The following is a 72,089-nucleotide window of genomic DNA, read 5'->3' on the forward strand; positions in this document are numbered from 1 at the left end:
ATGCCTCCTGGGACTTGTAGTTTAGCAACAGCTGGAGGTCCGCTAATTGTAAATCCCTGGTGTACACAAACTGATAGCGGCTCAGCCGTGAGCTTCTGAAAATTGCTGCACATTCTCCCTATCCAACCTGATGGAGCTTGAGGGGTCCAGCAAAGAATGGAAGAAACTGACCAAAAATAAGTGCCAAGCTAGTAGCATCATACGCAAAAAGACTGAGGCTGTACTTGGTGCACCAAAGTACTGAGCAAAAACTGAATTATTTAATAAATTTGCAAAGACTTCAAAAAACTTTTCATGTGGTAATGGGGTTGTTTGTAGAATTGAGGAAAAGTACATTTTGAAATAAGGCTGTAACAAGTGTGGGGGAGAAAAAAAAAAAATAAAGTTCTGTGAATACTTTCTGGATGCACTGTACCTTCTAATGTCAAAGCTCAGCCTGGCGAGTATTACTCCTAAAACCTTAGTTTTGTTATGCCGAAATATGGCCTCAACCCATGTTACCAGTTAGAGAACTTTGTACATTCCTGCTTTCAAGCCCTCCATCTCAATTTTAGCAAACATGTGCTTAATACAAGAACCTATCTGGCCATACATAGCTCAGAGCTGGTAGCTTACAGTCATACCTGGACAATACACTTTCTTGGTAGCCCTTGCAACAGTAATAAAAACTAAACACTGACCATAACCAGTTTATTTCTTTGAAGTGCCTTATTACAGTTGGTTTGAAAAATGCATAACATTAGCCCTCTAGAGTACAGAACAAGCAGCATTTCAAGGTGGTTACAGTGTTTGCATTGGTTGTAATGTACAATATTGCCACATTTCTCCAGTGTAGTGAAAGTGCTTGTTCATAAACTGCAAATAGAGGGGAAAAAAGGGGACAACTTGACATCCTGCTGAGGGGGAAATCGAAGAGCCTACACAGCTACAAGTCCAAGAACTGGAAACATGAGCAGTGAGAGAAAGGGCATCACTAGTTCTAGCAACAAACCACATCTTTTGGAAATCAGAAAACCTGGAGGCAGTTACTTACAGGTTTGTTCACTGTTTGGTGACAGTTACGTCCCGAGTCTAAAAATTGGTAGCTGGCACAGAACTGGGTTTATAACAAAAGGATGCCCCTGTATTTCTCACTTACAATTGTGGATATATCCACCCGCTGAAGTTTAGTAAAGCTCCTAGCAGTTGAGTAAACATTGTGGTAGAAGACTGCTCCAAATTCAGAACAGGTTTTGAAAAGTCCTTTGAGGTTTTGTGCAGTACAGTAGAATTTTATTGTAGATAAGTGTCTAGCTTCTTCCTGATGTTTTCATACGAATCAGCTCCCATGTAGTCAACCTGGCCCTGTTCCCATCTCTCTCTGCGTTCCTCTGAGGATATAGGTGGTGGAGGAGGTGGAGTCGCTATTGACATCTGTGACACTGCTTCTGTAACTTCCTCCTAAAAGGAAACAACCACTCTTTACTACAGGCTACAGAGCTTTAACAGATAAGAGGAAATGAATGGATAGCCTCCATGCAAAAGAAGCAGGCAAAGCAGAACCGAACACAGAAGTAGCAAGACCGAGTAAACATAAATAAAAAAAACCCAAGTAAAATGAAAAAAACTGCAATGGAATCTGCAGATTGTACAGAGTAATTTGACAACACCAAGTTCATACCTCTCTACAGAAGCGACAAGAGAAAGCCAGTGAACAGACCAAGCCCGACAGCTGTGAATAGTTATAGAAAGTTAAAGAATGGAGGATTTGAGATCCTATATAGGAAGCCTCTGCTGCAAGAAAAGAGTGCCCATGCAATGCCCAACTCTTCATTTAGATAAACAATTCACATGCAAAAGAAGCACTTTTGTACATCTATATCCAATTAAGGGCCAATGCTTCATAATGTCCTGAACTTTTCACAAAGCCTTTAAAAGATTTATGGCCACCAAAATACATTGCTGATCCCTTCCTCTTGAAAAATACCAATTTGCTGGCAGTCATCCTAATCTGTTTAAATACAAAGACATTACTCCCACCTGTTCTGGGTCAAGTTCTTTAAGTCACCTTTCCATGTAGATACTTACCCCATGTTAGGTAATTGACAGTGGAACAGCCCGACAGGCAACTAGCACTTTCTAAATGAAGCTGGCAATAAAAGCCATTTATGACAGGTTACCATTAAGCAAGACTGAAATGAGTGAAACAGGTGTTGACATGCTGAAGATTTTTACACCAACGATTTAACATGTTTTAAGCCAGCAGGTGACCCAAAACAATCTACAAATAATGGAGAGATCTCATCCCCATGTTTGAGGTTGACTCCAGATGTACTAAAGGCATTGGGGCAGCCAGACATCCAGTCAGCAGCGAGGTCAGCTATATTTCCTAATTGTCCTCAATCTATTCCCCGATTAGAACACTCAAAATCAACCAGACACAATGACTTGGTACAAGGCAAAGGGACAGATGTAAAGCATAATAATGCCAAGTTTAGAGGTTCATTTAGGGCAGGGATATGCAATTAGCGAACCTCCATCTGTTGCAGAACTAAAAGTCCCATGAGGCATAGCAAGACTGACAGCCACAAGCATGACACCCAAAGGCAGAGGCATGATGGGAATTGTAGTTTTGCAACATCTGGAGGTCCGCTAATTGCATATCCCTGATTTAGGGCATAGGCCATGCTGATGGCGGGCTACCTGTAGACTGGACAGGTGAACAATGAAAAAGGTCTGCCCCACTGACCCCCCACCTACTTTAGGTACTGGACTGGTTGTCTCTTCGCCAGCCTTCTATGCCATCAGTTCTCTCTCCATGACCCGCCACCATCAGTGAACGAGAGCCAGTGTAGCCCAGAAGGTGGGAGGAGCTGGCCAAGTTAACTTTAACAGTGCAGGAAATTGCTTAGGACCTAGCAACCAATCACCAGCTTGTTAATATGAAGTCACTTGGCCAGCTCCCACCCAGAACTGCCTTCTCCCAATTTGCGCTGTGTGCAGAGGTAGGATGCTATGGAACACTATGGGAGGGACCCTGCCCATAGTGTCCTCTACCACCACTCCCCCCCCCCCCCCCCCCGCACTGAGTGCAATGCACCTCTGACCCCTGCACTCTTGTAATTCTTTGTGTGCCCTCACACTGTTGATGATCTACTTTTGGGGTCAACAATGTATCACCTGCAGCAAATCACCAAGGCAGCGAGTTTAACGGTGCAGAAAACCATGGAACCTGCCATTCTGGCATGAACTGGCCTTAACAGGACACTGCCCGATGATCTCAGACTTTAGTGTTCAAGTACCGTAGCTCTCCATCTTTAAATGTTGCCTACCCCTGGCCTAGCATTACATGTTTAGAACGCATTTACAGGCTTCACTCAAACCCACTGCCAGTGTGTCCAGGAGCAGCAGTGTTTTCTGCCAAATGCCCCCGTCTCCAAACACCTGTGTATTCATGGACACATTGGCTTTTCCTCCTGCATGTAGCTTAAGGCCCCACTGAGCAGTGTTAAAACATCTAGTGTACATGAGGCCTAAACCAGGAGATGTATTGCCAAAGCCCTTTGGCCATATTTCTCCTGGAGCGCACTAATTCTGCACTTTTGTGACCCAGATTCAGCCGACAGCAGGCTAAAGCCTGTTGGCTGACCTCACAAAGCCGGTCTAGGCTTTTATAGGATCTCAACAAGGTCTGAATCCTCCCAGATACCCAAGTACCACCTGACTCAGCCACACCCACTTCCTCCAAATCATGGGGCTCCAGTAAGTGCAGGAGGGGCAGAGCCAGTGGCTGACAGTCACCGATTGCTCAGTTATGTCATCAGTAAGCAGATCCAATGCGAATGCTCAGTTATAGAGCCAGTGTGGGACCGCTGTAGCATCATAGATGCTGCAGCCATTATGAATGGGTTCAAATTCCATACTTCCCTTTGAACCGGTTACCAACCCCAAGATCACACACAAAGGAAAGTAGTGAAAAAAGTTAGCATTCTGCATGCTAGCTGTAATCAGGGATTCCCAGAGCATGCTAGAGCCCAAATGATTTGCATTAGCACACTTTAAAGCCAGTTATTGTGCAACCATGCCGATTTGCCCTAACTGCTATGGGACCCACACAAACACGGATCAAGTCTTGTCCAGCATGCTTGTGTCGAACAAGCATGCAGTAAAGCCAGCAGGCAATTGGCATCCAATCAGCTGACTGTTCTGGCAGGGGCAGTCTGCTGCCCCTCTGCTTTGGGTAAACAATATCATGCCAAGGCTGGATCCTCTAGGATTTCCACTCAAGTACCTGCTCACAATTTTCAAAGCACTATTCTAGATGACTTGAATGGGCTGCCCTATGAGCATTTGTCACCCAAATGAAACTTTAGGGGACAAGCTTCATTTTTTTTTTTTTTAAAGGTGTATTGACGTGGGACAATTGTGGCAAAATGCATTACACATTGGTGTGCGGTTTAGAATGAATGGCACCCAAATGAAGGCCACACAATTTGGCATCATGGCAGCAATTCCAAAAAAAGCCAAATAGAGGACAGTAGCAGTGCCAAAGTGTAGCATGCTACACCTAGGTGCAACCTTCCTCCCCCCCTGTACTGGCAGATGGTCCATGTACATTTCAAGACAAGCCTGCTCTATGTAAAATGTGCATCAGCGGCCATCACCACAAGTATATACATGGAATTAACATTAGAGAACATGTGCTGGCCCAATCAATTTACAGATGTTTTTATAAACCTAAACTCACAGGAGACTTAGAGGCAGGGTAGCCCGATTTTCCCACGGCTTCAGCAAAATCAAAAGATCTGGATATAAAGGTCATTGTGATACCCTGCATTTTCTTCAGTACAGGTTTGGTTTTAAATTCCTAGGCTTGGGACAAGTTTAAACTTTAATATTGGGCAAGGCTTGGCCAGCACACTTATAAGTAGATCCCTCCCAAGGGGTTAAGAGGGTGAGCAAATGGAATGTACAGAATTTGTGCATGTAGGCCTTTATAGCGATTCCATTGTCCAAATGAACCATTCAGAATGCATTTTAATAACTGTTAGATTCTGGCAACTCCAGTTTTGCCCTCACAGAAGCTGTGCAGTCTAAAGCTGGCCATACATGGAGCAAAGTTCATCAAGGACCTCTTGACATGCTCTCAGTGTTGGGGAATTTAAGCCAGTTTTCCTTATTTTTTTTTAATCTGTGAAGTCATTTTGACAGCCACTGCAATAGCATTGAGAGCCCTTGCTGGAGAAAAGCAATATTCTAGTTTTGATCAAATTGAATTTAGCAGCTCAATTCCTGAGAAAGTGTTAACCTCCATCCAAAACTGGTAGCTGCCACAAGTAATACAATTGTGCTCAAAACTTACATACCCTGGAAGAATTTATGATTTCTTGCCCATGTCAGAGAATATGAATGAGGAACATTTCACTAATGGCTAGTATTTGGCTGAAGCCATTTATCAACTGTTTTACCCTTAACCACTTAACGCCCGCCGCACGACTATTTACATCCACAAAATGGCACAGACAGGCAGATGGAGAATATATATGTGTGTGTGTGTGTGTGTGTGTGTGTGTGTGTGTGTGTGTGTGTGTGTGTGTGTGTATATATATATATATATATATATATATATATATATATTTTACACACATACACACGTCCTTGCCTTTCCGCAGGTCCGATCAGGACCCCCCGCTGCGTGTGGCTTACCTCGGGGGAGCGATCGGGACGACGGCACAGCTATTCGTTTATAGCCGCTCCGTCGCGATCGCTCCCCGGAGCTGAAGAACGGGGAGAGCCGTATGTAAACAAGGCTTCCCCGTGCTTCACTGACGGCGCATCGATCGTGTCATCCCCTTTATAGGGGAGACAAACAACAACATCAGACCTACAGCCACACCCCCCTACTGTTGTAAACACACACTAGGTGAAGTCTAACACGTTCAGCGCCCCCTGTGGTTAACTCCCAAACTGCAACTGTCATTTTCACAACAAACAATGCAAGTTAAATGCATTTTTTTGCTGTGAAAAATGACAATGGTCCCAAAAATGTGTCAAAAGTGTCCGCCATAATGTCGCAGTCACGGGGGGGGAAAAAAAAATATCCCCTATTATGTAAACGCTATAAATTTTGCGCAAACCAATCGATAAACACTTATTGTGATTTTTTACCAAAAATAGGTAGAATACGCATCGGCCTAAACTGAGGAAAATTATATATGTTTTTGGGGGATATTACAGCAAAAAGTAAAATATTGCATTTTTCAAAATTGTTGCTCTATTTTTGTTTATAGCGCAAAAAATAAAAACCACATAGGTGATCAAATACCACCAAAAGAAAGCTCTATTTGTGGGGGGAAAAAAAGCCAATTTTGTTTGGGAGCCACGTCGCACAATTGTCTGTTAAAGCGACGCAGTGCCGAATCACAAAACCTGGCCTGGGCATTTAGCTGCCTAAAGGTCCGGGGCTTAAGTGGTTAAATCATAATAGAAACTATCCAAATGATCAAGTTTACATACCCTGGTGATTTTGTTTAAGTGCAAAATTAGGTTCTGTTGAAACCAAACCATGGTCAGGTAGACTAACTAAAAAATTTCAGCCACTACTGCCAGGAAAAAATTGTTCGGGAATCAAATAGAAAAAAAAAAACTTCAGGTGAAGTACATGACTCTGAAAACGTGGTGTGGCCGTTTCAAGATGCACAATAAGGAGGCACTTAATGGGCTGCCAGAAGAAAGACATTACTGTGCAAATGCCACAAAGTATCCCGCTTACAATATGGCAAAGTCATTTGGAGTGATGAGACCAAAAAGCAAGCTTTGGCCACAACAATAAATGCTACATATGGAGAGGAGTCAAGACCTATGATGAAAAAAGGTACACCATTTCTACTGTAAAACACAAAGGTGGATCGCTGAAGTTTCAGGGATAGGAGCTACAAAGACACAGGACATTTGGTCAAAATTGATGGAATGCAGTAGGTTATCAAAAAATACTGGAACATTTGCATTTAGCCAGAAAGCTGCGCATGGGACGTACTTGGACATGACAATGATCCAAAAACACAAAGGCCAAGTCAACCTGTCATTGGCTACAGCAGAAGTAAAATAAAAAGGTTTTGGAGTGGTCATCTCAGTCTGACCTCAATCATTGGGGAGATCTCAACATGAAGTTCATGCAAGACAGCACAAGCATTTACAGAACTGGAGGCTTTTTGCCAAGAGTATAGGGCAGCTTTACCATCCAAGATAAAGAGCCTCATCCACAAAAGACTTAAAGCTGTCAATGTTAAAGGGGGAAATATATGGTATTAAGTACTGGGGTAAACTTGATCAGGGCCATTTGGGTAGTTTGTTGTGATTATGATTTAAAAGGTAACTGTTGGATTAATAAAGGGCTTTAGCCAAACACCAAACATGAGTGAAAGAAAAGTTTGCGTTTCACATTCTCTGGAAAATGGGCAAGAAATCTAATTCTGCCAGGGTATGTAAACTTATGGGCACAACTTTTTACGAAGTCAGTTCTAGAAACAGAAAACATGCAACAGAATTGGGGTTAAATGGATACCGCTGTAAAATCAACTTATAACCATCTATAAAAACCTGTTACTTTCCAAATCCCTCACTAATCCCCAGTTTAAAGATAAAAACTACAATGCAACCCAATGGCAAACCTACCGCTTTCAAGCCAACCGACACATCTTTAACCACACCATGTTCTGTAAGGAGGGGCAAGATTCTTGATGTGTACATGTCCCACCAGAGCTGGAGAAATTCTGGATGAATAAGTGTTTGGTCATGCGCATCCCCTTTCACAGTCTTTGTTTTACTGTCATATGTATAGTTCCATGGCTTCACTTTACCCAGGAAATGCACCACCTTGGCATTTGCTCCAAATCTAAAAAAAAATAAAAAATTGTTAGTGTCAACAAGGGCAACACTCCCATTACAACTTTGTAAGCATGTGGTCAGACATCCCAAAACAAGCAGTTTGTGTGACAGCAGACATGTACAAATTATAACTACTTTAGTCATGTTCCCTGTGCGCTTTAAAGCAGCATGGACCCCTAGGGAATACCTACCCACCTAACAGCAACACAAGTGACAAGCCAAAACCTTGACTATTGAAATCTGGAAGGTAATTGACATCAATATATGCAATCAGTACCTACAGCAGTGCCAATTTTTTTTATAGACTGAGGATATGAATGCCAGGGAAGAGATGAGTGGTTCACTTTTTGGAAAGCCTGTTTAATCCTCACTATGTAGCTACAATACATATGGAGTAAATTCACCAAGTTAAATGGCAAATAAAAATGTAGTAAACCAGTTGTGAAAGTTCAAGTCTAAGAATTTAGCATTAAACAAATGTAGCATTTGATTGTTCAGCAACTACTGCATTCTCATGTGTTGGTGGTTAATGATTGATTAAAATAAAAAAAAAATAAAAAAAAGTGTAATTGCCTTATAACAGATTTTTGCAAAATAATGCAACCGTTACAGAAAACTGTAGCAAGGTGGCCAGGACCATACAGCAGTTTAACAGGACAGGCCTTGCTATGATCAACCAAAGTTGAGTGCACGTGCTCAGGTTGGATTTGGGAAATGGACATGAGTACCGACAGCATTACTGCAGAGGTGGGTGGGGGAGGGGGAGGGTCGTCTGCCTGTCAGTGCTCAGCCAATACACCACATCAAATTGGTCTGCATTGCTGTCATGCCAGAAGGAAGCCTGCAGTTTGCTGAAGACAAGCAGATTAAGGACATGGATTTCTGGAACAATGTCCTGTGGTCTGAGACCAAGATAAACTTATTTGGTTCAGATGGTGGCAACCAGGTGAGTACAAAGACAAGAGTGTCTTGCCTACAGTCAAGTATGGTGGTGGCAGCGTCATGGTCTGGGGGCTGCTACATTTCATTGATGGAAACATACTGAAACAGGAGCATGATCCCCTCCCTTCAGAGACTGGATTGCAGGGCAGTTTTCTAACATAGCGACCCAAAGACGACCACTGCCTTGCTAAAGAAGCTGAGGGTAAAGGTGATAGACTGGCCAAGCATGTCTCCAGGCCTAAACCCTATTGAGCATCCTCAAATGGAGGTGGAGGACCACAAGGTCTAACATCCATCAGCTGCATGAATGTAAGGGGACCCCAGTGTCAACCTGTGAAGCTCTGGTGAACACCATGCCCTAGAGCAGGGGGTCTCCAACCCGCGGCCCACTACCGGGCCGCAGCCTGTTTGCTGGTGGGCCGCAAAGCCTGCACTGAGGTGTGGCGAGCAGAGAGATCGCCGCACTTCCGCCCACACAGTTAGGGTGAAGCAGGCGAGCAGAGAGATGACATTTTCTCCCACTGCTTGCCCGCATCACCGCTGTTCAGCCCGGCGCCCCCACATCCGCGAGTGAAGCCAGGCAGCAGCGCTTGAACAGCGGCAACGCTCAGCTGTGACATCCAGGGCAGGGAGAGGCGAGCTGGGGGGGGGGGGATTTTGCATCGGGTGGCATGTGGCTGGCAATCTGCATCTGGTGGCAGATTCGGCATTATGGTGAGTTTAACTATTTAATTTTATATTACAATAAAAATAATGTGCTTCAATCATCCTGATTAACCATTGTGTTGTGATGATTGAAGTGCCAACACCAGCCATTTCCTGTCATATTGGCCACGAAAAACCGCATCATCGGGCCTTGGCACAATTTATCCACAATGCCAGTCCCCGGTGCCAAAAAGGTTGGGGACCACTTCCCTAGAGTATCAAGGCACTGCTTAACTTGGAAATTCAGATAGAGGTGTACTCCTTTTGTTGCCAGCAGTTTGGACGATGACCATTTTGAGAGTGCTGCAAATATTCACCGTTACAATCTGAACACTCACTAGTTTACATAGTGAGTAATATAGTGTTGTCATTTGGAGGAAGAAAAAAAATAAAAAAAATAAAAAACTCCCACATTTGTGTTCTTTGTGGGTGGAATTAGGCCCTTGGTGGGTGAAGTGTCCCTCTTTCTGGTACTGCCACCAAAGGGGTGGTGTTAAATATAGGTTTGGGAATTTGACTACACAATTTGTGACAATCTGTTTAATGCAAAATAGTTTTTGGAATTTTTTTGCATGTTGATAAGTTATGCAAATTAGTAAAGTTTTGTGAATTGACCTTATTAAACCACTTCTTGAAATGCACCATCTGAATTATCCTTGTAAATATTAATTTGTTTAAATCTGCCCAATTTACAAGGAACGGGAAACAAGTACAGTCGCAAGAACCTGCAAACATCTGAAATGCTGGCTGCACAATTCAGAAGGGTTAGCACAGATTGTACATTCATGCATGAAATCTTCCCTCCACCCAAACTTGGATCATATCCCAGTTAGTCCGTAGAAATAGCAGTTGCCAGCACCCCATTTCAAATTACAGTGCTTATTCATTACTAGCTACAGGCACATTCCACAAAAACAAGGTTTCTCAGATACAGAAGCTCTAAAATTGAATATATATATATATATATATATATATATATATATATATATATATATATATACACACACACACACACACACATACACACATACACAAAGCATGTCTATCCATCTAGAGATAAAGAGTCAATTCTTCTGAAAGCAAAGAGCACTAAATCTGGTTAAGGGAATTTTAAGATGCCAAGAATCCGAGTTGTAGTGGTATAGTTCAGATGGTGTCCATGTACTATAGTTGCGCTGCATGGCTTTTTGCCATGATAAACTTCAGAAAACTCCCCCAAAAGTGAATGAAACATCCTGCAGTAAGCTGACCAAATACAGGGGTGTAGGAAATTCAATAAAGCCTTTACAACACATTCTGTTGGTAGCCGCCTTAAAATTACCAGCAAATTCAAGCAAGGATCTGCACTAGTCAGATTGCTACCAACCTTGGTGGCAAAAATCAGGAAGTTCCAGTCACTGTGGCAGTAAAGATTCCAGTTTATAGATTAGGAAACCAAATGGTAATTAAGATCAGTTCCAAGTTGGTGTACAGAACATGGCCAGGGATAGAGTCCTGTATGGGAAGCCATCATTCATGACCGCTTCCCAGCAGTCATGAGATTCCTTGGGCAAAGAGGCAAGTGTAAATAGGAGGGTGGCTGGAGCCTGACAGGGAACCAAGACTAGTTTATCAGGTTCTCTTAACTAATCACACAAGGTAGTCAACTGATTTGAAAGCTGCCCTTGGCCAAGGAGTCTTGTAGTGGGTGACCGATGGGAACTAGTTTCCCACCAGGCTCTACTCACTTTCTACACACCTGAGCTGTGGGTGTTGATGCATGTATCCAAGACAGCTACAAGAATTGGCTGCAAGTACCATCACTTTGTGTGATGGCCAATGGAATTCTAATGGGTGCGACGTACTTTATGAATTCCCCACAGTATCTGTAGTGATGTCAGTTCTGCCCAGATAAGGTCTCAGAGGGCCATTTACCCTTTTTTAGAAACTGAACTATCCGAGTGTACATTTTTAGCTTTGAAAGAAAAGACAGTTGCTTTAACCGACATGTTATCAAATATTTATCACTGATATTGGTAAAAAAAAATGACAGCCAATCAAAAATACAAAAAGCTCAGTGATGGATGCACGCACTGCTATATAGTAGCAAACCTAAAGCAAATTATATATATATATATATATATATATATATATATATATATATATATATATATATATATATATATAGCGCTTCAGGTTTGCTACTATATAGCAGTGCATGCCTTTTCACTGATTTTTGTATGGATGTCAATTGTTTTACCAATATCAGCGATAAATATTTTGATGTTCACATATCAGTTATAGCAACTGTCTTTCATCCATCGCGCAGCACCATTTAATTTTTTTTGGGGTTTGCTACACCTTCAGTGTTGCAGCAGTATTCACTTTCTCTCTCCCCCCCTCTTTAGTAGCATGGTAATATCCTATCCACACTTAGCTCTACCATCAATTATATAGTGCAAGGGGATGAATTGATACAAAAAGGATTGTTTTGGTTTTTCTAGCCATTTTAATGACAACCTAGAGATTGCTTTCTAACAATTGTTTAATACTGCATTGTACAAAGCCCATTACATAAATGTTAATATGTTACACCACCATCTTTTGACCCAGTATATTTGTTGTATGCTTTGATTCTTTGGGGTGACACGCACCTACCTGACCAGAGCCATTTGACCATTTTGGATGCACATAGAATCTAGTATCAGCATTTTACAAGTTTATTTAAGCTTCAGGCGTCTTGGTCAACAGAAGGCACATACATACAAACACTTTTCCTGGGAGCACTGGTTTTAAAAACATTGTGTGCATGAGGCCTTAAGGTCATCCTTTAGAAGTGGGGGCATAATTTCTGACAAACATCATTGGAACATATATGCAACACAATGCAGTAATGAGGATCAGAATGGCTGACCACCTGGAAGTTATTCTTATAAACATGACTTTGCCGGACCCAAAGATATTTAACATACCATGGCCAGCTTTATACTCTTCCCTCTCTCTACCCCCCCCCCCCCACCACCACCACGGCCAGCTTTATACTCTTCCCACTTTTCCCTCTCTCCCCCCCCCCCCCCAATTCATAGCTACTGTACCGTTATATTAAATGCATGCATAGTATTTTTAACTCGCCTGGGAAAGCCTGAACTAAAGGGGACTTTATTAGAAGCCAGTTCAGTTGTGCTTATGTTAGCAGTTGATGTAAGCTCTAGTAACCCGATGTTGCAGCGAGTGGGAAAGGAATTCTCATGTGACTGGCTTCTCATGGCTGATACAATTACATTACAAAAGTCTGAAAGGCACAGTTCGTGGGGTGACTGGCAGTCCATGAAAACTGGCCCAAAGTACACCAATAACTTACCTTCATCATTTGATAGCGTCAACCAATCTTTAAAAATTAACACATTCCTTTGATTGAATAAAGGCAAGGCAGTCACAAAATCAGTTAAAGGGTCACCAACTCAATATACATTTTACTTGAAATAAAAATTTTAAACTCAGAAAGTACCTTTTATTGCTAAACCCCTTTCAAATCTCCAAGTGCCATTTTACTGCTGCAATTAACTTCTGTTAGAGGGCGACTTAGTCCCCCAGAGGCACGCCTACCCCTACAATAGGAAGGTTCTGTTACATCTAAAGGCCACCCTGTTACACCCAGGCAGATTATCTGGGCTTGACCATCTGGCCATGGGTCTATATTGCCATGTTTAAAGCCACTGATAAGGGGGTACATACAGCTTTTATACTTGGTTCAATCATATAGGATGCCCTGGCTCAGCAGGGGGTGGTTTGTGGATGTCCTCCATGCCACCAGTTTTAGCAACCCTCCCCCTGCAGATCCATCATGAGTTTGTTCCCACCTGAATTGAGTGAACTACATAATGCAGAATAAACTCACACGAAAAGTCCAAATAACGAAACCTATTGCAGCCACCACACTGAAAGGACTGGTAAGCTGGAATACATTACTTTTGTTCCTGGGTTTATATACATTCACTCATGGAAGGTAATTGATCACTTACGCTTTAAATGCTGGCAGATAGGAATATATAGAGACACTGCTTAAGTTGTATAGAAAAGGTAGATGCTTGCTTATATCTTTTGTTGCCCATGTGTTGAAAAAGGTGTTCAATAAACCCTGGTCCCCACCTAAAACCAAAAAATAAATAATCAGTTTTGCATAAACATGGGGTAGGCTTCTAGGCAAATTGCCAGGCGAGCGGATGCCTGCAAACAATTGCTTCCGTGATGGATCTGAAGTGACAGGTGCTCTTTATATGCAAGCACGTATTCTTGCTGGTGGTTAGAATCTTTAATATTTGCAAACAAAATTAAGATTTCCCATTTAGAATAATCTTTCAGGTTAGTAAAACAGCAATATCAGAACCGAGTGTCAGTTTGTAATGTACATACATATGCAAAAAAGTTTAGGAATTTTCCTGAACTTTGGAATCAGGTTTACTGTAAAATTGCATGAATGTTCTCAACTTGGATTGAATACGTTTACCAAAAGTGTAAATACTGCAGACTATACTTCATATGCTACATGCTGAAATGAACTTTAGATTTACTCTAAAAGCATATATAAATAAGCTCGATTTAAAATCATTTATCCACCCTGCTACAAAATAATGTACTGCATTATGCAAGTTGAAAATATGATTACACAATTTATATTTTACACACAATCACTAAAAGTTGTATTAAACCAGACCTTTATATTGCAGCCTTTTAATTTTTAGATGCAATGGCCACATTTTATTTTGGACTCCACTTGCATCTGGTGATCTGTCCAGCAAGTTTACAAGATTACCAGCAGAACATATCAGTTTACATGGAGACAAACCATTTAACACTTGCAGGAGTGCTTAAAATTACAGCTTTTATGCATCAATATAAAGCAGGGTCTCAAACTGGCAGACCTCTAGCTGTTGCAAAACTACAAGTGCCATTATGCCTCTCCCTGTGGGAGTCATGCTTTTAACTCAGCCTTGCAATGCCTCATGGGACTTGTAGTTTTGCAACAGTTGGAGAGCTGCCAGTTTTAAGACCCCTGATATAAAGCATTTATTCCAAAAAGGAAAACAGTTTGAGGGAACAGATGGCTTCACTTTAAACCACTTGCTTACTGGGCACAGGCAAGATTTCAGCACCGTCACACTTTGAATGACAATTGCAGTCGTGCGACGTGGCTGCCAAACAAAATTATGTCCTTTTCCCACAAATAGAGCTTTTTGGTGGTATTTGATGACCTGTGCGGTTTTTATTTTTTTGCGCTATAAATATAGCGTCAATTTTGAAAAAAATCACATTTCAGTTTAGCCCGATACATATTTTTTTTTCTTCAAAAATAGATGGGTATAGTGATTGGTTTGCCCAAACGCTATAACGCCTACAAAATAGGGGATAGAATTACTACTTTTTTTAAGTAATGGCGGCGATCTGCGATTTTGGCACGACTGCAATATTACGGCGGACACATCGGCCGCTTGATACATTTTTGGGACCACTCACATTTATACAGCGAACAGTGCTATAAAAATGCACTGCTTACTGTATAAATGTGACTGGCAGGGGGTTAACACTAGGGGGCATCAAGGGGTTAAATATGTACCCTGGGAGTGATTCTTACTGTGGGGGGGGGGTGACCGATGGTTGTGCCCATGTACGAGGGACACACCATTGGTCTCCTCTCCCCAACAGGACATGGAGCTCCACATCCCTGGCTTTGACTGCCGATCACGGGTGCCTGGCGGACATCGCGGCCGCCAGGCACATCGGCACCTGTGACGCGGCGGGAACGCACCGCACCCCCAGTGGTGCGCAGCTGGAGGCTGTATATAGACGGCCTCCCAGCAGATCATAGCCACCTTCAGGATAGGAACTGGTTAATGTAGTTAAATCTGCTAATAAATTTACCACCATCCCCCAACCCCCAGACTGAATTCTGCGATGCCTCTTGCTCATTTGAGTGGTACACTTGCAACACAAGAGTGTTAAGGACAAATTTCTTAAAGGATATACAGTTTAATACATCTAAAAACTATATAAAATCTTAGTGTAAAAAAGTTACACAAGCAGGGCTCCAATTGCTGCACAAGCTTTACAGATTTTGACCACAAGTCTGCAGACGCTAGTCACTGTTTGGCCAAGTCTCCTCAGTATTTTAGAAAAGTCTGTTCTCAAAAAACCTGAATGCTGCTATTGCTGACTTCTGAAAATGCTAGTTACCTGCAACATCAGTCCAACTTTAGTTCTTTTCATGTCCAAACATACTTCCAGTAAACATGCCTGCTTTAGGTCAATGGCTCTAGTCAAGGTCTGTTACTGCCAGTCAACAAGCATTTTCATGAGAAATTCTGCAATGGCAGCCTGCAGGATCATCTACGCAGTTCCTCTGAATTCTCTCCAAGGGAAAAAAGGAACACACGAAAGGAAGTTGCAAAGCACAACAGCAGGCACCTAGGTGTCTGCAGAAGCCGTCACCTCTGCACAGCCAAATGCTAGCAAGCTTATATAATCTATAAAAAAAAAAAAAAAAAAAAAAAGGGGGGGGGGGGGGGAGAATATGTCCAGCAGGGAGCTTAAGGCTGTGCTTTTGCGCATTCTCCCATTCCTGAAGGTGGCGATATAATCCAATGTCAGATAACAATCCAGTGTTTTTCAATAAAGAAAAAAAAAAAAAAAAAGTTTGAGTACAACATGGAAAACCCCTGGCAGCCAAGAGAATGAAAGTGTGCTTACATATGTAATTTTACAAATCTGAATGCTTATAGGTAGTCCAGAACAAAAGGTTCTCATCTTACTGGCAGAAAGATTAGTAGACAATTATATACCGTGTTTCCCCGAAAATAAGACCTACCCCGAAAATAAGACCTAGCACTATTTTCCAGGAGGACTGCAATATAAGCCCTACCCAGAAAATAAGCCCTAGTTCGAGGTGATTGTGTGATTTTGTTTGAGGAAACACAGTATAATCCTGTAGCGGTGTCAGGTGCCCTTTAATGCAGAGGGGCGCTCAGCTGATCTCCCCGCTGGTCTCTTCTCCCGCCTGTGGGAACTTGGGCCCCCCCTCCCTTCACAGACCTTCGACGGGTAATTGAAAGCACTGTACGGTGTGGAGCCTCTGGAATCAACGTGTGCGGTATGCAGCACGGATACTCCAGGCTCTTCTCCTGCCTGTCTTGGTCCCCCTCCCTTCACAGAGCTTCGGCGTGTCACTGAATCTACAATCAACACGTGTGTGGTATGCAGCATGGATACTCTGGTCTCCACAAGGTATTTACATTTCCCCCCCCCCCCTCACATGCTGGTGTGCCCTCTTCCCTGTTTTGAGCATTGCAGAGGGAGGGGGGCTGGGGTGTTTAGCACTGTTGGATTGCAGAAGCACACACATTGTGTGCTACTGCTGTAAAAGAAAGAATTTGGGCATTTTAAGTTTGTTCAAACTGTGGATTCCTGACAGACAGGGAGAGAGTGAATATATTAAGACCTACCCCAAAAATAAGCCCTACTGGGTCTTTGTTGCCAAAATTAATATAAGACCCAGGCTTATTTTTGGGGAAACACGGTAAATGTGCAAGAGGCCTTATTCAGAATGTATAAACAAAATTGCAGTTCAATAGTGATCTCCAACTCACCATCAAAGCTGCCCTTTTCGCTTGCCAACTGTATCAACTGGTTGTAAGTCTCAATAGATGGCTGATACACAAACACTCCAGAGTTAAAGCAGTCAGGCCAGCCTGGATCTGGTGCAGCAGACAGCTCTTCACGTTCAAACAAGTCATCAACATTTGTCATAACCTGAAAGGAAGGTCACATTTAGAAGTAAAACTAAAAGCTCTGACAGTCTAAGCTCTGACAGTCTAAAAAGTACCATATTTAGTCAATGTGATGCACAGAATTCTAGAACATTGGGTTATGTTGCTACCTGTAGGAGAAGGGACACAAAGCTATACAAGTAGAGCAAGACCTTGGATTGTGAGCATAGTTTGTTCCAGGAAAATGCTTGTAATCCAAAGCACTCATATCAAAAAGGGAGTTTTACCACAAAAAGAAACTTAGATGATTTGTTTCACAACCATTTATTCATAAGTCCTTCAGTTTATAGTTCATATAAAAAGATAGCGATGCAATAGATTGTGCAACCATAACATTTCCCTCCACAAATTGAAGCCTCCACAAGGGATTAGAAGCAAAATCTTGCAGGAGCCAAATTCAGAGTATAAAAGAGGCTTTAAGTGTAGCAATATGGTTACATTTAATGAAGGTACAACATTCATCAACTCAATACCAGGCACTTACACCCCCCCTTCCTGCCCAAGCCAATTTTTAGCACTGTTGCACTTTGAATGACAATTGTGTGGTCATGCTACACTGTACCAAAGTTTTTTTATCATTTTGTTCCCACAAAGTTTTGGTGGCATTTGATCACTGCTTTGGGCTCATTGGCATGAGGAACCCTCTGTACAAAGGTCTTCAGAGTAAGCGGCAATTTGTCTCTGGAATAAAGCAAAAAGCAGACACCCCAAAGACAAATAGGGCCGACGATGTTTAAGAACCGAGTTGAAATTAATTGGCGATGGCTGCAATAAACCAAGTGTATGTATACTCAATACTCAGAAGTTTGTTTTAATCTTTGAAAATAAAATTACCAGCAACACTGAGTACACATTTGGTTTATTGCAGTCACCCATTCATTTCAGCTCTGTTCCTGAGCACTGTCAGCCCCATTTGTCTACAGCATTTCTGCATCCAATGCCATTAGGCTTATTGTATTTGTGATCAGAGCCTGGAACTCCCCCTCCCCAAAGTAGAGACCCGACTCCTGATCGTAGGTACTCAAGACCTAGTATTGCATTGACATGGAAGGATAGATCAGTCCCATGGAATACTTCTTAGAGTTTCCTGTCCTGGCATCAAGTGAAATAAAACTTCTGGGAATGATCATGGAATTTCTAGCCATTACAAAGCTCAGGTACTGAGGGACAGTGTTAACAGTCAGATCATTAAAGCCAACAGAAGGGTGGCAAATTGTTCCCTGAAAGGGAATGCAGATGTTCTAGGGGGGCCAAGGAGAGTCGGAGTACCACATCCTTCTGGTCTAGTTTGACAAACATCTGATCTTTTTCACCTTGATCCTGTGGGATCAAAAAAAAAAAAAAAAAAAGAGCTTTAGGAGCGAAGGCATAGATCAGAATGAACTAAACCCATAGTTTGTGGTTCAACCTGGATGCACGGTCAATATTCTGCTCCCCCACAACACAAAAAAAAACCTTAGGGTTGAGACGATTTGAGTACGGATTGAAAACTCCACCTGACAATTCACAACTGGAATGTGCATGGTGGACAGGGCCTGACTATTGACCGACTTTCACCCAAGCCACAAACTGATCTACTCGTTTAAATCTGCAAAACTAGTGGCTCCTCCCTAATGGAGGATGCAAGTCACCTCCATGGCATTGCTAAAACCAACAGCCCCATAAACAAGTGGTCCAACACTTAAAGCATAGCTGAACACACTGCACTTCAGAACATTGGATGACAAGGTTTCCTCCAAAAGCTCTTCATCACTGAGAAGGTATCCAGGGCAGAGATCTCCCCTTACCGCAACAAAAATCTGGGTGCCAGCCTTGGTACGCAAAAAAAAAAAAAAAAGTGGCAGCACCAGCTTAGAATAGTCTTGAGATTTAAGATCCAATTCAGGGTCTGGACAATTGGTGGACACGAGTCTGGAACAACTTTTCTTGGAGGCCATCAAGAATGCTGCAACACTATAACAGAGGCTAGGACCTTGGTAAAGACCTTAGGTGCATTAGGGACAAGCTGAAAGGCCAAACTGAAGGTCTTGCAACATCAAAATGCAGATGTATTGGTGCACTGGGAAGACTGAAAACATCTGACAAGGTATAGGTTCCCCTTGGCCACCATAACCAACTTCAAATAAGACCTTTCCAGCACGGTAGCAATGACCAAGACAACTGCCCTAGAGTGGAATGACAGTCCAATAGAAGCTGGCAAGTTTGGCAACATGAGTGCAAAATTCTACTCTGCAGCCCCTGGATACCATATTTGGGACCCAGGCATTTGAAACCTTCTGGGACCAGGTGGCTTGAAGTATAGTTTACCCTCACTGGAAAGACCAATTTAGATGGGAGCCAGCTGGACTTTGAGCCAAAGAATTATTTTCTACCTTAGAGGCCTTTGACGAGGACATGTCTTTCTAGGAAGACAGCCAAGGGTATTCTTTCCCCAGTGATTTATTTGATGGAAGTCTTTGGTGCATATGCAAGAGGTGCTACTCGTACTGCAGACGACCGTTCAGCCAAATATTTGAACACCATTAGTATTGGAGAAGGGCCATGGGAAAGCTCCAGTTCAAGATCTTCAGGATCCTGAAAAATTGCACTCGACAAGATGGCCAAGGTCTGAAAGACACTGTAGCAAGGGCAGGTTGCATAGCCAAGACCACAAGGAAGCTTTTGAAAATAGTCTCAAACTTTGTGTACATTGATCCTTAAATCCACAGGCACGTCTTAGGGAAAATAGCCAAGTCCACCCCAGGGATTGACTCCTTGCAAATGGTGACCTTCATCACAGTTAATGCAGGCAGGTCATGGTATGGGCACACAGCATCAATAAGGACTGAAAGGACTGAAATATATGCTAGTAATAAGGCCAAGCTCCCACCTACCCAAACTAGATTGTTACATCATAAATATCCTACCTTGACAGGGTCACCTTGAAGAAGTTAATGGGGACCGAATCAGGCAAGGGACTGATCACAATATTAGTGCCATTGCCCTTAGGAGAAACATTGGTAGATTCTCAGAATTGAGAAGACATCCTTCCTCTGGACAAAGCTGAGGCTTGCTGGGAGTAGGAAGGGTTATAGCAGGCTCACTTTACAGCTTAATTGTGCACCCCAGGACCCTGGCGGGAAAAAAAAAAAAAAAAAAAAAAAAAAAAACCTGCCACAGTTCCTGAGCAAGCTAGATGTCCACTTGTATCTCGCATGCTCCCCCTCCTGGGCACCAGGGCTCAGTGGAAGGGTTTCAGCAGAGGCAGTGCTGTCATTCAGTGGGCAGGTGGATGTCACTGGCCATGTTGTGTAGGACCAAGGGTTTTTCCTGATAGGTACCCACCTTGGAAATGTCACATGTTCCAGGAGACTGCAGAACCAGCATGCCTCACATGCAGAGTAAGGCAAGTTGTAACAGCAGGAAGTCACAGCCAGCTTCCCACAGTCAGGATGGTGGTGCCTGGACAAGACAGATCTAGATCTGTGGGCTGACAAGTGTGTTTTTTTAATTAAAAAAAAGTCAACAGCTATGATCTATAAAAATTTCATTTTTCTTTAAAGCTTATTAGAAAATTCAGGGCTTGAACTCCTGCTAAGCCTTAGGAGACAATTTTGGAAAGTTAGGCAAGAGCAAGCTTGGTCTTCCCTTACTACGGTTATACATTACCAAAATGTTTGCCAAGTTGTAGCTTGGGGCAGCACCGTTTAGTGAGGATATATGTGGAAAGAGGGGTTAGGTGCAATTGCCCCAAAGTTTGTTAAACATGGATATGTACTTTGAGACAGTATGATTCAGCAAATTACATTTGTGAACTCAAGCCTACCAAACCAATAGTCTGGTTGGTCCATTCTATAAGCTATACTAAACCAAGCTTACCATTGTATCTGCATCCATAAACACACATTTTGTGTATTGTGTCAGCGTCCAGCAGTGAAGCTTTGTTAATGTGATGCCAAGTTCTGGTCGTTCCATTAAAGCTAGGTGTGCAGAGTCCCCACTGTCTAAGACATCCACCACTTGAACAACATCGTAAACTTTGTCGAGCACTTTTCTGTTGAAGACAAGACACATTTTAGCTTCAAAAACTACTGCATGTAACAAGTTCATGACAGAATAATGCTTACCTCATGGACTCTGAGACCTGAGGAGTTATAAGCACACACAGTCTTCTTGTAGTGTTGTTCCGCCGGAGAGAAGATCCCAGTACCAGCGCTCCTTTCACATAGGTATCATTTGTTGCCAACGTGACAAAGGCTTGATCTAGAAAGAAAAGCCTACATAAGCAACTTGTCCAACAACCAACATTCTGCATTCTAAACACTTTATGTAGTCATGCTACTCCAAAGTATCAGTATTTTACACAGTCAATATCTTCAAATCAGGAATTTATGAGGACAGACCCACAACTGTAATAAGTTCCATATTATCAAATTATAAAAAAGTGGCCCGTTACTGAAGGATTAGGCCAGGGGTGCCCAACCCTTTGAAGAGCAAGGGCCAGTCGCGGGCCACCCTGAGCGGAGGGATGGCAGCCCACTCGGCTCTATAGAGCCCACCAAACTTGCAGGTGATAGAAGTCTATGGCTCAGTGCAGGTAACCCACAGGTTCACTTCTCTGCACTTGTGAATCAGTTTGAAAGTAAACACTGCCGAGAGAGATAGAGAGATAGACACACATTTTAGTAATAAGGTACATTTAATAACAGCATTTGATTCCATCCCAGAGCAGGAGGTAGCGGGCCACAGAGGGCTCTGTGGGTCACATGTGGGCACCCCTGGATTAGGCCCTCCATCAAGGTCTTAGTGCTGTCAACACCCCCTTTAAGAAATGAGGTAACCCCCAAAAGGAAGCAGACAAAACAAAAGTTTTAGCCTGCTGCTTCCACACAGGATGTCACTGCAAGTGATCAGTAAAACCAAAAGTAGAAAGTATTTAAATAGACAGCAATAAAATACCCTACAATGTTTAGCCCCTTTCCCACCTTATCAGAAACTGTTAGTATTTATGTTGTCAAAGGAAGAAAAAATGATCAGCAGAAGAGCCTCTTTGCAGCATTGAAATATGGTGCAGTGGCTTTGCAATATAAGCTATGCAAGGCCAAGACTGTGGGTGAGGCATCAGCATTCAGGTCCTTCCGTGGTGCTGAAAAACAGTTGCCTCTGACCTGTAATAGGAATTCAATCAAAAGATGTAGCCCATGTTCTTTAATCCTGTCATCCAGGCACATGGAACTGAAAACAGCTTAGAGCCCTGAACCGAAGAGTGATATTCAAGGTTTTATGGCCCATATTTCTACCAATGCTTTTGAAGCTGGCATTTCACCAAACTTGGTTTCCAATACACCAATCTCATAAGTTACACTTTCCAAAAATAACCACAGCTCCAAAGTCCAAACCTTCTAGAACAAGATGTTTTCATAGGCAAACATGCCAACCCACAATCCAGTTTATACTACTAGAAACAATCATGCAATGAAGCGCAGCCTGAGAACAGTGGATAGGTTCCAAGAAACGTGCAGATGAACCAACCTTTACCCTGTCAAGTTCTAAATAGAGTGGAGGAGCAGAGCTGCTGATTGACAGTCATTAGCTCTATGCTTGGAGAGCTGAGCCATTGGTGATGTTCGATCGCTCAGTGTAGAAGCGCCAGGAGACAGATGCATCGAACCAAGAACATTTTAACACCTTGTCGAATCTATACCAAGAATTAAGGTGGTACAACCTGGTACTAGCAACATGCATCTAATAAAGTAGCTGGCGAGTGTATAATGGCTCTTGCAAGCCTTGTTCAGACCCCATTCTACAGTTTGGCAAAACTAGCTGCCGTAAAGGCCACTGGGGTGTGCCAGAATAGGCATTTCTAAGAGAAAGCCACATTGCAGTCTGTATGACAGCTGTAGTTATCCTGCATAAGTCATAAAATTAAAGGATGTCATTACAACATGTTTAAACTAATCCTCTGCGATGACCCACTAAAATACCATTCTGTAAATAGTTCATCCAGTAGAACTACAAAGCCTCCCTAGATATCACCCTGACCTACATCTGCATTCTAACAGAGGTTTCAAACATTCCTAAAGGAGATAACATTCAATCAATGCAGTTCTTATCCACAAGATAGTCTCTTGCTGAAGCCAATACTAAATAAGGCACTGTCCACAGACTATAAATATAAAAAAAAAAAAAACTTCCCCTCCCTATTCACTTTACATCAATTTTTCCTGCCCAGCCCAATGGCAGATTACAGGCTACATTCTGCTACAATTCACCAATACCAGCGATTTGTTACAGCATTGGGCTGTGCTACACTACAAAAAGCCTCCAACTGTCCCACTTATGGTCATCTCTAAATGAAAGAAACTAACATTTTTCACCATAACAGGTATAGAGGGGAATCTGCCCAAGTCTCTTCAGCAATTCTCCAAGGACAGAGAAGGTTATTCCATACAGTTATGAAAATGGCCATTGCTACTAGAAGTAGGGACCAGATAATGGGATGGATTCCACCAGTGACTGTTGCAGGCATTGCCATACTCAAACCCCTGCAATCCTACACCTGATTTTAGTTCTCTTTAGTTAAAAAACAAAAACAAAAACACTGCTATACAAGTTGGAAATGGGCGAAGGGTCTGAATACTTCATAAATGCACAGCATGTTGGTGAGAATGCAGTTTGTTGTAAACAAACCCTAAAACTTCTCTTGGCAAGATGTCCCATGCTCCAATATTCTTAGAAACATCCAGAATTTCGCAGCATACTACAGCCATCAAGACACATTACACCATTAGGAAAGATTCAGCCATGTTACTCTGAACACGAGAGTATGGTCCTCGAAAGAACTCACTAATGTGGAAACATTGCTGACCGCTAAGAGTGAACTGGCGATGACATAAGAAAGTCTAAACTAAAAATAGGCAAGCTGCAAACAACGTCAATATTAGTCCAAGTAACAGCTGGTAAAACAGGAACCCCCAGCCATGCCCAGAAGTACCCTTTAGGTCTGGCCATTTATGCAAACTATACAGTGATCCGAAGGGCACTTTGTAAAGTGTCATTCCCTTGCCACCTGGCAGGCCTTCATATCACATGCTTTTGATTCCCCAAAGGGAACAGCACTTTACTGGAGGCTACCTCGGCCTTTTCACCACATACTCAATCAATTTGCATCCATAAGAAATAAATGTCAGCCAACATATACATTGATTTGGGAGTAAAAGCAAAAAAAAAAAACAAAAAACAAACACACACACACACCCTAAACTTGTCCACACTGAATGAGTGCTATTTTGGGCTACTCCCCTGTGGGGTTAGAAAGACTCCAGCAAATAAAAATCAATTATGCACAAAGATAATGGATTCTCTAGGCAAGAGCAGTGGCAGCCTATTAGGGGAGCATGGGCAACCCCCCCTATCCAGGCATCCACCCCCCTGATCTGCATAAAGGGCACTGATTCCAATGGACATTTTCTGCATATTATAGCTTGGTTTCAAGGATAGGCATGAAAGTGTTAAATTCCTGCTGAGAAGACACATGATAGCAGTGCCTGTACCACCTGACCAAGCAATCCCCTGTATGAATCACATTCAAGGACACTTTCAGTGTCTTGTAGCCAAGCAAGCATCTAAAACATGAGCCTAGATTACACTCAGGTTATCACCGTGTCAACAGTCCTTCAATGAGGCCTGGTACAAGTCTACCACAACTGAATGACATCCCATCCTGATAGGAATGCTACTCAGATCTTTCCAAGTAGGACACCACTATTCATAGATGCCAAAGACATAGTACTATAAAATTCACAGGGACAGTAGTACATGTGTGGATAAGACACCAAACTTTCAGAACTGCTCGGGTGACATGCAGATCACACATGGCACAATACAATTAGTGCAAAGGATAGTTAAAGCATACAATTGGATCAGTAAATAATGATTCTTATTGATTGCTACCGGCTATTATGTGGCTTGTTAATAGGCCTATGCAAGAACCATTATTTTTATCAATGGCTCATTCATGTCAAGTTTTGATATATTACACATGCAGTCATGCAAGACAACTATACGCTTCTAGAATTTTAGTTGATTCCTGCTGACTGTAGGCAAGTTTTGTTGTTGGCCCCTCAAAAGGAAAAATCCATTTAGACGCAGACAGTTTTTAGGTATTTTGACAGCAGCTGTACAAAAACAATAGCCCAGATGGTACAACTGTATACCATGCATGGATAAACCTTAAAGCAGAGTTCCAAACAAAAATTAAACTTTAGCCTTAAGTGTGGGTGACCCCCTGACAAGCCACATTTTTGGGGGAGCAGGTACCCCATTTATGGGCTCCCACTTGCTCCCTGCTACCACTGGAAGAAGACCTCTTCCCCCCCCCCCCCCTGTAATCTTCTGGGACACATCACAGGCCCCAGAGGATTGCCCGGCCAATCACAGCATGGCTCATGCATGCTCAGTGTGCACCTGGCTGTGAAGCCACAGCTGGGTGCCAACAGTAATACTGGCACCCAGGGCCACCGATACAACAGGGCTGGTTGTACTGCACTATCGGGCCACTCCCATAAGCTACACAGTGGGGCCCGGGCATCATTACAATTTGTTACTGCAGTCTGGATTTGATCTTCCCCCACTGCTACTTGCTTTCAGTGAGGCTATATAATTTTCCAGGGTCCCTGAGGAGTGCAGTGGGGGGGGTTTCGGGCACATGTACATCATGTTACCCCACTATTCTGATAGTCCCGGCTGGCGGAGTGATACTGCAATTCTCCGCTCGGCTCCCGGCTGCAATCCTCACTAGATGTGACAGAAGAGCAGGAGGACAGCGTGGCTGCACTGGACACAGTGAGTGGGGATTAGAGGATAGAATACTCACTGTCTTATTACGTATCTCACACCACAGCAGGTTATCAGCATTGCAATTTTCACACAGGTAGCAGTAGCACTGTAATTGGGTGCTCCATCATGGCTGTCACATTGCTTTTGGGTGACTTTGTTATGGCTGTTACATACAGTAAGTACAGCAATAAGTCAAGTCAGCACCCAAAAGCAATGTAACAGACATGATAAAGCACCCGATTACAGTGCTCCTGCTACCTGTGTGAAAGTTGCAATGCCAATGATAAGAAATAGTGCGATGCCAATTTACACTTCATTTTAACTGCACTACAGCAATGATCAAGATCTCTTTTTTTTTTATAACACCAGCAACTCTGCACAAAGTAAAAGTAATCCTAGTGGCCAAGAAGCCCCTGGATTACTTTTACAGGCAGTGGGAGGGGGTTCCACCTTTACTGCTTTTAAGATGTGACCAGTAGCATCCGGTTACTGGGACACAGTGAGAAGGATGGATGTCGTTCCTCCCACGTGTGATGTCAGAAACTGAAGTGATGAGGATTTTATCACTTTCGGTTTCAGGCTCATTTTAAAAAGCCATTACCGGCTTGAACAAGTATCTGATCACACTGATCTTGGTTTGATCTTGTGCTTTGGAGGCCAGAGGACAGATATGGGGTCCCCAGATCTCTCCATAAAGAGGACATGTCATGGCCCATGCTATCACAAGGGATGTTCATCAGGCAAATGTGTCTGATTAAAAGTCAGCAGCTACACTTTGTAGCAGCGGACTTTAAATGGGTGGAACTCCGCTTTAAAGTGATAAAAGATTATTTATTTATTTTTAAAACACACGTCATACTTACCTGCTCTTTATAGTGCTTTTGAAAAGCAGCCCCAATCCTACTCTGGTCCCTGTTGGCACTCCTGGCCCCTCCTTTCTGCCAAGTGCCCACCCACAAAAAGAAGCTCGCTATGGGGTACCCAAGGCGGCTTGCTTCCAAGCCACTGCTTGGTGTCCCATTTACACATGGAATGTGGCTCAACTCCACCCCCTGCTCTCAATGGCTCACTGGCTATGATTGACAGTAGCCAGAGCAAAGGAGGTAGAGACCCAGGAGAGCCGCTGCTCTCATGCACATCACTGGATTGAGATGATGCTCAGGAGCTGCACACCGGTTTACCTTCATGCATTGAATGCATGAAAGTAAAAGCCCTCAACACCACCACTTTGTTCAGTTCACCGACTAAATACTATATGGCCAACTTGGTGAACGTTAAAAGTTTTTTTTTTTTTTAACCAATTATTTCACTTACCTGTTCGTGCAATGGCTTTACAGAGGCCCAGATCCTGTTCTGGGGTCCCCCATTGGCACATGCCTACCATAGAATGCCACTTACTATGGTGCACTCATACAGGCTTGTTCCCAAGCTGCCTTGCTTGCATCTAATCTATAGACAGATTTGGCAGCTCATCTATCCCGCCGTCACAACAGCACCATCAAACTGCCAAATGAGGAGTGACAGCAGTGGGATCCACTGCTCAACTTCAGGCAGGGGGGGGGGGGGGGGGGGGGGGGGGGGGGGGGACTGTAGCACAGGGTCTTTACCTAATGCACCCATGCATATCACCACATTAGGAAATACTTACCTTAAAAGCCAAGCCCTGCACACCGCTACATTCCCTGCTGCGTTTCTTCCACGTTGGCAGGCTCCAGCACTGATTGGCTGGAGCCGCGATGACATCGCTCCCGCACACCATAACTTCAGAGCACATGTGGCGATGACATAATCGGTGCAGTATACAGTAAATATCTCCAAAATGGTGCAAGTGTAGGAGGAGATATTTACAGTACCCAGAGGTACAAGGGGAGTTTACCTTCCAATATAATGAGGCTAGAGAACCAGGCAACTAGCATTTTCATAGACGGCACAGTAAACAAGTCAGTGAAGGTGTGAATGGGGAGCATGAGTTTTACATTTGGTGCCATCACTCATATTGGTCACTGGAAGTTCAACATTGCGCCTCATGGCAAATTCTGATCTGAAAATAACAAAAACGGTTGCTCTACATAAAGATGGCCTAGGCTATAAGAAGATTGCCAAGACCCTAAAACTGAGCTGCAGCACGGTGGTCAAGACCATACAGCGGTTTAACAGGACAGGTTCCACTCAGAACAGGCCTCGCCATGGTTGAACAAAGTGCATGTGCTCAGCATCATATCCAGAGTGGTCTTTGGGAAATTGACGTATGAGTGCTGCCAGTTTTGTTGAAGAGGTTGGAGGGGGGGGTCAGTGCTTATACACTGCATCAAATTGGTCTGCATGGCTGTCCCAGAAGGAAGCCTCTTCTAAAGATGCACAAGAAAACCAAAAAACAGTCTGCTGAAGACAAGCAGACCAAGGACATGGATTACTGGAACCATGTCCTGTGGTCTTATGAGACCAAGATAAACAAACTTGGTTCAGATGGTGTCAAGCGCATGTGGTGGCAACCAGGTGAGGCGTACAAAGACAAGTGTGTCTTGCCTACAGTCAAGCATGGTGGTGGGAGTGTCGTGGTTTGGGGCTGCATGAATGCTGCCAACACTGAGGATCTACAGTTCATTGAGGGAACCATGAATGCCAACATTTACTATGACATACTGAAGCAGAGCATGAGCCCCTCAAATGTTTTGAGGGAGGATGAGTGGCTGAGCCAAGCTGTGTGTCTATGGGTGCACACAGCCCAACTCAAGAAGATGCCCCTCAGCACAAGGGCTGAAGGAGCAGAGCATTAGTGAGGAACTCCCGAAGAGAAGGATCACAGTTTAAAGTACAAACATTTTGTTTATAAACCTAACTTTGACACCATACTGAGACCCCCAGAAAGCCCTTTTTGAATAAAATGTTATACCCAACACATTGGACACCCAAAGCCAATTTTTTTTTTTTTTTAAACACTCCTTTGCACTAGATCAATAACGAAAATGAATGGCCAGAAAAAGACAACTGTAGTTAGAGAAAAGCCTTACTTACATTAGAGGTCAGTTAATAGAGGTCAGCGGAGAAAAGCTCCCTCGCACTGGTAAGTGTAGAGACAATCCCTTACAATGCATGTCAATGGAAGTGTTACAGAGGTAGCCATTGTAGGTAGGAGGAGATCAGACTCATCCGTAGGAACCATCTGAGAAAGCTGCCCTAAACTGAGCCTCCTGAATACGTGACTTCACACTGCATGCAATTCATTCTGCCAGCCTGAAGCCATCCGTGTGCCTTCCCGCACATGATCTACGTAGATTCACCAGACACCATCACATCTGAGTCACTTCTCCCCACTAGTTCCAGATCACAGGCCGTCCCTCTGACAGCACACTGCTCCACATTCTACTTTCAGTTCCTACACGCTGATACGCAGTACTGACTATGACTATCAGGAGCCTGGCAGTGATGGCGTATGGAGATCGGGAGATGGGTCAATGATGCATATGGAGAGGGGGGGCAATAAGGATGTATGGGGTGGGGGGTGTAGCAAGTAGTTGATTTTTTTGGAGATAGGGGAGTGCAGTAAGGAAAGTATGGAGATGGGAAGGGGGTGAAAGGGTAATGTATATATTGAAGGGGGGGGGGGGTGCAATAAGAAGTTAGTGTACAGAGATTGGGGGGAGGTTTAGAGGTAATGCATGGAGAGTGCAGCAAGATTATATGGCAATAAGGGCTTATGATGTACACATTGGGTGCATAAGGAGCAATTCATAAAGATGGGGTCCAGCAATGGGTTAATGTTCTACACAGATTGGGGAGCTGTAACTTATGGGGATGGGAGTGCAATTGGTTGATGCATGGTTCATGTACACAGACAAGGGGGTGCAGTAGAGGGCTATGTATTGCGCTTGGGGGGGGTGCAGTAAGGGATTAATGATTTACACATATGGGGGAAATAAGGGTTAATGCAAGAAGCTTGGGGTGCAGTAAGGGGGTTAATGATGTACACAGATGTGGGGTGCAATAAGTAGTAATGCATGAAGGTGGGGTGCAATAAGGGGTTCATTATGTATACAGATTGGGGTGCAATAAGGTGTTCATTGTGTATACAGATTGGGGATGCAGTAAGGGGTTAATAGAGATAGGGGTGAAATGAGTAGTATGAATGAATCTAGGGGTGCAATAAGGGGTTAATAGGTAGTAATGAACAAAGCTGGGGGTACAGATTGGAGATGCAATAAGGGGTTAATACAGATGGGGGTGTAATAAGTAGTAATGAATGAATCGGGAATGCAGTAAAGGGGTTAATACAGATGGGGGATTAAATTAATAATGAATGAAGCTGGGGGATGCAGTAAGGGGTTAAGGATAAACAGATGGGGTGGAAGGGTTAAAGAAGCTGGGGTGCAGTAAGGGGTTAAGGATAAACAGATGGGGTGAAAGCAAGAAGCTGGGGGTGCAGTAAAGTTAATGCAGTAGACAGACTGTGGGTGCAATAAGGGGTTAATACTGCCGGAGAGGTCGGACTATCCCCCTGTCCCCGGAGGGAAGGCAGCCATGCTCGGTGTGTAGTAACAGACGTCAGCGGAAGAGTCGGAGTTGCCCGAAGAGAACACACAGCCAGGTAACCCTGCAGGTTTCTTAGTCAGCCCGCCTTTACTCTATGAAGGAAGGTCACGTCCAAGCTCCCCCATAGGACCCGCACACCCCCCAGAACGTGCCCATGGAAGTTCCCCAGCACTCCATCCCCGGAGAGGCCGACACTAGAAGGGAAGGAGACGGACACACACCTGCCATCTCTGCTCGGAGTGTCTGCACACGGTGCTGTATATGGTACGCGTTCCCGAACTCTCCTCAGCCCGACTGTACAGATACACGCAAGTCTAGGAATTGCCTCTTATAGCGCGGTGACCATGTGACCAGACCCCGCCCACCAGACCGCCCCCCAGAGGGCGGGAACACACTCCAATACAAACACATGGGGAAGCCGTGTCAGGTGCTGGCTGTGTGGACAGATGACAGGGAGGTGTGGGGATCACTAGGAACTCCTAGAAGTCAGTGTTGTATGATTGTATGCTGCCAGAATCCCTTCCCTTGTAATCTGTCACAGACAGGGACAGAAAAGGTCCGCTAATTCTACTTGCTGCTCTTTACAACCAAGGCACAAGTACACCCGTCCTCTTCTCCATAATGATTTATTGCGTCAGATTCCAGTCCTCACATTGTTGGGTTGTATGACCCTTTGGGGGGCAGTTATAGGAAATGTCCCATCCAATCAGAATATTGCACTAAACCTGAGAGAAACAGAGTCTTCATTAAAGCTGGTCGCACATTATACTTATTTTGTTTCATTTCCTTTAACCACTTCAATACCGGGCACTCCCCCCCTTCCAGGCCCAGGACAATTTTCAGCTTTTAGCGCTGTCACTCTTTGAATGAGAATTGCACAGTCATGCTACGCTGTACCCAGGTGACATTTTTATCACGTTTTTCACACAAAATAGAGCTTTCTTTTGGTGGTATTTAAGCACCACTGGGGTTTTATGTTTTGCTAAACAAACAAAAAAAAGACTCAAAATTCTGAAAAAAGTAAACATTTTTCATATTTTGTTATAAAATTTTGCAAACAGATAATTTTTCTCCTTCACTGATGGGCACTGATTAGATGGCACTGATGAAGCAGCACTTGTGGGCACTGATAGGTGGCAATGATAGGTGACACTGACGAGCAGCACTGATGGGCACTGATACATACCTCCCAACCCGTCCGGATTCTGCGGGAACTTCACGCACAGACTGCATCCTCCCGCAGTCCCGCAAAGTGGTTGACTTTCCCGCACAGGAAGGAGAAGAAAACGTTCTGAGGGGAGACATGCGAGGAGAAGAACTGACAGGCTTTGCAGTGGTGAGTGGCAAGAACATCACATACATACATCCACGCCGATCGTGCGCCCCCCCGCTCAACAACTCAGATCGCCCCCCCTCCACAATGATTGGACGCCCCCCCGCTCAACAACATCGATTGGCCGACCCCCCCCCCCCCTCAACAAAAATGTCCCGCAGTGGATTTTTTAAATGTTGGGAGGTATGCTGATATGTGGCACTGATGAGGCCGAACTGGTGGGCATTGATAGGTGGCACTGATGAGGCTGAACTGGTGGGCACTGATGAGGTCGAACTGATGGGCACTTATAGGTGGCACTGATGAGGCCAAACTGGTGGGCACTGATAGGTGACACTGATAGTCAGCACTGATAGGCGGCACTGATAGTCAGCACTGATAGGTGACACTGATAGGCAGCACTGATAGGCGGCACTGATGGGCATTGGTTGGCAGCACTGATGGGCACTGATAACTTCCTATCCTTTCTGCAACTGGACTGTTAAAGGTTAGCATTATTCCCTGCCATTTCTGTAGACTACAAAACACCTCCTCCTGTTATGGACCACTAAACTTACAATTTTGAATCCCATGGACCACAAACATGTATTTTAGATGCCTTATACACTAGGGATGAGCCGAACACCCCCGGTTCGGTTCGCAGCAGAACATGTGAACAGGCAAAAAATTTGTTCGAACACACGAACACCATTAAAGTCTGTGGGACACGAACATGAAAAATCTAAAGTGCTAATTTTAGGGTTAATATGCAAGTTATTGTCATTAAAAGTGTTTGGGGACCTGGGTCCTTCCCCTGGGGACATGTATCAATGCAAAAAAAGTTTTAAAAACAGCATTTTTTTCCGGGAACAGTGATTTTAATAATGCTTAAAGTGAAACAATAAAAGTGAAATATTCCTTTAAATTTCCTACCTGGGGGTGTCTATAGTATGCCTGTATGGTATCACATGTTTCCCGTGTTTATAACAGTCTCTGCACAAAATGAAATTTCTAAAGGAAAAAAAGTAATTTAAAACTACTCGCAGCTTTCATTTTTTGTCGGATCCCGGCAATACAGATAAAAGTAATTGAAAGTCACTGAAAAATAAAAAATAAAAATGCGTGGGGGTCCCCCTCAATTCCATATCAGGCCCTTCAGGTCTGGTATGGATATTAAGGGGAACCCTGCACCAATTTTTTTTTTTAATTTCGTATGGGTCCCCCTCAAAATCCATACCAGACCCTGTCTGGTATGGATTTTAAAGGGAACCCCGCACCAAAATTTAAAAAAAAAATGGCGTGGGATTCCCCCCAAAAATCCATACCAGACCCTTATCCGAGCATGCAACCTGGCAGGCTGCAGGAAAAGAGGGGGGACGAGAGAGCACCCCCACTCCTGAACCATACCAGGCCACATGCCCTCAACATGGGAAGGATGTCCCCATGTTGATGGGGACAAGGGCCTCATCCCCACAACCCTTGCCTGGTGGTTGTGGGGGTCTGCGTGTGGGGGGCTTATCTAAATCTGGAAGCCCCCTTAACAAAATGGACCTCCAGATCCCGGGCCCCCCATGTGAATTGTTAAGGGTTATATTGTACCCCTACTATTTCACAAAAAAAGTGTCAAAATGTTAAAAACGACAGGAGATGTTTATTAAGAATAAAACAATAAAAAATAAAAAAAATATTCCAGCGATGTAATCCATTCTCGATCTTCAGCGATGATCTCCAGTGAGGATACAATGCACACGATCCTGCCTCCACCGGAGGCAACCGACGAATGACGTGCCGCCAGCCTGACTGTAAGAAAAGGACGGAGACGCCTTTGGCACGTACACGTGCGCATGCGCGCACACTTAGACTACAACGGACTTTCCTGACCAATGGCGCGCACAAAAGATACAACAGCCGCCTCAGCGCGCTACTGCACATGCACGTACACAACCTCCTGATGCCTATTTAAAGGGAGCTCTGACGGCCAGGCGGTGCTGACTGGTCTTCAGTAGTACCCTGATTTCCTGACTCCTGTATTCTCTGCCGGATTCCCGTTACCGACTTGGCTTCCCTTGACTTCCTCTCTGGACTCTGATTCCTTCTGAATACCTAGCTTCTGATCCCGGCTATCCATTTGACCTTGCTCCTGCTGATCACTGTGTACCTCGCTGCCTGCCTGTTATCGAACCCGGCCATCCTCTGACCTCTGCATCCCGGAAGTTCCTGCTAGTTGTTCACCCAGATTCTGCAAGTGGGTTGGAGTTCCCCTTAAACTCTGGCTGGTCTCTCCTCACCACCTTGCCCGGTACCTGCTGCTCTACCAGTGTCTTCTGTCTTCACCTTCACCTGGCAGCACTACAAGCAACACTGAGGCCTCGTACACACGGCCGAGGAACTCGACGTGCCAAACACGTCGAGTTCCTCGGCGAGTTCAGCCCTGAAGCCGCCGAGGAGCTCGTCGGGCCGAGAGCTCCCATAGAACAACGAGAAAATAGAGAACATGTTCTCTATTTTCTCGACGAGTTCCTCGGCGGCTCCATCGGGCCGAAAGTGTACAGACGACAGAGTTTCTCGGCAGAATCAGGCTCTGACCGAGTTTCTCGCCGAATTCTGCCGAGAAACTCTGTCGTGTGTACGAGGCCTTACAGGCACTCGTGTTCCTCCTAACCTTAACCGCCGTCTGTCTCGTCCTGAGAGGGGTTCTGGGCTGGAGATACAAGGGAGGCTGACCTCATCATATCAGACTCCTACCAGGTATGTGACACTGACAGCTCTTATATAGCCGTGTACGGGTGACCCCGCCCCTGTCTAATGCAACGGGAAAAACCACCGGGCAAGGGTTGTGGGGATGAGGCCCTTGTCCCCATCAACATGGGGACATCCTCCCCATGTTGAGGGCATGTGGCCTGGTACGGTTCAGGAGGGGGGTGCTCTCTCGTCCCCCCTCTTTTCCCGCGGCCTGCCAGGTTGGGTGCTCGGATATGGGTATGGTATGGATTTTTGGGGGGGAAGCCCACAACATTTTTTTTTATTTGGCGCAGTGTTCCCCTTAATATCCATACCAGACCTGAAGGGGCTGGTAATGGAATTTGGGGGGACCCCCACGCATTTTTATTTTTCAATGACTTTCAATGACTTTTATCTGTATTGCCGGGGCCCGACAATTCATGAATAGCCGCAAGTGAATAGCCGCAAGTAGTTTTAAATGACTTTTTTTCCTTTAGAAATGTCATTTTGTGCAGGGACTGTTCTAAACATGGGAACATGTGCTACTTTACAGGCATACTATACACTTTTTATGACAATAACTTGCATATTAACCTTTAAAATTAGCACTTTAGATTTCTCCCATAGACTTTTACAAGGTGGCTTTTCGAATTTGCCGCAAACACCCAAAATGTTCGAGTCAAACTCATAACGCTCATCCCTATTATACACACAAAGCTCTGGCTCCCCCCCCCCAACACTGCATCACACTGCTGCCTTACACAGACTCATCATTGGGTCTCACCTTCTTATCTAGCCATGTACTCGAGCTTCGTGCTCCCTCCCACAGTCTGTGATCTGTTCACAAAAGCCAAAACTACAGAGGAGGCATTGAGAACAACTGTGGAAACAACATTGGGCAAGTATACATCTGCCACAATGTTGATTTGCGGTAGAACCCCTGGGGACCACCAAAATGTTCTCCTGGACCATCAGTGGTCCACAGGTCACTGGTTGGCGATCGCTCATGTAGTCCTAAAACACTCCCTGTCCAAGGGTGACAAAGCTTAGTATGGTTGTCACCCTAGTACAGGAAGTGAGTTAATGCCAAGGTTACCAGGTTAAAATAAAGGAGAACAAGTTTGAAAAAAATGAATGCATCCCACTTCTGAGAACCTCCAATTTGCAACACTATGAAGCTTTGTCCTTGGGTTTAGAATGATACACGTTAATATTTCTGCACTGATATACATATCATCATTGTACGTTGACTTTTCATCTAGATGTTTATATACAGTTAAAACATAGGGCTAGATTCAGAGAGAGTTACGCTGGCGTATCAGTAGATACGCCGTCGTAACTCTGAATCTACGCCGTCGTAAATTTAAGCGTATTCTGGAAACCAGATACGCTTAAATTAGGCTAAGATACGAGCGGCGTAAGTCTCTTACGCCGTCGTATCTTAGTTGCATATTTACGCTGGCCGCTAGGTGGCGCTTCCGTCGTTTTCGGCGTAGAATATGCAAATGACCTAGATACGCCGATTTACAAATGTACGTACGCCCGGCGCTATTTTTTTACGTCGTTTACGTTAGGCTTTTTCGGCGTAAGGTTGCTCCTGCTCTTATGAGGCGTACGCAATGTTAAGTATGGACGTCGTTCCCGCTTCGAATTTTGAATTTTTTACATCGTTTGCGTAAGTCATTTGCGAATAGGGCTGGACGTAATTTACGTTCACGTCGAAAGCAATGACGTCCTTGCAGCGTACTTTGGAGCAATGCACACTGGGAAATTCCACGGACGGCGCATGCGCCATTCAGGAAAAACGTCAATCACGTCGGGTCACTAATAATTAACATAAAACACGCCCCCTCATCCTCATTTGAATTACGCGCACTTACGCCGGCCCCATTTACGCTACGCCGCCGTAACTTAGGAGGCAAGTGCTTTGTGAATACAGCACTTGGATCACTGACTTATGGCGGCGTAGCGTAAATACGATACGCTGCGCCGCCGTAAAAATGCGCGGATGTACCTGAATCTAGCCCATAGACTACAATGTGAGCTAAGGGCCAAAGGAAAGTGTTCAGTTACTTAAATGATTGACATTGTTGCATAACTACAATGAAAATAATAAGATCCCATTTTTGTGTCTGACTATGCTCCTCTTGTAATAGAAGTAATAGGGGTTCATGTGTCATGGAACCAGCGCTCCATAAACTGTAGGGGAATAGATAAGCTATGGTATTTGCATGCTCTGTTAATACCATCAGGCTCTGAGTGATTGACATACACACACACAAAGCTTTTCACCTTTCTTCTCAGGCCAGCTTCCAAGAGTCCAATAATCCACAGCGTGCAATCCACATCTTAGCTATCAGCTTAACCAATAATATCTTCAGAGGTATTGGCCGAGTCCAGGTGGAAACTTTTGCGCTGTTGCTGTGGGTACATTATTTTTACATACAGAATTTGTATGGGCCTGGCTCTGTCATTCTAGCCATGTGATTATTGTAAGTGGCACAAGGGTCAATTCACTAATGATTATCGCATGCAAAATGGTTTGTGTTCTTCTTTTTTTTTGTATATATTGTATTTGAATTTAATTTCAATTGAATTTAAAGTAAAAACTGCGTCCCAGATTCACGTAGGAGGGCGTTTCTTTGTGCGGGCGTAGCGTATCCTAGATACGCTACTCCGCCGTAACTTAGAGAGGCAAGTACCGTATTCACAAAGAACTTGCGCCCTAAGTTACGGCGGCGTATCGTAAATGGGCCGGCGTAAGCCCGCCTAATTCAAACTAGGCTGGTAGGGGGTGTGTTGTATGGTAATGAATCGTGACCCCACGTAAATGACGCACCTAACGAACAGCGCATGCGCGCGCATGCTCAGTATCACGTTGAATTTTCTCCCTAACTTTCGCCGTCTCAATGTTTAGTCAACGTGAACGTAACCTACGGCCATCCCCATTCACGGACGACTTACGCAAACGACGTAAAATACGACGCTGTTCCGACGTTTCCGACGTCCATACCTAACATGACTTACCCCTGCTTTATGAGGGGTAAAGTTACGCCGGTCGGACGCCTTACTTAAACAGCGTATTTTAATACGCTGGGCGCAAGTACGTTCGTGAATCGGCGTATCTAGCTCATTTGCATATTTGACATGGAAATATACGGAAGCGCCACCTAGCGGCCAGCGTAAATATGCACCTAAGATACAACGGCGTAAGAGACTTACGTCAGTCGTATCTTAGACAAATTCTGGCGTATCTGATTCTTTGAATCAGGCGCCGAGATACGAAGCCTCACATTCAGACTTACGACGGCGTATCTGGAGATACGCCGTCGTAAGTCCTTTGTGAATCTGGACCTGCAATTTTGTTAACCACTTGCCGTCGCCGCACCGTCGAAATACGTCCACAAGGTGGCTCTCCTAGGCGAGATCACGTTATATGACGTCCTGCCTATTAGCCGCCACTAGGGGCGCGCGCGCGCGCGCCCCCCGCTCGCCCCCGACTCCCGTGCGTGTGCCCGGCGGGCGCGATCGCCGCCGGGCACACGCGATCGCTCGGTACAGAGCGGGGAACGGGAGCTGTGTGTGTAAACACACAGCTCTCGTTCCTGTCAGCAGGGGAAATGCTGATTTTCTGTTCATACAATGTATGAACAGAAGATCAGTGTTTCCCCTAGTACGGCCACCCCCCCCCCCCACAGTAAGAACACACCCAGGCATACTTAACCCCTTCCCCGCCCCCTAGTGTTAACCCCTTCACTGCCGGTGGCATTTTTATAGTAATCTAATGCATTTTTATAGCACTGATCGCTATAAAAATGCCAATGGTCCCAAAAATGTGTCAAAAATGTCCGAAGTGTCCGCCATAATGTCGCAATACCGAAAAAAAAATCGCTGATCGCCGCCATTACTAGTAAAAAAAAATATTAATAAAAATGCCATAAAAATACCCCCTATTTTGTAAACGCTATAACTTTTGCGCAAACCAATCAATAAACGCTTATTGCGATTTTTTTTACGAAAAATATGTAGAAGAATACGTATCGGCCTAAACTGAGGAAAAAAAATGTTTTTTTATATATTTTTGGGGGATATTTATTACAGCAAAAAGTAAAAAATATTCATTTTTTTCAAAATTGTCGTTCTATTTTTGTTTATAGCGCAAAAAATAAAAAACACAGAGGTGATCAAATACCACCAAAAGAAAGCTCTATTTGTGGGAAAAAAAGGACGCCAATTTTGTTTGGGAGCCACGTCGCACGACCGCGCAATTGTCTGTTAAAGCGACGCAGTCCCGAATCGCAAAAAGTACTCTGGTCTTTGGACAGCAATATGGTCCGGGGGGTAAGTGGTTAAAGATGTCTCATACCTAAAAATGCATCAATTCACTAAAGAGATAAATACTGCATACATTTGTTTGAGGCATTTATCTCAAAAGTACTCAATCCACAAAAAAACCCTGTTATTTACGGAATACATTAAGAGCTAGATTCACGTGCCCTTTACGTTGGCGTATCTATTGATACGCCACGTAAGTTGAAAGATGCGCCGGTGTATCAATGCGCGCTATTCAGGGAACTAGATATGCCTAAATTCCTGCTTCATCCGGCCGACGTAAGTCTTAGTACGCCGTCGTATCTAGGGTGCATATTTACGCTGGCCGCTAGGGGCGCTTCCGTAGATTTACTCGTAGAATATGTAAATGAGCTAGATACGCCGATTTACAAACATATTTGCGCCCGCTACGCCGTTTACGTAAGGCTTACGTCCGGCGTACAGTTATCCCTGCTATATGAGGCGCAGTCAATGTTAAGGTATGGACATCGGAACAGCCGTCAAATTTTACGTCGTTTACGTAAGTGGTACGTGAATGGGGTTGTGCGTAGGTTAAGTTCACGTCGAAAGCATTGAGCCAACGTTTCTTAGGGAGTATTTGTGACATGATTCTGAGCATGCGCGCGCATGCACCGTACGAACGGCCATTCATTAACATGGGGTCACGGCTAATTTACATGGAGCACGCCCCCTACCTGCCTATTTTGAATTAGGCGGGCTTACGCCGGCCTATTTACACTACGCCGACGCAACGTACGGCACCAGATCTTTGTGAATACTGGTCTGGGCTCCCTGTTTTACGTCGGCGTAGCGCATATGAGATACGCTACGCCGGCCAAAAGAAGCGCCGAGCTATCTGAATCTAGCCCTAAATATTTGGGCCAGATCCTCAGCCAGCGGTGCAAATTTAGTTTGTCCTAACTTATGTCATTTAAGTTACGTTGCCCTAAGTTGGTGTCGTAAGTGCCGTATCCACAGCGCATTTGCGTCTAAATTTGCGCCAGCGTAACTTAAATTCAGAGGCGTAAGGCGGGGTTTTTGCAAGTGGGAAGGAAGTGGGCGTGCTTCATTGTAATGAGCCGTGACCCCATGCAAATGAGGCGCCGGCCGTACTGCGCATGCGCGCACGAATCGGGACCTCACTGGGCATGTGCAGAACTGGTCTCGGCGCAATCAGTGAGATAGGTAAAAGGCCAAGTGTACTTAGTTTGAGGATCGCCCTGTGTGTAAAAAGCACCACACACACACACTTCCCTTGCAAAAGTATATCCCATTGTTTCCCTTCCATGAGCAATTTGCTTCTGCTCTGTTTGTTTGTGTGTTGGTAAGTTGTGTTTGTGAGAAAAGTGTTGGAGAGTCTAGTTGTTGTTTGTTTTTGCGAAGTGTCTTTATTTAATTTGTTTGTTAGTGTTTTTGCTGATTGTTTTTTGGTGTTTGTTTTTTGTTTGTTTGTTGGTGCGTGTTTGTTTTTGAATTACTATTAGCTGTGTCCTTGTGTGTTTAGATTTTGGTTAGTTTTTTGTGGTGTATATTTTTGTCTGGTTTTTGGGTGTGTATTGTAGATTGTTTGTCGGGTGTGTTTGTTGTTGCTGGGTGGTGTATGTGATGCCCCCCAAACGCAGGAAGCTTAATTTCACCCTGGGAGAGAAGCAAATTCTTGCTCGGGGCATTGTGAAATATGGGCGATTTCTGCATGGCCCTGAGAGCCAGAACACCACCCCAGCCAGGAGGAGGCAGCTTATTAAAAAAATCACGGACCAGATCAATGCGGCGGGGGGGGGGGAGACCAGGACCCCCGCTGGCATACAGAAAAAAATAAATGATCTGAGGAGCGTCGTCCGGAATAAGATGGCAAGGATCGACGCCCATACCAGGGGCACTGGAGGAGGGGGACCCTGCCCAGTCAGACTGACGGAGGAGGAATGGGCAGTGGCCCAGTGTTTCCACCCACAGCAGGTGGTGGGCCTGCCTGGCTATACGTCAGATGTTCCTAGGAGGACAGGTACGTTTTTTTGTTTATTCTCTGTTGATTAGCATGTGTGGGTGGGGGAAGGGAAGATGTGCCAAGTGTGTGGTTCCTCAAACATGTGATTGTTTTGTGTCCTCCACAGATGGCCAGGAGGTTGCAGGCCAGGAGGTTGCAGGCCAGGAGGTTGCAGGCCCATCGGGCCAGGCTGCAGCACCACCCCCAAGACAGGCTGATGATGAGTCCCAAGAAGGGCCAGATTCCCCAGGGGAGGGGATTGGCCAAACCTCCACTCATGAGGAGGTTGAGGGGGAGGAGGTTGAGGGGGAGGAGGATGAGTGGGAGGAGGATGATGAGGGGGAGGAGGACGAAAATATGCAGATTGGCCGGGAAGTCCTCCTGGCCACTGATATGATGACCTTTGAGTCTTCCCCTGAGGCTACCCCTGAGGCTGGCACCAGTCAGGCCACCATCAGGGGTAGACCCTCCCACTTCTCCCCCAACAGGCCTCCAGTCACCAGGGTCACTCTCTCCCCTCCTCCAGGCCCGCAAGACTCAGCGGCAGCCAGGGGGCCAACCCAGGAGACCGTGGCTGTGGGCGAGCGTCTGTCGGCCAGTGTGGTGAAGGACAATGCCCGGCAGACCCGCACTCTTGGGAAAATACTTGAAAAAATTACGCAGATGGAGCACAGCCAGGGTGAAATGATGGAGGCACTCGGTGATGTGGCCACCAACTCAACGGCGGTCATTACATGTTTGAACGACATACAGACCGCCACAACACGCGTGGCCCATGAGCTGAGTGCCCTGACCCAGGCTGTGCAGGACAATACTAGGTCTGGCCAGGCCAATGCGGCTGCCCTCACTGCCTGTCTCACTCGCATTGCAGGGGCCATGGAGGGCAGGCCAGCAGGGGCGGCTCCTCCTTCCCCAGCTCACCCCCCCAGGAGGCTCCTCCTTCCCCAGCTCACCCCCCCAGGAGGCTCCTCCTTCCCCAGCTCACCCCCCCTCCCAATGGACATCCTCCGCGACGGCGTGGCCGTGCCCCTGCCCAGCCAAGGCGTAGCAATCGCCGCCGCTAATTAATTTGCTGGGATACTTTTGTTTTTTTGTTTATGCATTTTATTTTTTTTATTATTTAATTTGGTCTTCTGTACTTATGATTTGATTTATGTGTGTGAATGATGTGTGAATGTGGGGGGATGGCATTCCTGAGAAATTAAGGGTGTCACCCTCAGTTTTGGTGGAGTAGGGATCCCCAGGACCAGGGAGAAGTGCAATCCCAGGTTCCTGAATGGTGTATGAATGCACAGTGACATAATTGGAGCCGTGGCGTGGCGTTACTGCTCCCAAGTCCCAAAGGGGGGGGGACTTGGATCTAATCCAATTCGATGTGCATGTGATGTGTCTGTGCTAGGAACCACAGTGGTGTGCATTCATGCATTATCATTGTGACTTTATTGATGTGCATTTACAGGGAAAAGATACATTCTTATTGTGACATTAATCATGTACGTTTACTGGGAAAAAATGCCTTCTGCAAGGCGTCTCCTGGCTGCTGTGCCCTCAGCAGACCGGGTAGAGTTGGTTGGGGGGGTATTGCCTGGGTCGGGGGTCAGGTCATCACATAAGTCAATATGCAGTCCCCTTCTGAGGGCAAAGTTGTGGAGTATACAACATGCCCCAATTATTTGGCACACAAAGTCTGGGGAATACAGCAGTGTACCCCCAGACTTATCCAGGCATCTGAAGCGGGACTTCATAAGCCCAAATGTACGTTCAACCACTCCCCGGGTACATATGTGCGCCTGGTTGTAGCGTTGCTCTCCTGGGGTTTGGGGGTTCCTGAATGGGGTCATCATGTGAGGTCCCAAGGCATATCCTGAGTCACCTGTAAGGGAAAAGACAGGAGGATATTAGTCATGCATGTGCCCCTTGTGATGTCAGCATCATGGGGGAGACATACCTGACACACATGTCACTCACCAATCAGCCAGCTGTCTCCATACATGTTCTGGTCCAAATCTCTGGAGATCTGTGTTTGCCTGAAAATATAGCTGTCATGGCAGGATCCCGGAAATTTAGCACAGACGTGCCAGATGAGGCCATGGGCATCTACGATCACCTGCACATTTATGGAATGCCAGCCTTTACGATTCCGGAACATGTGCTCAGTATCATGGGGTGGTTGTAGTGCCACATGGGTACAATCAATGGCCCCGATGGTGCGTGGAAATCTGGCAATGTGATAGAAGTCTGTCATGGTCTTTAAACGCTGGTCCTCCTGGGTGGGTTTTTGAATTTTTTTTTTCTTAGAGCACTATTGACCCCCACTAAGGGCACACAGTACTGCAGCAGATCACAGTTCACATTTATTTATTTATTTATTTCCTTTTGCGCCGGTGACACTCACAACCAATTGGGTTTTTGAAATTGATTTCCCATGCGACGCAGGATTGCAGGGACCACTTGGTGCACACACCTGCTGATGGAGGATTGTGCCATCCCAGCCACGCCTCCACTTGTGCGTTGGAAAGAGCCAGTGGCAAGAAAATGCAAAGTTGCCAGTACTTTGGTGAGTGGCTGCAGTGCATGGGAGCGTTGTGTTGGGCTGGTAAGATCATCCTGAAGTATTGTTGTTAATTCCAGGATGGCCTCACGGGTAAATCTGTAGTTGCGGAATACTTCAGAAGCAGGCATGCCAAACAAATCTTGGCGTGGGCGGTATACCCTCTCCTGTGCCCTCCTCCTCCTCCTCTGTGCCCTCCTCCTTCTTTGTGCCTCTATAGACACTAATGCAGCTAGGATCATTGATGGTCCTGGCATTTTGGCAGACAGATTGTAGTCCTGAAAGTGTGTGTGTGCTGAGCTATTCCTCAATGGTGTTGCTTCAGCAGACATTCAGACGGCATGTGTAAAATTAGGGCTGCTTTTATAAAGTGTAAATTCCCACCGGGAAACTAACAGGTGCGCACAGGGCGTAATCTACGGCGCACACACTTAATTCTGTGGATCGCCCTATCTCCCTCATTTGCATCTTTGCCTATCAAATAAAGCGGCGTGCCTAGCGTAATTTGCGCCCGAGAATGCGCCGGTGTAATTATTTTAGGTAGGACGGAAAAGCCGGAATTTCAGGCGCTTCTCGTTTTGAGGATCGGGCGCAAAGATACACGCCGTGTAAATTTAGAAAAATCGAGTTAAGTCGGCGTATCTCTTTTGTGGATCTGGCCCTTTATCTTTTGCCATAGTACTTAAATTTAGCATTATTTTAGGCGTTGTTTTTTTCCATTTTTTTTTTTTAACATGCTAACAAAAAATAAACAGTTCTGTAAATAAACACGCACAGAAATTACCTTATTTATCGGCGTATAACACGCACCGGTGTATAACATGCACCGGCGTATAACACGCACCCCAATTTTCGAAGGGAAGTTTAGGGAAAAAAACTTACGTTTTAAATAAAGAACTTTAAAGCAAAATTAGGGTCACAGCTCATCAATGCACCCTGCTCAGTGCCCATCTCCAGCCTATAAATTCACCAACAATGCACCCTGTTCAGTGCCCATCTCCAACCTATAAATTCACCAACATACAGCTTTTCTGTAAACAAACCAGCATCACTAGAGCAATGTCCCTATATTACCACATACCTACGGTGTTCAGGTGTAGAATGTGTTCTCCTACAGCTCTCCATGTCCCAGCTGAATGGGGGATCGCGTAGGCGGCGTCACAGGGCTGTGATGACTGCTTAATTTACATGTGTACCCGGCACTGTCTAAGGGAAGAGGAGTGAGCGCCGCGATCTCCTGTGTACCTGGCACTGTCTGAGGGAAGAGGAGTGAGCGCCGCGATCTCCTGTGTACCCGGCACTGTCTGATGGAAGAGGAGTGAGCGCCGCGATCTCCTGTGTACCCGGCACTCCGTCACTCACAGCCACGCTTCCTGGCCCTGCTCATATGATAGACAGAACAGTGACCCAATGCGGGGCCAGGAAGCGTGGCTGTGCGTGACGGAGCGCTGGGTACACAGGAGATCGCGGCGCTCAGACAGCGGGGACCGGCGTATAACATGCACCCACGATTTCCCCCCGATTTTAAGGGGAAAAAAGTGCGTGTTATACGCCGATAAATACGGTATATGAAACTGTGAAAACATTCCCGTGTACCATTCACAGATCCATCTTCCCTGTGGGGCAGAAAATTTCCACACTGATACATTGCACTACAAGTGCACTTGAAATTGGACTGGAAGTGCACTTGGAAGTGCGGTCACTGTAGATCCGAGGGGGACATGCAAGGAAAATAAAAAACAGCATTTTAGCTTGCACATGATTGGATGATAAAATCAGCAGAGCTTCCCCTCATTTCAGATCAACCCCTCAGATTTACAGCGACTGCACTTCCAAGTGCAATTTCAAGTGCACTTTGCTCTTGTAGTGCAAAGTGATCTGCCTTTATTAAATAAACCCCATAGTATACTTTTAAAGTTGTTGTAAACCTCAGACATAAAATATGAACAAAGCATATCCCTCTATAGCAGCTGTCATTAAATGGCGGCCCGCGGTCCGAACACGGGCCAAGTGAAGCTCCTACCCGGACTGTCAGACCGTCAGTGTACAGTGCCATATGCCCACCCTGCAGTCATTGGTTGCTGGGACCACGAACATACCCTGCAACCAATGACGTTGCGTGTGTGCCACACCCCCTGCTGTTTACCCTCTTGTGGCTCCCCTGCTAGGCCGTGAGGTGAGATGTGACATCACATGCATGTCCCTGGTCCCTGCTGCTTCGTCTCGCGGCTTTCACTCGGCCGGCCGCAAGGTATGCAGTAATATGTGTGCCCCCGCTCCCTTCAGCAGGACTCCCAGCGCAGCTCTCAAACCCTGTAGCTTTTTACCTCTGCTGGCTCCAGCTCTCTGCCTACCTCAAGGTATGTGGGGTGTTTACAGGGGCACGATGATGGTCCCATATTCTCTTAAAGGGGTTGTAAAGGAATTTTTTCCCCCCCTAAATAGCTTCCTTTACCTTAGTGCAGTCCTCCTTCACTTACCTCATCCTTCGATTTTGCTTTTAAATGTCCTTATTTCTTCTGAGAAATCCTCACTTCCTGTTCTTCTGTCTGTAACTCCACACAGTAATGCAAGGCTTTCTTCCTGGTCTGGAGAAAGCCTCTTGAGGGGGAGGGGGTGAGCAGGAGTGTCAGGTTTCCCACTAACACACAGCTGCTTTCTCTATCTGCAAAGTAGAGAGTGTCCTGACTTGCCTGCTCACCCCCTCCCCCCTCAAGAGGCTTTCTCCACACCAAATGTTTTTTTTCTTTTACAACCCCTGATGAAGAAACCTAATATAAGTGGGCAGTTTGACAGGAATACCCGATGTAAGGGAATACCTGATGGGGACACATTATATAAGGGGGTACTATGATGGTGGCAACTGATTTATGGGGGTAGTCTGATGGGGGCACCCGATAGAATGAATTTCTTTAGTAGGGGCACATGATGTTGGGGACATTTACATTTACAGAGTATTACCAGATTGTGTGGAGGAAACAGTAAGAAAAGCACGGCTTGCCCAAAAACAAAAAAAAGATGCACACAATCTTTAAAGGATCACTACAGTTTTTTTTTTTTTTAAATAACAAACATGTTATACTTACCTCCACTGTGCAGCTCGTTTTGCACAGAGTGGCCCCGAACCTAGTCTTCTGGGGTCCCTCGGCGGCTGTCTCGGCTCTGCAAGGACTCAACACCATGCAGGCTCGCTCGTGATACAGCCGCCGACTGTATCACACGGCCCCGTCCCCAATGGCTGTGCTGCTTTCAATCAACCAATGACAGAGCCGGGAAGATGGCCGAGAAGCCTGCACGTTCACGGCGCGGGACTTTCGAGGGGTCGGGTAAGTAAAGGGGGGGTTCATGGGGCCTCTAATCGGCAGATGTTTTTTCACCTTTTACATTTACAACCCCTTTATGTGCACAGACTTGTGATTCGGACCTCGGCTGGAATTTCTTTTAATTGACCGGACCTCCTTGAATTTATAGTGTGTAGTTGCCATTTTTTGCCTTAATGCATTTTTTGTATTAAGGTAAAAAATGTTTAGGCATTGATTTTGGCCCCTCATCGAACCCCTCCCCCTCCCCTTGTACTTACCTGTGCCCTCATTCAATCCAGCGCTTGGCACGTCTGCAGCTCCTCTCTCCCCTCACTTCTGTGTCTCACTGGCTTTGCTGGGGCACCAGGAGTCATTGGCTCCCAATGCTGCCAATCAAAGCCAGTGACAAGGAAGCAGAGGTAGTCCTGAGTCCCACTGTCTGTGTCAACGTATGTAGCAGCGGGGCTCAGGAGCGAGCACACACACAAGTGCCCCCATAGGAAGCGGCTTCCTGTGGGGGCATTGAACATAAAGGAAAAGCCAGGATCATCGGTGGGGGACTCGAGAAGAGGAGGTTAAGGGCTGCTCTGTGCAATTCCATTCATTGTCATTTAAAAATATTTGTGTGTACTACTTTATTATCTAGTGTATGCTCAGGTCCTGTCAAAAGGAGGGGTAAAGACAGTCTCTCGTAGAGCCCCCACTCTTGGTCGAACTCTGCCCCCTAGCCTATTTACTAAAACCAAACCTTGTCCCCTTGCAATTCAAAGGCACATTCTGATGTGGCATGGGTGGCTGTTCTCAAATTTTTGCTGTCGGAAATTCCGACAGAAAAAGTCAGATGGAGCCTACACATTTCTGACCAAAAGCTCACATCAAACTTTTCTTGTCGGAATTTCCAATTGTGTGTACATGGCATTACACTATTGTAAATTTTTGCACACTTTATAAAAATGTTTTTATGGACTCCTCACATTTTAGTTTTATATATATATGTTATATAATTTGTATTACGGTATTTTTATCCTTATTATTAATTCTACTTTAAAGTGTCACTAAAGGAAAACATTTTTTTTCTTTAAAATAACAAACATGTCATACTTACCTCCACTGTGCAGTTAGTTTTGCACAGAGTGGCCCCGATCCACGTCTTCTGGGGCCCCCCCGGCGGCTGTCTCTGGTCCTCACCGCAAGAACTCATCACATTCATGCGAGAGAGCTCGCCTGGTGATGAGTCCTTGCAGGCGCGCTCCTGTGATACAGCGAGCGGCCATAGCCGCTTACTGTATCACTCGGCCCCGCCCCTCGGCGCGCCACGTCACTGGATGTGATTGACAGCAGTGCCAGCCAATGGCTGCGCTGCTCTCAATCAATCCGCTCTAGCCAATCAGCGGCCAGGCTGAGCGGCGAAGAGGATCTCGGGACCGGGCGCGGGACTTTCGAGGGGTCAGGTAAGTAAAACGGGGGCTCGGGGGGGGGGGGGGGGGGGCGGCCTCATCAGATGTTTTTTCACCTTAATGCATAGATTGCATTAAGGTGAAAAAAAAAATCCTTTACAACTCCTTTAATTTAATTTATGGTCTACATATGTTTTGTTTTTACACTGATAGTTTTATTTTATAACAATATGTGCTCTTTTATAAAGAGCTATAAGGGCTCTTGTTGGTTCCTTTTAGTTCCATCAATAGCTTTTGCTGTTTCCATTATCATTATGAGTGTTTAATTAAGTTGGCTACAGATGATAGAATTAGCAATCACATGCATAATCATTCAGGTTTTTTGTCTGTATATATATCAGTGTGCTGTGACTGTTATTTTAACTCTGACAAAGAACCGGTAAGGAGGTGTGAAACCCGTCAGCTGTTCATCTGTGACTGTTTGTACTGTTTTCTGTTTAATAAAGACATCACTTGGAGTTCGGCTATCCTCATCTTCTTTCTTTTGTAAGTGTCATTTCTGCTTGCTGCTTCTTCCTCTGCTATCAGCATGAATCACGTCTGACAAATTTCCCTGATACCAAGAGAAAAATGGTGACAGGGGAGGGGCCTCCAGCTGATTGACATTCTCAGCTCTGTTCCTGTGAGCTGTGTGAAGGGATGTGTATCTCTTCCTTCCAATCAGCTTTCAGACCTCTCCTCACTGAGCTCTGCAGAGTTTGATTTCAGCTATGCAGACCCTTTTTTCTGAACACTCAGACAAGCTTTATAAATTCTGCATTTTGCACAGATGTAGAGAAGATAAATAGGTATGACTAATGTAGGAGGATTTGTTTCTGTGTATCACCTGAGGGCAGTACCTTCACTGGGTATATGTAAGGGTTTACAACCACTTTAACTTAGGCTGGCCAAAGTGGCCATACATTATACAATTTTCTTGTAAAATAAACCCAATTTTTCATTTGCATGCAATCAGACAGGCCCTTGCACTACACAGTTGAGGGCAATCTAAAAGAATTGAATAAGAAGATTTTATAATGTATGGCCAGCTTTAGTGGCCAGTACAGAGTTCCCCTCATTGTTATAATGTACATTTCTAAAATACTGACTGCCTATTGCCAGGTGATAAATAACAATTGTATGTGTTCTTTAACCACCTCAATACAGGGCACTTTCACCCCCTTCCTGCCCAGGCCATTTTTCAGCTTTTAGCGCTGTTCCATCTCGAATGACAATTGCACGGTAATGCAACACTGTACCCAAATTAATATTTGAATCTTTTTCTTCACACAAATAGAGCTTTATTTTGGCGGTATTTAATCACTGCTGGGATTTTTTTTTTTTTTACAAAAAAAAAAAAAAATGTTTTCTTAGTGTCTGTCAGTAAATTTTGTCAATACAGTAAGTATTTTTTTTTCCTTCACTGATGTGCGCTGATGAGACTGCACTGATGGGCACTGATTGGCTGCACTGATGAGACGGCACTTATGGGCACTGATGAGGCGGCACTTTGGGCACTGATTAGGTGGCACTGATGAAGAGCCACTAATATGCCTTACTGAAGGGCACTAATAGGTGGCACTGATATGCAGCCCTGATAAGCACTAATAGGCAGCACTGGTGGGCAGTGATAGGCAGCAGCGTTGGGCGCTGATGTGCAGCACTGATGTGCACTGATTTTCTGCTGCTAAAAGCACTGCAGCTATTTACAGCTAAAGGCAATGCGCATTAGTCCACCCTGGACGCAGCACTTTCCTTCTTTTCCTAAACAGTTAAATTGTCTACAAATAAATGTTGCTAGTTATTATGTATGAATAACATAACTTATCAGTGTGTGAGTCCAGCTGCTTTTAGAAAAAGTCTTCTAAATGCAGTTATAAACTTCCGTGTGAATATAGTGGAACTTCACTCTCCCAATCAACATTGATTATTTGTAATCCTCATGCTGCTAGCATTAGTAAATAGACAGGAAAGTATATCATATTTACTTGTTTTAACTTTTTTTTTACATTTCTTCAGTTACTTCCTGGTTTCTTGCCTAGGCAAATGATGTCATAAATCCCAGGAGTCTTCAGGAGGGGAGAAGGAGAGGTTTTATCAGCTAAGCACACTCTTCTGCATGCATGCTTGAGCTAAGGGCAGATGGACTCCAGGAAGTAAATGCTAGGGTGGGGGTGTTTTTCAAAGTGATTTCTTAACAAAATAAAGCATGGAGACATGGATGGATGGGGTGGTTTGCTTTGAATATTAAGGCCCCTTTCACACAGGTGGCTGTTCTGCTGCAGTTAAAAGCATGTTTTGTTATTTTGAAATTCAGAGAATCCTGGCACAGCGTTCACTTGCAGTTGTACATTGCGATTAGCCGCGTTAGAACATTCTTGCCATTTCTGTTCCACTGTTCCATTGCTTTCTGTTGTTTTTCTTTCCTTGTTGCCGCTGCTATCTGCAAGTGACATAGTACACTGCAGATAGCTGCAATAAATTGTTCCTGGACGCAGTCAAATACATTTTTTCTATCCGCATCAAACCACATGTAATGAAACTGTTACTAAACGCAGTGTGTGAATGGGGACATAGGAAAGCATTGTCTGAGTTTAGTTGTGGTAGATAACTTGATATATCCGCAGCTAAAAGCTGAAATCTTTCCGCCCGTGTGAAAGGAGCCTAAAAATGAATTAAATTGTGTGTTTGGTTTGTGGTGCTTAGATACAGTGAAGAGCCACTTTGGGTTTGCAACCATTTTAATCACTTTAGTATTTGGTCCTCTACAAACAAGCAAGATTTCTGGCTCTCACAGACCTGTATCTTCTTCTTTAAGAGGCATATCTGTCCTCCACTCATTACCTGTATTAATGGCACCTGTTTGAACTTGTTATCAGTATAAAAGACACCTGTCCACAACCTCAAACAGCCACACTCCAAACTCCACTATGGTGAAGACCAAAGAGCTGTTGAAGGACACCAGAAACAAAATTGTAGACCTGCACCAGGCTGGGAAGACTGAATCTGCAATAGGCAAGCAGCTTGGTGTGAAGAAATCAACTGTGGGAGAAATAATTAGAAAATGGAAGACATACAAGTTCACTGATAATCTCCATCGATCTGGGGCTCCACGCAAGATCTTACCCCGTGGGGTCAAAATGATCACAAGAACGGTGAGCAAAAACCCCAGAACCACACGGGGGACCTAGTGAATGACCTGCAGAGAGCTGGTACCAATGTAACAAAGGCTACCATCAGTAACACACTACGCCGCCAGGGACTCAGATCCTGCAGTGCCAGACGTGTCCCCCTGCTTAAGCCAGTACATGTCCGGGCCCGTCTGAGATTTGCTAGAGAGCATTTGGTTGATCCAGAAGAGGATTGGGAGAATGTCATATGGTCAGATGAAACCAAAGTAGAACTGTTTGTTAGAAACACAACTCGTCATGTTTGGAGGAGAGAGAATGATGAGTTGCAACCAAAGAATACCATACCTACTGTGAAGCATGGGGGTGGCAACATCATGCTTTGGGGATGTTTCTCTGCAAAGGGAACAGGACGACTGATCCGTGTACATGAAAGAATGAATGGGGCCATGTATCGTCAGATTTTGAGTGTAAACCTCTTCCAATCAGCAAGGGCATTGAAGATGAAACGTGTCTGGGTCTTTCAGCATGACAATGATCCCAAACACACCACCTGGACAACGAAGGAATGGCTTCGTAAGAAGCATTTCAAGGTCCTGGAGTGGCCTAGCCAGTCTCCAGATCTCAACCCCATAGAAAACCTTTGGAGGGAGTTGAAAGTCTGTGTTGCCCAGCGACAGCCCCAAAACACCACTGCTCTAGAGGAGATCTGCATGGAGGAATGGGCCAACATACCAGCAACAGTGTGTGACAACCTTGTGAAGACTTACAGAAAACGTCTGCCCTCTGTCATTGCCAATAAAGGATATATAACAAAGTATTGAGATGATCTTTTGATATTGACCAAATACTAATTTTCCACCATAATTTGCAAATAAATTCTTTCCAAATCAGACGATGTGATTGTCTGGATTTGTTTCCACATTTTGTCTCTCATAGTTGAGGTATACCTATGATGACAATTACAGGCCTCTCTCATATTTTTAAGTGGGAGAACTTGCACAATTGGTGGCTGACTAAATACTTTTTTTCCTCACTGTATTTTCTTCTACATATTTCTGGTAAAAAAAAAAATCGCAAAAGGCGTATATTGATTGGTTTGCGCAAAACGTGTCACTTCTACAAACTATGGGATAGATTTAGATTCAGATTCTGTGATTTATAGCGGGACTGCGACATTGCGGTGGACAAATCTCACCCCAAATGACACTTTTTGGGGACCAGTGACATTATTACATTGATCAGTGCTATAAAAATGTCCTAATCAATGTAAAAATGGCAGGCAAGGGGTTAACAGTAGGTGGAAATTAAGGGGTTAAGTGTGTTCCCTAGTGTGTGTTCTAACTGTAGGAGGGATGGGCTGGCAGGGACATGACAGAGATCAATGTTCCTGATGACTGGGAACAGTGGATTTCTGTCATGTCTCCTGTCAGAACGGGGATCCGCCTTGTTTACATTCTGCCAATATACTAGGCGATTGCGGGTCGCCGGCAGACATCGAGTTCGTCCAACCCACAAGCACACTCATCTAGCTATGGCGATTTGCGCAGGAGAGCCGACCTACCGCCGTATAATGATGGCGGCTGGTCGGCAAGTGGTCAAAATAATACAATACAGTATATCAGTGTGGAAATGTTCTGCCCTGAGCTTGGAAATGTAAATTAATTGTAACATTTCACTAGAGGGAGACTTGAGCTTTTACATTGTGTCGCACTGAGTGTGCCGCTTTGACAAATGTAAAAGTGGAGATAATTTTTCAAACGCTTCTAATGTGCATTCTAAGGCCTCATGCCCACGGACGTTTTTACAGCCACTTTTCTGAGCGTTTTTTGCAGCTTAACCACTTGCTTACTGGGCACATATACCCCCCTCCTGCCCAGGTGAAATTTCAGCTTCCAGCACTGCGTCGGTTTAACTGACAATTGCGTGGTCGTGCGATGTGGCTCCCAAACAAAATTGACGTCCTTTTTTCCCCACAAGTAGAGCTTTCTTTTGGTGGTATTTGATCGCCTGTGCGGTTTTTATTTTTTGCGCTATAAACAAAAAAGAGCGACAATTTTGAAAAAAAATACAATATTTTTTTACTTTTTGCTATAATAAATTGCCCAATAAAAAAAAAAAAAAAATCTCAGTTTAGGCCGATACGTATTCTACATATTTTTGGTAAAAAAAAAATCGCAATAAGCGACTGGTTTGCGCAAAAGTTATAGCGTCTACAAAATAGGGGACAGAATTGTTTTTTTTGTATTCGTTTTTTTTACTAGTAATGGGGCGATCTGCTATTTTTATTGGGACCGCGACATTATGGCGGACACATCGGACACATTTTTGGCGCCATTCACATTTATACTGCGATCAGTGCTATAAATATGCACTAATTACTGTATAAATGTGACTGCCATTGAAGGGGTTAACACTAGGGGGTGAGGAAGGGGTTAAATATGTTCCCTGTATAGTGTTCTAACTGTAGGTGGAGGGGGGTGGCTGGGGGGGGGGGGGGGACCGATCTGTGTCCCTATGTACAAGGGACACAGATCGGTCTCCTCTCCAGAGACAGGACGCTGTCTCTGTGTGAGCCGGCAATGAGAGATGATCTCAAATGTTTACATTTGAGATCATCTCTCATTGGCCGCACAGATCGCATAGCAAACACAGAGTTTCCCCGCTGCGCGCTCGGGAGCGCGCGCGGGGAACGCCAGAAGGGGCGGACGTCAATTGACGTCCAGTTGGATTTTCAGGTCCGCGCTGTAGCCGTCATTCGGCTATAGCGCAGGCCCACTGAGGTGGTTAAAAATGGCTCTCCATGTTAGCCTATGGCCTCATGCCCACCATGACTTTTTGAGCTGTAAATGGCTGAGCCGTTTTTAAGCTGCAAAAAAAAACCAGGACCAGTGCGTTCTATAGCTCCAGCGTTAGAGCTGTAAAGACGTCAGACGCCGAAAAACATGATTTAAAGCGGGGGTTCACCCTATATAAAAAAAAAAAATATTTTTTTCCTCTAGCATTAAATTCGGCATAGTAGCGCGAGCTACAGTATGCCTGTCTGTATTTTTTTATCCCCGTACTCACTGTGCTATTGTACATTGAAGATTCCGGGGAATGGGCGTTCCTATGGAGAGAGAAGGTGATTGACGGCCGGCCCTGGCACGTCACGCTTCTCCGGAAATAGCCGAAATAGGCTTGGCTCTTCACGGCGCCTGCGCATAGCCTGTGCGCAGGCGCCGTGAAGAGCCGAGACCTACTCCGGCTGTCTTCGGGGAGCGTGACGTGCCAGAGCCGGCCGTCAATCATCCTCCCTCTCCATAGGAACGCCCATTCCCCGCGGGCAGACGGAATCTTCAATGTACAATAGCACTGTGAGTACGGGGATATAAAAATACAGACAGGCATACTGTAGCTCGCACTACTATGCCGAATTTAATGCTATACTGTTGTTAAGGAGGGTGAACCACCGCTTTAATGAGGCTTAAAGTGGAGGTTCACCCAAATAATCAATTTTTAACATTAGATTGAGGCTAATTTTACTAAGCAGAATCGGGTGTTTTTTTAAAAATCAATGCAGTACTTACCGTTTTAGAGATAGATGTTCTCCGCGTCTTCCGGGTATGGGCTGCGGGACTGGGCGTTTCTATTTGATTGACAGCTCTTCCGACCGTCGCATACAGCGCATCACGAGTTCCCGAAAGTAGCCGAACGTCGGTGCGCAGACGCCGTATAGAGCCGCACCGACGTTCGGCTTCTTTCGGCAACTGGTGACGCGCTGTATGCGTCCGTCGGAAGGCTGTCAATCAAATAGGAACGCCCAGTCCCGAAGATCATACCCAGATGCCACGGAGAACATCTATCTCTAAAACGGTAAGTACTGCATTGATTTTTAAAAAAACACCCGATTCTGCTTAGTAAAATTAGCCTCAATCTAATGTTAAAAAAAAAATTCCGGGTGAACCCCCGCTTTAATGCTGTGTTAAGCCTCGTCTGGCGTTTCTTTCTCTATTCAATCTCTATTCTATGAATAGAGGTTGCACCAGAAGTCGGATCAAGATGATCTGACTTGCGGAGCGACTACTGTGCAGAGAATCTTGAAGGGGAACCCTGCGAAAATGCCCGGTCTTCTGCGTCGCCTTCTTCTCTTCTTTTCTTCTCTTCTTCGATGTTGACTCGACGCTCCCTCTCACTGTAATGCCGGGTGTGCGGTGCGCAGCGATTTATATAGTCCTCTTATGACGTCACAGTCCCAGCATGCTCCGGGTGGTGACGACATAAGGGGGCGAGGTTATGTCGTCACCACCCGGAGCATGCTGGGACTGTGACGTCATAAGAGGCCTATATAAATTATCGCGCACCGCACACCTGGCATTACAGGGGGAGGGAGCGTCGTGGCAACATCGGAAGAAGATGGAAGAAGGCAGAAGGCGACGCAGAAGACCGGGCTGGCCGCCGCTAGTAAAAGAGCTGCAAGAAGATAGCGGCGGCCAGCCCCGAAGAAGGCACCGGAGAGCGGGAGAAAAAAAAAATTGCGTTAAAAATGCCACTTTTTTTCCTGGCGTCTGTACTAGCTTTACAGCCCGTTTTTTAAAACATCAGTGGGCATGAAGCCTAAAAGTGGCACAGCATGAGCCAGATTCAAGTACAAGTTCTGGACAGATATAGGGATTTAGTGCATTCTTATTCATTTTTAGGATGCATGAGACACTTGTGGAAAACATGCCAGCACCAGTCTATGAATGCCAGAGAATACATTTCTGTGTGTTATGTTAAAAACAAATGCAGTGTTACACTGCATTAAAGAACAGTGCGATATTATGCAACATTATGATATTATGTCACAGAAACTCAGCACACTGCATAGTGATATGAATGAAGTGTCTGCTTGTACACTTCCAATAAAAGGTTTGCTAACTATTTCCGGACTGCCGTACATATACTGCGGCAGGGCGGCTCGGATGTACAAAATCACATGACACTTGCCATTCAGGCCAATGAGTTTAATCTTTATTTCATCAGACCAGAGAATTTAATTTTTCTCACAATCTGAGAGTCCTTCAGGTGTCTTTTGGCAAACTCTAGGAGGCCGTCATGTGCCTTTTACTGAGGAGTGGCTTCTGTCTGGCCACTATACAGGTCTGATTGGTGGAGTGCTGCAGAGATGGTTGTTCTTCTGGAAGCTTCTACTCTCTCCACAGAGAAATGCTGGAGCTCTTTCAGAATGGCCATCAGGTTCAAAGTGTTCGGGTTCAAAGTCAAAGTGCTAGGAGGAGAAAGCGGTGGCCTGGCTAACTGGCCCATGGCCTGGCTCAGGAAGGGATCAAACACTAGTGTCTCCTTAGAATACCTCTAGCTAGGGAGATGCACACAAATGGGTAAAGTTGTGGGGCTGTGAGAGCCTGGTTACAAGAGAAAAGGGATAGAAGAAGATGACTGCACATGTGTGTGTGGGCTTTCTCTCCTAAAAATAAAAAAGAGGGTTAAGTAAACATTCTTTTACTGTCTTGGTTTTAAGGACTATTGACATACATCATAAAATATTGATCCTCAGTAATCATTTTATAATGTTGAGATGTTTTTAAACATTACACCAAAAATGGATTAAGAAAGTTTAGATTACATTTTAATAATGAGGCAATCTTATGCCGTGTACACACGATCATTTTTCGGGGTGAAAAAAATGAAGTTTTTCAGGCTCTAGAAAAAACAAAGTTTTTTTTAACTTGATCGCTAAAACGGTCTTGCCTACACACGATCGTGAAAAAAAAAATGCTCTAGCAAAGCGCGGTGACGTACAACACGTACAACGGCACTATAAAGGGTAAGTTTCATTCGGATGACGCCACCCTTTAGCTGATTTTGTGTTAGTAAAAGACGATTCATGCTTTTCTGTCTGTTACAGCGTGATGAATGTGCTTACTCCATTACAAACGGTAGTTTTACCAGAACAAGCGCTCCTGTCTCATAACTTGCTTCTGAGCATGCGCGTTTTTTTCACGTTGTTAAAGCCCACACACGACCATTTTTACAACCCGAAAAACGCCAACGTTAAAAACGTTGTGAAAAAATAGAGCATGTTCAAAAAAAAAATCTGTCCGTTTTCCCGAACCCGAAAAATGCTCTGAAGCCCACACACGATAGTTTTTAATGACATTAAAAAAAAACTTCATTTTTTGTGTGTACGCGGCATTAGACTTAAAAAATGTGGACACTCAATATCATAGAGGTACGACACAGGCTTATGGGCACAATGGTGCAGGAGAAGCTCACCTCCATTTTGGAGGATACCTGTACCAAATTTCTAAAGATTTGGGATCTCTGGATTGTATACAACTCTCCAGTGAACATGGACAGGACTTTGCTTTCAGTCTGACGGTACCTGGAGACTCAATGGTATTGTGACCTGGCTGGACCGTGTGGGAGAGCCCCCCAGTCCCAACCCCCTGCCCCCCCACTCTCTTTTGCTCCCAGGCAATTCTTTCTAGTTGCTCCTCCCACACACTTTTTTTTTCATCTACTCTTCCTCGCTTGTTGTCTTTTTTCTTTCCTCTTCACTTTGATGCCTTTACGAATAATCATGAATTCTTTCCCTCCACTCCATTTTTCCTTTTTTTGTACACCACATATTAAGGTGTTGGCTATCAATGGTAGAGAGCATCCTTCATTGACCGTTGCATCGCTTTGTTTTCTTTGGTTCTTATCTCAGTCCTTGTACATTGTTTGGTACCAATTTTGGTCTTTCCTTGTTGATACGTATATGCAACTGTGACATTGTAGTCCACGATAGGATGTGCCACTCGGTGCCACACTGTTTGCACTGTTTCATTGTGCCTTTACTTGCTGTTAATTTTTCTTTATTGTAAAAACTTGAAAAAACAATAAAGCTCTTTGTAAAACAAAAAATGTGGATGATCGCTCCTAGCAATGTAGTACTGCTTCGAATCATACACTGTATATATCTGTAAGCTTGTTGTAAACGTGAACAAGCTGTATCAACAACAAATGATGCTATGAGTAAAAATCAGATGGCCATACACCAGTATTATGTAACATAGGGCATCCTCGTATTAATGCTGTGGGTTTGTATGGAATTTCTGCATGTTCTATTTATAGATAGGAATACAGTGTATTTTCTCTGACATAGCAAGTATTAATATTTTATCTACCACATATTACTGGATGCTGTGATGGTCTGCTAGAAGAGATATCTTAAGGCCTAAAGATATATGGAAATGCTTTTAAGGCAGGTCTTACTAGGTTATTTCACAGCTGGCTGTATTCAGACAATGTCAGGGTAACCAGCTGAAGAACTTGAGATTTTCTGAACACACAAACTGACATCACCCCTGTGGGTAGTGTACGTAGTTGTTCAGGATATTTGTATTCAAGTTGTGAAAGCTCTGTTTTTTTTAATTTAAGGTAGTGAAAAAAAAACTTGTGCAATCTGTATGCAATGTCCCTAAAACTTTCTAACTAGATTGTGAGCTCTAACAAGCAGGGCCCTCTCATTAATCCTGTATTGAATTGTGTATAGGACCCCGGGAATGTGTCCTAGATGGCAGGTACATTCCCCGATATTTGAGTTGGTGCCTTTAAGGGGGACAGTTGCTGAGCTTGTGTGGTTCTCAGGGGTTCTCACCCATGCAGGGTGAGGTGTCCTGGGTTAAAGAGTAAGTTCACCTTTGTACACTTTTTTTTCCTCGGAATTCCAGCTCCTCTATGCACCAATATAGCATTCATGTACTTTATTTTTTTTAAATATCAAAGCTTTCCATTAAATCCACAGTCACTTGCTTTTCTTGTCTAAATCTACGATTCCAGATGTTTCCATTAGTAATGTCTCACTTCTATACAGACTTAGGTAATGACACAGGAAGGAGTTGGCCATCTGACCTCATTAGCACACACCCTGCATCATCAACCCTCCCACTCCCAGCTGCATGTTTTTTTAACGTAATTGTAGATTGAATGGAAAGCTTTGATATTTTTGCAAAAAAAGTACATGAATGCTATATTGGTGCATGGAGCTGGAATTTAAAAAAAAAACAAGTGTACAAAGGTGAACTTACCCTTTAAGTTTGGCTGGAGAGGACTGACTTCCAGGACTCTCTGGATTGCTAAATTTATATTAGCGACCCGGGATTTCAAAGGTTCAAAAAGACTTGGGAGTGAAGAGCCTTCAAACCCCTGTATGGGACTAGCTGTGAGCCTGCTGTTTTGTTACCAATACCAGGATTTGGACTGTTTATTTACTTTGGCTGAAATAAGCTGTCCTTTTGTTTAACTGTGATTAAAATAAATTAACTGTTTGCATTCACCAAACTGTCTGGTGGTTATTCCAGAGCTACCCCCAGGTTAAATTTGGTGGAGAGTGCGGGGCAGAGTATAGCCGCAAAAGCCATTTGGAAGCATTTAAAAGGCCATTACCCACATTTGCATGTCCTGGATCAGGACAGCAGAAGCTCTGAAAACCTCACAAGGCGACATGGAGGATGTGATAAAAGCCCTAGCTCAGAGCACAATAGCCGAGCAGCAGGCCGCCACAGAAGCCAGAAGCTGTCGCCATAAGGAAGCAATGGCCCAGCAACAGGAAACCACTCACTTGCTGGTCGCCCAGTTCACAGTCCTGCAAGAAACTACCCAAAAACAGGTAGCTACTTTACAGGAAGCAGTGCAGCCTCTTGCACAGGGACGAGCACAAACCATTGGTGCCTCTAGCAACCAGGTACATGTAAGGGCCAGTCATTACCTGCAAAAGTTGATGCCTAGTGATGATGTGGAGGTGTTCGTGGCTACTTTTGAGAGAATGACAAAAAGTGAAGGGTGCCCCCCCAGACCAGTGAACTGGTATTATTGCTCCTTTCCTCACTGGGAATCCCCAGAAGGACTATTTTGATTTGTCAGCTGCTGATGCCAAGTATTACAAACAGCTGATGGCATAAATCCTGGCCCGCATTGGGGCGACTACTTCTATGCGGGCCCTAAGGGTACACCTTTGGTGGTACCGCCTGGACTGTCCACCAAGGGCTCAGATGCATGACCTGAGTCCGCTGGTCAAAAAATGGCTGCAGCCAGAGGTGCTAGCAGGTCCCCAGATGGTAGAGTGTGTCGCTGCCAAATGACTTTCGACGATGGGTGAGTCATGGGGACCCCAAGACAGCAAATGAACTGGTGGAAATGGTTAAGAGATATGCTGTGGTGGAGTCAAACCTCAAGGACCCTTTCCAGTGAGGAGAGCCAAGACATCCATAAACCAGGGAGCCAGCATTCAGGAGAGTCAAGGAGCAACCACCCCAGCATCCCAGAGCTCTGGTCCGGCATGAAGGAATGAGGGCGTGCTGTGCTGGTGGTGTCACTCCCAGGGCCATATCCAGAACCACTGTCCCCTGCAGGAGGAACCCATGAAGTGTCACGCTCTACGGAGGATGTCCTTTTATTCCCAGAAGGTCTGCAGTGCCCACCTGGACCTGGCCGAGGGGCGTCTTGAATGTGACCTTTGGGTGAACCAGCTACATGCCGAGCGCCTTTCGACTCCGGAAGTATGGTAACACTTGTGGGTATCGGGGTAGCTGGGGAGGTGGGTCCAGTAGCAAGAACCCTGAGGGTGGTGTGCATACATGGGGACACCAAGCAATACCCCCTGATATCAGTGATACCTACCACAGCCTGTGGAACAATTGTCCTGGAGGTTGGGGTTGTACCCGACCACATCCATGATACTATTATAGGAAGGGAATACCCTTTATTTGTTGAAATTTGGAACTATGTGAGCCAAGGGCTATCAGGACAGAGAACACTGATAGAGTTGCATCTGTGGCAGATGGTTCACCAGCTAAGGGGATCCCTGAGCGGGGATCCACTCTTATGCAGGTCATGGCTGGGGAGAACATAGAGGAAGCCTCCTCTCTGCAGGTTATTATGAAGGAGGATGAGGGAGAAAGCTCCTCTCATCTTGCCCACCCTGATCTTGAGGTGTCACAGGGTGCATTTTCTTCTGCCCAAAAGAGGGATCCCACACTGAAAAATGCCTGGCAACAGGTTACTGTAATTGATGGAGTTTCACAAGTGGCTTAAAAAAGGTTTCCCCGCTTTGTGGTCATTGGTGAGCTGCTATATCGGGTTACCAAGGTTAAGGGAAAAGTGGTCGACCAGTTACTGGTTCCCCAGCTCTTCAAACGCATGGTGCTCGACCTAGCCCACAATGATGCATTGGGGGACGGGGTCACCTGGGGGCTGACAAGACCGAGGCACGAATAACAGACCAGTTCTACTGGCTGGGAGTGACAGTAGAGTTGAGATGTTATTGCAGTTCATGTCCCATCTGCCAGCTGACCTCGCTGATGACCCACTGGTAATAAAACAGGAAGAAGTTCTGGACAGCGCACTCCAAAAAAGTTTTTGCCTTTTATTCAAATTGCATTGCAATGGATTTGGTGTGACCTTTGGTGAAATCAGCTCGGGGCCACCAATACATCCCTGTGGTACTCAATTATGCCACCAGGTATCCAGAGGCAGTTCCCCTAGGACAGACTACGTCAAAAGCAATTGCCAGGGACTTGTTTATTGTATTCTCTAGAGCTGGTTTCCCAAAGGAGATCTTGACAGACCAGGGCACCCCATTCGTGTCTCGGGTGATGGCAGATCTGTGCAAGTTGTTCCAAATCAAACAGCTGCGCACATCTGTCTATCATCCAAAGACAGATGGACTGGTAGTCAATGCTTAAAAGAGTTGTGCAACAAGATGGTAAATACTGGTACTGTCTACTCCCAGAACTAAAATTTGAGAAGTGTTATTAGAGAAGTGCTTCAGGCATCCACAGATTTTTCCCTGTTCAAATTGGTGTACGGGCGAAGACCATGGGGACTGCTTGATTTAGTGAGGGAAACGTGGGAAAGGGAGGCCTCTCCTCATAGGACAGTTGTAGAACATATAACTCAGATGAGAGATGATTGCTAAGGTGATGCCTTTGGTCAAGCGCAGGAGGTACAAAGAAGGGTGTACAACTGGTCTGCCAAACTTAGACAGTTCTATGTTGGGGATTGGGTGTCTGAGCTTATACCTACAGTAAAAAGTAAGTTCCTGGCCAGGTGGTATGGACCACCTGAGGTGGTAGAAAAGGTTGGAGAGGTTAACTATAAGATACACTAACCTAGGAAGAGGAAGCCCTATCAGATATACCACGTAAATCTCCTGAAGCCTTGGAAGCACCATGAGCAGGAAGTTGTCTTGGCTGAGGATAGTTCTAAGCCCCTGGTAGGGGAGAACTCCATCACAGTTTCCACCTCCTTATCCAAGCCACAAACGCAGCAGGTAAAGGAGTTCTTACAGAGAAATAGAGAGAAGTTCTCAGGACTGCCGAGTCTTACTAGGGTTATTAAACATGATAATGTCACGGAACCTAATGTGAAGGTTCGAGTGAAACCCTATCGCATCCCCAAGGCACAGAGGGAAGCAGTGTCGGAAAAAGTTCTGAAAATGCTCGAACTTGTTATCATTGTGGTGATTAAAATCATCAGCTTTTTTTTTATTCATGTAAAACCTTTACCCCCCCCAAAAGAAAGCTATTTGTTGTAACTGATTTATAAAGTGTGAGCTGGAGTTTGGCTTCAACTTGTTAACACTGTTTACGCTACCCTCCACCCCAGACTGACAATCTGCTGTTTGCTGTGCCTTTTGTTCTCGTTCTTCCAGAGTTGTGCCTCTGCAGGTGTGTTACCGGCCAGATCACCAGGTGAAAACAGAGGGGAAAAGCCAAAAAAAATAAAATGGATGCAGCCACCTCATCTAATGAGTGATAAGCTGCAATATATTCCATTTTTGGTTTTGGGTTTAAAATAATTTTCAACAGCCTATGCTAAAATGAGTGTGCCCACTTAGGACTAGGACTGTGTTCTAATAATTTTTTTTCATAAATACTGCAAATTATGTCAAACTAAGAGGCCTGGGCAGGACCATGCACACTACTCCATAGCAGTTTAGACTTTCCTAGCATTTAATCAGTTAATTGTACGGCGAATGGCACCTGGTCCTGTCGCTGGGTTTTGATACTTATGTGATTTAACGCTTAACAAAAATATTCAATAAACAATAACAATAAACAATAATCAGTGGGGCTGACACCTAAGATTACATGCACAATGGACGTGTAGCCCTTGAGCATTAGATACGGTCTTTTCCATGTGCCTGGGAGGCAACAGAGGCAGCATCCAATTGAAGTCACCAGAAATCCATTCCTAAAAATGAAGTGTAGCGGCCTGCTCCTGTTGAATAGGCGCTGCTTTAAATTTAGTGGGGGTCTGAGCTGCTATTTGGCTCAGACTAGTATGATTTATGGCAAATTTTGCCTCCGTTCCAGCCATGGCTGTGCTGAGAGTTCCACCATTGCCTGCCTGGGGGTGTCGTTACCACCCCAAGTCAGCAGCAAGGTCAGGGTGTATTGGGTGTTCCCCTCAGCAGTGAATCGGTGGGAGTGGTCGCCCTGCTGTGCATGCTGGGGAGGGGTACTTAAGGGACAGACGCCATTGGTGCGGGGTCCGTTGTTCGCGCCTCGTGGCCCGCCAGGCCTGAGGTGCGTGTCCTGAATCCTGACCCTGGGGGTCATGGCTTCGCCTGGTAGGCCCAGTAGTCAGACTGTGGACTGCTTTTTGAAGAGGTGATCCTGTGCTGTCCGTCCTGCGGGAGGAGGCCACTTGATGAAGGAAACCAGGGGAGGACCTATCCTGAAGAGGGCCATACAAGAGGCTGGTACCTTGGGAGTAGGCCTGGAAACTTCATCAAAGTTAAGTTGGAGAGATCCGGATGCTGAATTTTGTGGCAGGGGATTCTGGACCAAAAGTGTCTCCTCATAAAGGAAGGTCTGTGGCAGAGACTGTTCTTTATTCCGTGCGCCATCTTGGCTGCTAGGCCAGTGAGAGGGACCTATCTGGGTGAGCAACAGGGGTCAAGTCCTGGGGGAAAAAGTGTGGGAACTCCCACCCAAGATCCGCTCCCCCACCAAAAAAAATAATGGTACGCTCATCGAGGAAGTGACGGAATACCCACACACCCTTGATGAATCCATATACAGGAAGCGGCCAGTAACAAAGGATTACTAAGGTTTGCCTGCCCCTGACAGTGACTCGAGCTGGGCATCGCCGCTTAGTGAAGGATTGGCTCGGGCGGCTCGGCTGCTCTCGTCCTGCAAAGGGAACTGCGTTCCTGCTGTGAAAAAAGTGCAGGAACTCCGTTCCCACGCGTTCCCGCAGGACTTGAGCCCTGGTGAGCAATACCCACTCGGGCTAGAGTGGCGACGAGAACTGTATGCTGGAAGCAGGAGTGTTTCCTATTTGTGATTATGCACCTGAACCTACCTACCCTTTCCACCCCTTTACTTCTTTTCTTCTAAAGTTCTGCAAATTAATCCCAGAAAAAGAAGTGCATTGTGTGGACATTGAAATTCTTTGGACTCTCTTTTCACCCTGGACAGCAAGAAGATAGAGGTAGTGTGCCACCCAAAATTACTCAGCAGCTCCTTCGGGGGTAGTGCTAGAGAAGCGGATGCTTGTCATCTAACATCAAATTAGAATGACCATTTCTTGACTGGATTCGGCGAGTTTGCAGATGTGTATTGGTGCTGTGTGAATGTCCTAACTGGCCCAGAATTAGGCCTCATGCACACCAGGCATTTAGCCAATGTGCTTCATTTTTAGGAATGGATTTCTGGTGAGTTCAATTGAAGTTCACAAATTCTCTGCAAAGTGTACAGGAAGTCTGCAGAGTCTGCTGCAAACAGGCTTTTCCTTATACGGTCACATGGATTTATTTCGGTAACTAGGTTGATCAACACCATTTCCTATTCATTGTAATATGAAATGACTGATTAAATATGCAGGAGAACTAGGCTTTGGTTGTCAATGAAAGCCAGCCAGCATCACAGTTCAGAAGATGAATCCATTCTTGTTTACTAAAAAAAAAATCAATTCCCACTGGATAAGCTTTCCATTCTCTTCAACAGATTGCAGTTCATTTTGGTGTAAGTAGAGGACGGATGAACCCAAATAACAAACTGTTGTGTGGCTTGTCAGTAGCAGAGGATTTCTCATCAGCTCAGACGTGCAGCAGATCGCTTATGAAATCATTGACAGAGGATTCCCCCATACTTGTGAACGGGCGAATGAAGATTTTATTTTTTGTTTTAATATAATGCGCTGGTTGAACAAAAAACAAACAAAAAAAAGGCTCATGTATGGGCTGCTTTAGTCTAGAGCAGGGCTCTTTAAACTGCAGCCCATGGGCCCGATGTGGCCCTTTACTTGTCTTTATCTGGCCCTTGGGTCACTATTTCTTCGACTATAACAAGGCACTATTGCTCCCACTGACACAAACAATGGGGTACTGATCCTCCCACTGACACCAACAATGGGGTACTATTCCTCCCACTGACACCAAAGATGGGGAACATATTCTCCCACTGAAACCAATGATGGGACACTATTCCTCTTACTGACACAAATAACAACACAAACTGTTGTGTGTGGTTTGTCAGTAGCAGAGAATTTCTCATCAGCTCGGATGTGCAGCAGGTCACTTATGAAATAGGGTAGTATGTTTCTGCAATGTCTGTCAGTGGCATTGTACGTAATACTATATTCATTGTGGATGCAGCAATTTAAAAAAATCACCTACAGTGTCCAGTTACGGATCTTTTCCCTGGACCCCTCGAAATCTAAATCTGGCCCTAATGCGGAGGATTCCCTCATACTTGTGAATGGGAAATAACGTTATTCTTTTTTTTTTTTAGTTTAACACGCTGATTGAACACCAAAAAAAAAAATGACTAATGTATGGGCTGCTTTAGTCTAGGGAAGGGCTCTTCAAACTGAAACCTGTGGGCCGGATGTGGCCCTTTGCTTTCCTTTATCTGGCCCTTTGGGCTCTATTGCTTCCACTGATAGAAGGTACTATTCCTCCCACTGACACCAACAATGGAGTACTATTTCTCTCACTGACACCAACAATGGGGCATTATTGCTTCCACTGATAGGAGGCACTATTCTTCCAACTAATACCAACAATGGGGTACTATTACTCCCACTGACATAAAAGATGGGGTACAAATTCTCCCACTGAAACCAATTATGGGGCATTATTCCTCCTACTGACACCAATGATATAATATTTTGACTCCCACTGACCACCAAGCTTATGGTATTTTTTACTCCCACCAATGCTAGGGCATATTCTTCTCCCACTGGTCACCTCCAGCCATCCTGAAGTTTGAAGGGCAGTAAACTGGCTGTTTGTTTCCAAAGTTTGGGGTCCCCTGATCTAGGGGCAAAGGGTTTAAGAGAAAAAACTCCAGGGTTATGTGTAGGTAACTGGATGTATTTTTATAGTGTAAGATAAACAATCCGGGGAGGTTAAATCTATCTTAGCCTTAGTAAACAGTGTGCTGGAAATTATATGGTATGCAAAATAAGAAACAGAAACTATAATTATAATAATTGTAGACAATTTTTACGCATCTTGCTTTTTTTAACCTTGGAAACTGAGATAATCAATACAATATTACAATTCTGTGATCTACTTCATTACCTTATCATAAACACATATTACATATATTATAGCATACATAAATGGAGTAGACTGGTACAGAGTGAAATGGTATGAAGTATATATAACTGTAGCGCTACCCCCGCAGGAGCCGCTGATTTGTTGTTGGGATCTGCGTATTAAGTTACCCTGCAGTGTGTCTAGGGGTGGTAGTAGTGAGTCAAAACAGTGAGCGAATGTCCAGACAGTGAATAATGGGTTTTCCAATGCTTTATTTCCAGGCCAACAAGGCCAACATCAACATCAAATAGGGAGAAAAGGTTGATGAAGAAAGAAAAAGGAGAACTTTGCAGTATCATGCCTGGATATGAAACCGAGCAGTCCTGCTCTCAGTAGTATCAGATTTGTGGTTTGTCGCCACTCTAGCCAGAGTGGGTGAAGTGCCCCCAGACAGACCCCTATCGTAAGCCTGGCAGCCGAAGAGTCACTTTAAATTGCTGGGAGGAACAGGTCTCTCTCACATGCCTGGCTGTAGGGCCTCTGCCACAGGCTTATTACTTTAAATGAGCTAAATGGATGATTGGAGCAAATCCTCCCAGTGTTGTACGTCACCGTGCTTTGCTTCAGCATTTTTTTTCACGATCGTGTGTATGCAAGGCAGGCTTGAGAGTAATCAGGTTGAGAAAAACTTCGTTTTTTTCCATGACATGAATAACGGTCGTGTGTACGCGTCATAAGACTAAAACTAAGTCGAAATTTGCTGCCAAAATTAACACTGCCTGTCACCCAATTGGCTGAAAGGACAGGCGATACTATTGGACGCCTAGGAGGAGGGAAGGAGATGCACGGTCGCCGAGATGGAGGAATGGAGGCGATGCCCAATGCCCGCTGCTTGTTGCCGATGCCCGTTGTCGATGCCCCCGGTCGATGCCCACTGGCCGATACCTGCCACCTAGATGGGATAAGACAGTGGAGGGGCTGGGGGGTTTAAGGTGCTGCCGGGGGGGGTGGTTGTTTATCGCCCCCCCCCAAAAAAAATACCAGTCACCACTGGTATATACAGTACGAAGCAAATAACTTTCACTACAGTGTACAGAATGGACTGGTATGGAGTGTATGAAATACAACGCGGGGTACAATGTGAACTGTTATAGTGAAAATAACATACAACACAGTGTACATATTGGACTGATATGAACATAAAACACAAACGTATAAAGTATATACAATACAGCACAAAAAGTGGGCTGGTATGAAGTATATAAGGTAAAATACGGTGTACAGACTGGACTGGTATAGAGTATATAACACAGACTGGACTGGTATGGTATGTATAACACGCAACACGGTCCACAGAGAGTGCTGGTGTGGAGTATATAACATGAATGTATATAAGGTACAGTATATAACAGAAAACAGTATACAGAGTGGAGAATATAGTTTACAGAGTGCAGCAGTATGGAATAGAGATGCCAATGTAGGGGTGTTTTTCTTGAGCACCTGCCTAGGTGAAGGAGACAACCACAAGCAGAAAAGGGGGCCAACAGCTTGCAAATCAGCCTAGAAAACAAAATTAAGGAGAAAAAAATGATTTTTTTTCCAGTTTTGTACTCCTCTTAAAAAAACTAACAAATAAGAAATAAGGGTTTACTATCATTCCAGGCCCTATTTTCTAATGTATTTTTAGCCTTACTAGAATGTCCACTATGTGTTGACACAATCTTATCTTTTTGTTGTTATCAGGAATCAGGTTGCTATTTCAAGGAAGCACCTAGAAACCTACAACAGGGCTACATGTATTTACAGACTTCTTCATTATGAGAAATCATTTTTACAAACCAGGAGGGCAAGGGCCGGGACAAGGGGTGGGCAGGAGGGACAGCTGCCCTGGGCACTGTGGTATCATGTGAGGTGGGGGGAACCATGGGGAGATTGGAGGGGAGGGGATTTGTGTTTGGAGGGGGATTTTGGGGGTATAACAGGGGATCAGAATTGTAATAGGAGGGAACATTTTTTTGGGGGTGCTAGGAGTGGTGATCTAGGGGGATTTGTGTTGGGAGGGGGAAGAGGATTTGTGCTAGTAGGGGGGATTTGGGGGGGGGGGGGGTTCTGCTAGAAGAGGTGATATGGTAGAGGGGGTAGGGGAATTGTGCTAGGAGGGGAATTTTTGGGAGGGATTTATGGTAGTAGGGATGATTGAGGGAGGTTCATGCTAGGAGGAGGAATGGGGAGAGGGTGTGTAATTGGATGGGACATTTGAGGGGTAGAGGATTCATGCTAGGAGGGGTGATTTTTTTTCAGGTGGGGTGCATTTGTGCTGGGGGGGTTTGGGGGATGGGGAGGAAATATTCTGGGAGGGGGAATTTCATCAGGGGGGTAGAATTGTACTGGGAGAAGGGGGATTTAAGCTTAGGGGTAAGCATGCAGATTAGTGTTCAATTTTTCTTTTGGGGGGGGGGGGGGGTTGCTCATTCATCTTGGGGGTGGGGGGGGGGGGGCACAGTTTGGCATGTTCGCCCTGGGCTCTAAATGGCCTTGTCCCAGCACTGAGGAGGGCGTAATGTTTACCGTCATCAATTCCACAGCTACCACCCAGCTCTGTAAAAGCTACTAAAATCTTCATGTCAATAAAAATAAACAAAAAATAAAACACAATTCAATTAAACAAATCATTATAAAAATAATGATTTGTGTTCCAATTCTTTATGTTTATATGTCAATATGTGTTTCAAATATCTAAACTCTGATTTTAACTGGAAGTTATGATGTCTTTGGGTCAACAGTCATTTTTTTGAACTTATGAAAATGTAACATATGGTGCAGGATTCCCATAGGACTATGGTAGCACAGCAAGTTGTTTCATTTTAGGCATGTCTCTCAATCATATGGAAAGGATAGTGTGGGAAAGACCCAGAACCCCTATTATTATTTACTTTCATCAGAGATTCCTCCCTTCTTGTCTGGTAAAAGGTTGTCCTCAGAAAAGAAAGTGACAAAAATCTCTCTTACAGAAACGCATTGAGAAGTATGATGCTTTTTATTAAAGCGGAGTTTCACCCAAAAGTGGAACTTCTGCTTTAGGGCCTCCTCCCCGTCTCCTGTTTGTGAAATGGAGCTTTTGGGGAGGCGGGGAGTAGGTACTCAAATTTGACAGTTACCTGCTCCTACTTCCATTCTTCTCCCTTCTGAAGTCTTCTGGGACATATGACAGGTCTTAGAAGGCTTTGGGGCCAGTCACAGACCGCAGCGCCCCCTCCCTTGGACTACAGGAGAATCAGGACGCTCTCTAGGTTGCAGATAGAGAAAGGAGCTGTGTGTTAGTGGGCGTCCTGACTCTCCTGTAGTCCAAGGGAGGGGCGAGCACTACACTCCACACCAGGGAGAAAGCCTTGCATTACTGTGTGGAGTTACAGACAGAACAGGAAGTGAGGATTTCTCAGAAGAAATAAGGACATTTAAAAGCAAAATGGAAGGATGAGGTGAGTGAAGGAGGACAGCACTAAGGTAAAGGAAGCTATTTAGGAAAAAAATGTACCATTACAACCCCTTTAAGTAAATTTTGGATATGCTAGATCCCATGTAAGCTTTTTATTGTTGTCTGTGTCCCTGCTATAGATTTCCCCCCACTTCCTGACTGGTGAAAGGTTGTCTCCACAACCAAAGGTGAGGGGAAATGGAGCCCTGGATAGCAGTAAAACCTAAAGGGGTCTCTAACCTTTCTGCATTCGATCAAAAAGGAAAAAAGGAATGTGGGGTTCAGATAAACTTTAAATTAAATTTATTTTGAAAGTTTCAAGAATATTTTAAACTTTGTGTAAGCATCTGATTGTTTAGAAATATTTTGTGTGCATTTCATTATTATTGGTATAATAAAATTAAACAATACTGTGTAGGAAGTAATATATGCTAAAAATACAAAAAACAGTGGGCCAGATTCAGGTAGCTTTGCGCTTTTCTTACGGAGGCGCAGCGTACCGTTTTGCCGATGCGCCTCCGTAAATTACCTGCGCTACGCTTGATTCACGGAGCAGTACTGCTCCGTAATTTGCGTGAGCGCTCCGTAAAACTGCCCGGCGTAAGCGCGTGTAATTTAAATGATCCCATAGGGGGCGTGGATCATTAAAATTAGGCGCGTTCCCGCGCCGAGCGTAGTGCGCATGCTCCGTCGGGAAACTTTCCCGACGTGCATTGCGGCAAATGACGTCGCAAGGACGCCATTTGCTTCAAAGTGAACGTAAATGGCGTCCAGCGCCATTCACGATTCACTTACACAAACGACGTTAAATTTTAAATTTGCGACGCGGGAACGACCGGTATACGTAGCATTGGCTGCCCCTGCTAATAGCAGGAGCAGCCTTACGCGGAACCCGATGAACGGAAACAACGTAAACTGCGTACGCAGGGCTCGCGTAGGGTTGTGAATCGGCGTTAGTATGCAATTTGCATACTATACGCTGACCACTACGGGAAAGCCCCTAGCGGCCATCGTAAGAATGCAGCCTAGCCTTATGCCAGTCATATCTTAGGCTGCAGTCGGCGTATCGAGGTTCCTGAATCAGGAGCATTCGAGACGCCGGCGCAAGTAAGCAATTGCGCTGCGTAACTATGGTTACGCAGATGCAATTGCTACCTGAATCTACCCCAGTTGTCATAAAGGACTTAAAATAGACCTGAATTCAAGAAGAGAGGATTTGGCATGTCTGTAGCCATGGTTCATAGCCAGTGGTCCGGTGTGTTTCTGTACTGTACTGGTTCAGGTGCGATTGAGGTCCAAATTTTTGTCTGAATTCGCACCTGAACCGGACAGAAGACCGAACAGAACCCTTCTGCAATCCGGACCGCGGCTGCCTCGGACCTGTGTGAACCAGCTCCATTGACAGCCGATCACACCGCCTGTCATGCAAATTGGATAAGGGGAAGCCCGGATCCAATTCTCATATGTGTGAACCAAGCCTTATATGGGACATCTAAAAATGTTAATTGTGACTGAGAAGTACCCTTAAAATGAAAAAAATAAATAATTAAAGTGGTTGTTAAGCCACTCTGACCTGTTTATACTATTCTCACTGTCTCATAATGACTGGTGCCCCCATGTGTGTGATTTATACACAAAAAGCAGTATAAACCAGATTTCAGAGTGACTAGTT

At 44.9% G+C, this 72,089-nt stretch overlaps 1 protein-coding gene across 2 annotated transcripts; it reads right to left on the reverse strand.

The window, feature by feature from the left end:
- Window positions 1–676: 676 nt before the first annotated feature.
- GYG1 (glycogenin 1) lies at window positions 677–30,989 on the reverse strand. Of its 2 annotated transcripts, XM_040349088.1 has the most exons (8): window positions 30,881–30,989; window positions 21,419–21,554; window positions 21,171–21,345; window positions 17,133–17,295; window positions 13,515–13,641; window positions 7,654–7,873; window positions 1,661–1,711; window positions 677–1,440 (listed from the first exon to the last, which is right to left on the reverse strand). In XM_040349088.1, exons 1-8 carry the CDS (start codon window positions 30,885–30,887, stop codon window positions 1,273–1,275), a joined length of 1,047 nt encoding a protein of 348 aa, XP_040205022.1. In that variant the 5' UTR covers window positions 30,888–30,989; the 3' UTR covers window positions 677–1,272. The 2 variants fall into 2 exon arrangements, with proteins under 2 accessions (XP_040205022.1, XP_040205023.1); XM_040349089.1 differs by lacking the exon at window positions 1,661–1,711.
- Between the last annotated feature and the right edge of the window lie 41,100 nt (window positions 30,990–72,089).

Source organism: Rana temporaria, chromosome 4, assembly GCF_905171775.1.
Source record: "Rana temporaria chromosome 4, aRanTem1.1, whole genome shotgun sequence".
In the NCBI taxonomy this organism is placed as follows: Eukaryota; Metazoa; Chordata; class Amphibia; order Anura; family Ranidae; genus Rana; species Rana temporaria.

Excerpts from the sequence above, each read along its gene's own strand:
- GYG1 (XM_040349088.1), bottom strand. Across the intron at positions 21,346-21,418 it reads CAGGTCTCAGAGTCCATGAG|AAAAGTGCTCGACAAAGTTT; the intron begins GTAAGCATTATT and ends TGTCTTCAACAG. Across the intron at positions 13,642-17,132 it reads CGAAAAGGGCAGCTTTGATG|GTGGGGACCAGGGTTTATTG; the intron begins GTGAGTTGGAGA and ends TTTTGGTTTTAG.